The 56,180-nt window shown below is 41.9% G+C and overlaps 3 protein-coding genes across 5 annotated transcripts; 1 reads left to right on the forward strand and 2 right to left on the reverse strand.

Annotated features, from left to right (window-relative positions):
* Positions 1–1,818: 1,818 nt before the first annotated feature.
* Positions 1,819–25,429, reverse strand: LOC106589368 (myoferlin). Its single transcript, XM_014179249.2, is given in 54 exon segments — positions 1,819–2,231; positions 2,364–2,511; positions 2,633–2,742; positions 2,900–3,093; positions 3,224–3,323; positions 3,420–3,561; positions 5,567–5,662; positions 5,742–5,830; positions 5,918–6,057; positions 6,147–6,295; positions 6,501–6,671; positions 6,771–6,862; positions 8,661–8,816; positions 9,008–9,136; positions 9,246–9,344; positions 9,434–9,445; positions 10,214–10,287; positions 10,407–10,569; positions 10,714–10,875; positions 10,985–11,086; positions 11,183–11,341; positions 11,451–11,632; positions 11,748–11,825; positions 11,913–12,006; positions 12,141–12,311; positions 12,387–12,523; positions 12,657–12,759; positions 12,839–12,953; positions 13,311–13,474; positions 13,566–13,853; positions 14,414–14,606; positions 14,758–14,867; positions 15,051–15,175; positions 15,271–15,448; positions 15,642–15,755; positions 15,875–15,999; positions 16,758–16,796; positions 17,030–17,112; positions 17,590–17,633; positions 17,715–17,783; positions 17,878–17,981; positions 18,232–18,358; positions 18,613–18,627; positions 18,629–18,729; positions 19,100–19,130; positions 19,270–19,320; positions 19,427–19,489; positions 19,603–19,731; positions 19,835–20,001; positions 20,342–20,435; positions 21,145–21,253; positions 24,309–24,400; positions 24,633–24,688; positions 25,089–25,429. Coding segments are annotated over 54 exon segments (6,168 nt in total). The 5' UTR covers positions 25,180–25,429; the 3' UTR covers positions 1,819–2,192.
* Positions 25,430–26,378: 949 nt separating this feature from the next.
* cep55l (centrosomal protein 55 like) lies at positions 26,379–37,911 on the forward strand. 2 transcript variants are annotated; one of them, XM_014179253.2, is made up of 9 exons: positions 26,379–26,506; positions 27,068–27,267; positions 27,636–27,908; positions 31,382–31,435; positions 31,555–31,705; positions 32,409–32,731; positions 37,014–37,085; positions 37,216–37,347; positions 37,485–37,911. In XM_014179253.2, exons 2-9 carry the CDS (start codon positions 27,082–27,084, stop codon positions 37,686–37,688), a joined length of 1,395 nt encoding a protein of 464 aa, XP_014034728.2. In that variant the 5' UTR covers positions 26,379–26,506; positions 27,068–27,081; the 3' UTR covers positions 37,689–37,911. The 2 variants fall into 2 exon arrangements, with proteins under 2 accessions (XP_014034728.2, XP_014034729.2); XM_014179254.2 differs by having other exon boundaries at positions 32,415–32,731.
* A 9,078-nt stretch (positions 37,912–46,989) lies between these two features.
* On the reverse strand, positions 46,990–48,845 carry rbp4 (retinol binding protein 4, plasma). 2 transcript variants are annotated; one of them, XM_014178886.2, is made up of 6 exons: positions 48,736–48,756; positions 48,411–48,530; positions 48,111–48,247; positions 47,898–48,004; positions 47,479–47,691; positions 46,990–47,282 (listed from the first exon to the last, which is right to left on the reverse strand). In XM_014178886.2, the coding sequence occupies exons 2-6, from the start codon at positions 48,510–48,512 to the stop codon at positions 47,263–47,265; spliced, it is 579 nt and encodes a 192-aa protein (XP_014034361.1). In that variant the 5' UTR covers positions 48,513–48,530; positions 48,736–48,756; the 3' UTR covers positions 46,990–47,262.
* Between the last annotated feature and the right edge of the window lie 7,335 nt (positions 48,846–56,180).

Raw genomic sequence — 56,180 nt, forward strand, 5'->3', positions numbered from 1 at the left:
CGGCAAGATGCCGCCCTGGGCGGCTGCCCATGTAGCTCGTACCTAAATCCACTACTGATTTGTATTAATCTATAAATAAATCTCTTTGCCAAAATTCATCATCTCTCCCATGTCTTATTCAACTAGTATTTTTGAAAGTGTAAGGATAATAATTCAACCATAGTTGTTCTGACATGTTAATTGCTTGCCAACTATGTTTAATAAACACACATAAATTAATTATTAATTTTGGTTGCCTATCCTGACGTGAAGTTTGTTCTATAGAAAGTATTTGACTCTAGCCACAAAATTAAGGAAATTAGAAGTGGGGGAATTCTGGCAGGGGGGAGATTTTCCGCACAACAGCTGTTCTCCAGGCACCATCGCGTGACCCTGAAGCCACAGACAGGCCGAAATTAATTCTAAAAATGAATTCAAAGGCACTAATAGGTCATGTTTCTCTAATTTATATTTAATTCTAAGTAAGTCACAGCCTATAGGCGCAATTTATATACTAAAATGATTTAATACAACAAAATGTTTAAATGCTGAGCGCTTTATGCCCCTACCAGCCTATTGTGTCGCAATTGCAAATGCTTCACAATGTATTTCTTTGTAGGCTATAGCCTTGAAATAATATAGCCTAAATCATTTTCATTTTTCTTAGACTCCCTGTCTGGCTCCTGCCCTATTTAGATGGTTTATATGCTGTTTAATATGACATTTAGCCTATTTGAAATGATGTTCACCACTTACATTCACCTTTTCATATTTATTCAAATACTTTTCATTCAAATCCATATGGATTGGTTTCAATACTTAAAAACCAATTGGTAGGTCAAGGTAGTCACAAAAATAGATGGGTGTTTGTTAAACTTTAATGAATGGAGCGAATTTGGAGTAGCAGTTTTTTTTTCTTCATGTGAGCCTGAAAACAGGAGAGGTAGGAAAGGGTATGGAGCGCCAGACCAGTGCTTGTCCATCCATGATCGAGATTTCCAACCGCTCAACTCTGCTCACATGCCATGGTTCCAATGGAGCAGAGCCTGCAAAGCCGTTCATAGCGTCTCGAGTTCCGCTATGAAACATTTAGTTTGGAACATAATTAAATCAATGCAGTAACACCACATCACAATCAATTTACCTAAAAGTATGTTATTGCAGTGATATTCTATGCTTTTGACCTTCACGTCTATGTTCATGAATAATCGCATGTAGGTATATCAGTGTGCTCTCACAGTACACTTTGTACTGCCTCGTTGACTTTAAAAATTGAGGTTGTTTCGTAATTTCTATTATGCGTCTCCACAAGTTCTTGTCAAATCATTACTAGCCTAAACTAAAACTGCAAGGTGATACTGTAAGACCGACTTGCTTGCAGTTCTAATTCATCGAAAATAAGGGAACAAATTGCGTCAAGGCACACCAGTCATGTTTGAGACAGATGCTGTAGATCAAGAGAGCACAGCGACCTCTGCGACTGACAGAAGGTATGGCCAAAGACAGTACTTCTGTTTTATGGTTTTGGTGTAGTAGTGGAGTCGAAGATTATTTTGCCCTATTCAACTGTAGTTTCGTTTATTGGAAATAACTAACCTTTGGATTACATTTTACTGATGGAAAGCCAAGATCAAATTATTAAAAACTTTACAAAACATGCATTTCCTTTTAATTGACATTGGTCTTTCTATCCCCATTTTAGCAGTTGTATTTTATTCTTGGCTGGAGTTAGGGTTACACTTAACCTGCTGCATCCCAACCTGTAGGCCTGTCCTTACCCTTGACATGGGTTGTGACCTGAACGAAGAATATTAAAATAAAGACACCAAAGACCAACAATTCCATTTGCATACTGATATCATTTATTATGACCTTTAAAACATGTTAGTGCAAATACATATTTTTTCCAAACAATACAAAAACAGATTTGAACATTCAGTGGGTACATAATCACAACAATATATGAATTGCAAAGCACAGAACATCCATTAAGAGTGAAAAAGTGCATAACGTTCACGGAATTCTGACTAACTTCTGAAAAGAGAACATGGCAGAAGTTGGTTTGAACAATATACTTGTGCATTCTGTGGATAAAGTTAATTTTTTAATACAATTGAAATATTACACAAATACAGTTTGGAATACATAAAAATAGTCATGATGGTTTTGGTTGAAACTACATCAGAAAACTTTGGTCTCTGCTCCTCTGGAGTTTATTCGAATGGCTTCACAATTTTCATTGAAATGTAGTTCTGGAATAAAGAAAAATAGCAATTAGGCAAACATGAATAACATCAAAATGTAGGTTATCGGTTTGTTATTTCCTTAATATGAATGTTATTTAACACAATCTGACCATCTATCCCCTTCCTGCTTGTTCTTACCGGTAAAGAGTACAACAGGATTCCAATGAAGAGCAGCACCAGGATCAGCAGGATCAGTCCAATGAAAATCCACTTGAATCTGTGGCACAAAATAAACCTCATGGTCTTACAGGGGTTTGTGAACCAGAAGAAGGATGTGTCTGGACGGCTGTTGAAGTTGGAAGAGGAGGAAACAGAGGAGTTTAATATGGTATATACAGTATTGGAGGTAAACATTTCTGATATGCCTATGAAAGGGTGAATCTACACAGACCAGTGGAAATCCTTACTTAGGGAAGTCAAGCTTTGGGTTCATGTTGGGTTCATCCCTGCCCTTCCCAGCAGGCTTCCCATCCACCTCATTCTCAGCCACAATTTCAAGAGTCATCTCGACCTTCCCCTACACAAGATGTTATTTCAGATTTATTCCACACAATGTTTCACATATGCCTCTGTGATTCGCAATTTAGTAATCTACTGCAGAGACCCTAAAACCAGGTTGATTTATAGTCTTAGTTTTGTCATTGTTAAATTGATGACCGCTAAGCTGTACTCACACCAAGGACTTCCTTCCCATCCTGTTCAATGACACAGGGCCACCAGCCTCTGACAGACTGCTGAGCGAACAGCGAGTTGGTCAGGTCTGATTTGTGTGGCCCTGCATCCAACATCACCTCCATCATACCCAGAGTGCACTTCTCTGGAGTCTTGGCAGGAGGGGTTAGATTACGCAGATCCAGCTCTACTGTGCCTATAAAATGAGCAGAAGAACATGTTAATAGCAGAATTGACGCATCAGCTGAAGCATCATTAACATATGAACATTTTTGGTGGAAAGAAAGTATCGTATGGTAATTCATAGTGCTAGAGAGGTGTCTCACCCAGGTAATCATCCAATGAGAACTTGTCGTTATCCCAAATTTGAACAATCAACTTGGGGGGTATCCTGAACTCTGTTTTGTCTAGACTCCAGAAGTGCTCCTGTTTAAGATAAGCAAAATTGTTGCCAATGAAATGCGTCTCAATTTTATCTTAGAACACTATTCCGTTTAATATTTTTGTCAAGCCTCAACACACCTTCTTGGAGACCAGACATAGCTGTTCTGTGGGCAGGTATTCAAAGCCAAAGATGAACCTCCAGTTGAAGTTGCCATCTCCGTCCAGAGACCTGTAGTGGACGTCAGTCTTCTGCTTGTCCTCCTCCATACCTGGCATCCAACTGGAAAGACAAACTGACTGGTTAAATAATTTAGGTTGTAATGTGCCATTGTAGTAGTTAGATCCTAATATATTTAACAGAATTGTTCAACACTAAAAACTCTATCTTCCCGATTCCTGCTTACAAGCAAAAACAGGAAGTACCAGTGATGAGCTCAATATGGAAGTGGTCCGATGAAGCGGATGCCAAACTACAGCACTGTTGTCTCGCTAGCACAGGCTGTAATATGTTCCGGAATTCATCTGATAACATTGAGAAGTTTACCACAGTCACTGGCTTCATTAATAAGTGCATCGACGACATCACTACCCTGACTGTACGTACATATCCCAACCAGAAGCCATGGGTTACAGGCAACATCCACACTAAGCTAAAGGCTGGAGCTGCCGCTTTAAAGGAGTGGGACACTAATCCGCACGCTTATAAGAAATCCCGCTGCAACCGTCGACGAGCCATCAAACAGGCAAAGCATCAATACAGGACTAAGATCGAATCCTACTACTCCAGCTCTGACGCTGGTCGGATGTGGCAGGGCTTGCAGACTATCACAGATTACAAAGGGAAATCCAGCCACGAGCTGCCCAGTGACACATGCCTACCAGACGAGCTAAATGCCTTCTATGCTTGCTTAGAGGCAAGCAACACTGAACCATGCATGAGAGCACCAGCTGTTCCGGACAACTGATCTCACTCTTCGTAGCCAATGTGAGTAAGACCTTTAAACAGCTTAACATTTACAAGGCTGCAGGGTCAGAAGGATTACCAGAATGCATACTCCGAGCATGCACTGACCAGCTGGCAAGTGTCTTCACTGACATTTTCAACTTCTCCCTGACCCAGTCTGTAACACCTACAGGTTTCAAGCAGACCACCATAGTAAATAAATGACTACCACCCTGTAGCACTCACATCTGTAGCCATTAAATGCTTTGAATGGCTGGTCATGGCTCACATCAACACCATCATTCCAGAAACTCTGGACCCACACCAATTTGCAGACTGCCCCAACAGATCCACTGATGTCGCAATCTCTACTGCACTCAACACTGCCCTCTCCCAAGTGGACAAAAGGAAACCTATGTGGGAATGCTGTTGATTACAGCTCAGCGTTCAACACTGTAGTGCCCTCCATGCTCATCACTAAGCTCAGTACCCTGGGACTGAACATCTTCCTCTGCAACTAGATCCTGGACTTCCTGACGGTTCTCCCCCAGGTGGTGAGAGTAGGCAACACCACGTCTGCCATGTTGACCCTCAACACAGGGGGTGCGTCCCGTACTCCCCATTCACACACACACCTGCGTGGCAGCACATGACTCAAACACCATCATTAGGTTTGCGATGGAAGGCCTGATCACCAATGACAATGAGCCAGCCTATAGGGAGGAGATCAGTGACCTGGCATTGTTGCCAGGACAACAACCTTTCCCTCAACAACATAAAGCTGTACGTGGACTACAAGAAGCGGAGGTCCGAGAACACCCCCATTCACATCGACGGGGCTGTAGTGGAGTGGGTCGAGAGCTTCAAGTCCCTCGCTGTCCACATCACTAAGGAATTATCATGGTCCACACACACACACACACACACCGACAGTTTTGAAGGCACAACAACGCCTCTTCCCCCCCCTCAGAAGGCTGAAAAGACTTGGCATGGGCCCTCAACTCTTCCAAAACTTCTACAGCTGCATCATTGAGAACATCTTGACAGGCTGCATCACCGCTTGGTATGGCAACTGCTTGGCACTCGAACACAACTGGGGCCGTACTCCCTGCCATCCAGGACCTCTATACCAGGTGGTGTCAGAGGAAAGGCCTAAAAATTGCCAGACTCCAGCCACCCATGTCACCTCGTACCCCTGCACATCGACTCGGTACCCCAGGTATTTAGACAATTTATCATTACGCATTGTGCATTTATTCCTCATGTTATTATTTTTCTATTATTCCCCTCTGCATTTTTGGTAAGCATTTCAATGTTAAATCTACATTTGATTGATTGATACCCTTTGACATAGATATCACTCATGTGCTCCCCAGTGATGCTGGTTTCGTCCAGAATGACATCAGTGGTGTTCCAAACAACAGCTCGAAGGAAATACCTAAATGGAGACATGGTATTCATTAATAGACGTTTATAGACAAATTTACTTTGAAATATCAAATTGAGAAACGATTTACTTTTTGGCCTTGCGTGGTGCAATGTCAAAGGGTGGTCCGGGAAGGCCCATGCTTTTGGGGTAAACATCCACCCACATTTGAAGGCGGCCCTATGCAGTGAGTAAAAATATCGTTAGTCTCAGATACATGGAAGCAGTGGTAGACATATTAAAGATAAAGACAACATGGACAGTGACCTGAGAGAGTTTGGGCTGGAAGCTGCTGAACAGTGTCCTGGTCTCTACATGCTCCGGCACCAATCCTTGAGTTCTGAGCACATGCAGATGGAGCCGTTCGTTGGCAGGGCCCAAGTGCTGGTGGATCTCGTTGTTGGCCTCTAAATGTAGATGGTAAAAGTGGGTTACCTCAGGTCGCTAAAATGAACATTAAACATTAAGAAAAAACGCCATAAAAAAAATGAATTACCAAATTGAGCCAGAGTGTACTGTTCCCCATTGAATGACAGTGTGTTGCCATTGTCTTCTGTCATGGGTGGAGAGACACCTTTGAGGCGGGCCAGGTTCTGAAGGATCTGAGAGGGCTTCAGCTGGTCGCGCCATTGGTTGATTCCCGAGCTGTTTCAGGGAGATCAACACAACCAATCAGTCCTCCATAATGGACTGGCAAATGGCCTTTGCCTTGTAAATAAGTTCTTAATTGACCTGCCCGGTAAAATAAAATATAAATAAAAGATGGTATCTGGAGCTATACAACAGAAGGCAAGGGGCCTTTGTAGTGAACTATCACATTAAGATTTACAGTTGAAAAAAGTATCCTCACATGCAGTATGTCTGAGGTAGGCCACAGTAGGAGCCGAAGCGTGACAAAAAACGGTTCTCCAGGTCAATCACCGTCTCTCCCACTTTCTCATCGCGACTCAGTAGATCATAGTCATACACAGAGATCTTCAGGTCTTTGTCTTGAGGCAAGAAACATGTCATCTCAAACATTCTGCAAAAAAAGGAGATTTAGTATAAGTGTAATGTACAATATTATCCATAACAAGATCTTGAGGCTAAGTAAATATCTAAATTAAATGTGCGATTTTACCTTCCAAACACAGGGTTGGTGGTATTTGGTAAGTAGTTATCTCGGTCCTCAATTGACTTTCTCCCCAGGGCAATCTTCATATAAGGATCACACTGTAAAGTAAAGGCAAATTGAGAAAACATGTTGCAACATTAAAGCGATTCAATGTACTATGCGTAAAATTGAAGAGGGCAGCAACATGGCAATGGACAACACAAGAGCTTAGAATTCTAAGGTTATATCTTCATTTTGGGAAAAACAGATAGACATAACAAGGTTCACTACCTATAGTGCCTTCAGAAAGTATTCACACCCCTTTAATTTTTCCACATTTTGTTGTGTTACTGCCTGAATTGTCTCTGGCCCACACACACTACCCCAAAACATCAAAGTGGTATTATGTCTTGAGAATTTTTACAAATGAATAAAAAAATGTAAAGCTAAAATGTCGTCAGTAAGTTAATACCTTTATGGCAAGCCTAAATAGGTTCAGGAGTAAATATTTGCTTATTTAACAAGTTGCAGGGACTCACTGTGTGCAAGAAGTGTTGAACATGATTTTTGAATGACTACCTCATCTCTGTACCCCAACATACAGATAATTGTAAGTTCCCTCAGTCAAGCAGTAAATTTCAAACAGATTTAACCAAAGACCAGGGAGGTTTTCCAATGCCTCGCAAAGGGCACCTATTGGTAGATGGGTAAAACTTTTTAAAGACACTTAATATCCCTTTGAGCATGGTGAAGTTATGAATTACATTTTGGATGGTGTATCAATACACCCAGTCACTACAAAGATACAGGCATCCTTCCTAACTCAGTTGTCGTAGAGGCAAGAAACCACTCAGGGATTTCATAATGAGGCCAATGGTGACTTTAAACAGTTAGCGTTTAATGGCTGTGATAGGAGAAAACTCAGAATGGATCAATAACATTGTAGTTACTCCACAACACTAATCAAAATGAGTGAAAAAGGAAGCCTGTAAAAAAAAAACAATTCTAAAAACCATGCATTCTGTTTTCAAAATGGGAAACTTTAAATGTGGCAAAGAAATTAAACTTTGTCGAATACAAGCCGTTATGTTTGTACCTAATCCAATACAACACAATGACTACCACTTATATTGTCAAGCATGGTGGTGGCTGCATCATGTTATGGGTATGCTGGTCATCAGCAAGGACTACAGAGTTTTGTTTATTTGATAAAAATAAGCACATGCATAATCTGAGAGGAAAACCTGGTTCAGTCTGCTTTCCACCAGGCACATACAACTTTCAGCAGGACAATAACCTAACACACAAGGCCAAATATACACGAGTTGCTTACCAAGAGAACGTTGAATATTCCCGAGTGGCCTAGTTACAGTTTACTTAAATCTGCTTGAAAATCTAAGGCAGAACTTGGAAAATGGCTATCTAGTAATGCTCAACAACCAATTTGACAGAGCTTGAAGAATTTTGAAAATAATAAAAATGGGCAAATGTTGCACAATCCAGGTGGGCCAATCTTAGAGACTTACCTAGAAAGACTCACAGCTGTAGTTGCTGCCAAAGCTTACTCTAACATGCATTTAGTCAGGGGTATGAATACTTATGCAAATGATATATTTCTGCATTTAATTTAATACATTTTCACACATTTCTAAAAACATGTTTTCACTTAGGGGTAGTGTGTGAAGATGGGAGAGAATTATACTTTTTTTAAATCCATTTTGAATTCAGGCTGCAACAACAAAATGTGGAATAAGTCAAAATACCCCAATTCATGTTGTAAAGTTAAAAATCCGAGATGAATATTGCTCACACCATTCAATGTCAAACCAACATGGGTTTAGAACTTTAAAGCCAGTCATCTCAGAATCACATTTTTACAGATAGAAACTTAACTCCAAAGGTCACATCAGGACTCACCTGGCCATTGTTATCCTTGGGCTGCAGGTCGATGCCTCTGACCACATAGATCCTGACCAGGCACTCCTGAGGCCCGCTTTCAGGCAGCTCACGGAACTGGCGAGGAGGAGGAGCCACACCCGGGTCGTCTGATAGAGGGTACACCTTAAAAGAGCCCTGAAAAAAAACAGTCAGCCATCACTGATAGGTAGCAATGCATCAACTCTACCACTAGAACACAGCAATAGCCTGATTTATGACAGATGCATTCCATCCATTTGTATAACTGAGCCAAATGTGGCATGTTATGCATGAGACATGTAAGTGTAGGGATTTTGTGAAACAACGGTGATCAACTGCTGTTCCACCTTGAATTCGCCAACGACAGAGGGATCATCAACCCCATCTTCATTCTTGCCTCTTTGCAGTTTGAAGGTGCTGCAGAAATCGGTGAGTTGTTTGAACTCAGGAATCTCTTCCAGTTCGTTATCATACACCTGAAAACAGAGATGATAAATTATATTTGAGTGTAGGGGGGGGAACTATATTCCAATTAATCAGTGCAGCTAATTCAGATGTATTCTGTGTGAGATGTCAAGGCTTCACCTTCAAAGTGTCATATCCTTTCTGAAGGTAAGGACGGCACTTCTCTTGATCGCCAATGGAAGCGTAGAATTTACTCCACCAATCAACTGTCTCCTTCTCCTAATGTGAGAAAGCGAAGATAATATATCAAATTCCAGTCTGTACATCAGTGTGATAGAGAGCTGTGCGTAAACGTTCTCATATCTTACCTTCTCTGCATGCTTTAAGGAAGGCGAATGGGATGAAAGGAAAGATAAGTAAACAAGGTGTCAAAGGGGAAAAAAAAAAACAGCTTATTTATTTGATTCAATGATCCCCAATGTCACGATTGGACATTGAATGCACGAGCTAAGATTGACTAGAAGGTTGATCATTGATTACAAGTGGTATAATTTGCAGTTGTCATTTTAAATAATTGTAAATGCATACAATTATAACACAATTTAATACGTTCTCTTGATCAGCAATATCCATTGGATTATAGGAATGAGTAGGCAAGATGTGAGAATGCAAAATCAAGAGAATAGTTTCAATAAGGTTTTTTGTTGTTGTTGCTCAGTTCTAAATATGGGACACAGATGTCCTGTTCTATTAGATTAAACTCAAACTTAAAAAAAAAAAAACAGGTTCAAAGTTATTTTCATTTTGTTTACTTCTTTGGATGAATCACATTTTGACTCTGCTCATACTCACTCCTTCTGCAGCTGTCATTTCATCTATCTAAACATGGATCACAGTTGAGATTGAGAGGCAACCTCAACCCTGCAGTGTCATTGTCCAGCCTATAGAGTTAGACTATAGATGACCATACATACAAGATGAGAAGTAGGTGGCAGCCATTTTGTTGACTGCTGCTGATATACTCTACACAAAATGCAAGTCAAAGTGTCGACGTGAAATTCAGACACTTATTAGATAGAATAAACCTTAAAAGCTCTGAGTGTAATGTCCAACAAAATATGGTGAATGAGAGGGATGCCAGAGTATACCTGAGCTTCAAGCAGAGGCCTCCTGTCATCCATGTCAATTCTGATGTCCCGAGGAGAAGCGGCCATCAGAGCCACTAACAAAGACAAGTCGAGACAATTTCTTATGTACATCGCATATGTTGGAAAACCATTTCAATCTCAACATAGGGTGGTAGTATGCACGTGTAGTAAGTGTATGATAGAGACAAGTTACCTTTGGATGACATGGATGACTTCTGGATGATGTAAGGGTCGCAGCGAAACTCCTCCAGAGTGTCTATGGTACACTGTCCAACCACTGGCTTCCTGCCAAATGGCCTGTGGTCGATCACCTTCAGCACGATGGGAGGGGTGTACATCTCCTCTTTGGGAAGGAGCTGAGGATAAAGACGAGACGACTTTGACAATGATCCCCTGAGTGAGGGAATGAGAGGATGCCTACACGTGTATCCCATTAGCACTGTCAACATTTTACAAAAAAAAAAAAAACATGCCCGAGATCCAAAGCAAGCAGCTCTTACCACTTTGAGGAAGAGGACAGATCCAGGAAAGTTGGGGCTCTTCTTCATGTTCTTGATGACAGCAGACTGCACCACCTCTCCTCCACATTCCACCACCAGGCTAGGGGAGGACACAGTGGCCAACTGGTAGGTCTTCATGTTGCGCAAGCCCCAGGCCAGAATCTGGAACACACACACAAACTGGGTAACAAAATATATATAGTGGGAAATTGCAGGTAAACTTGCCATTTCTATGGGATGTTATGACATTACTGAAGTATAGTAGTTTTACCTCAATGGCCATGAGTTGCACCACAGGCCGTATCCCCTGAGGCACCATGTACAGATTCTCTGCCCTCTTGGGAGGAACCAGAGGGAGGTCCATCCCAATACCCTGGAGACAGAGAGTTTACACAATACACATAACCCTCTTCCTATAAGCCTACCCCACTAACCAATACTGCTCCACATCCTCCTCCTGGTACTACACCTTATCCTTCAGGATGAGCTCAGCAGCCACAAGCACCTCCCCAGCCCGCTCGCCCTTGTGTGTGATGGGGGACCACAGCAGTTGGGGGGTCTGGTCCATGCCTGGGTTCAGTTTCACCAGGGGGACACACGTGCTCCGACCCAGCAGCTCGTGTTTCCCCTGGGGCAGAGAGCAACAAGTTAACCAACTACAGCCAGGATGAAAATCACAGTCAATAGGGGACTGTGTTGATAACTTGAGTAACTGACGGGACTTTGATCACACTCACCACTTGGTCATTGTCATAAAACTCCAGCACCACATCGGGGGGATAGTGGGCGATGTTCCGGGGGTCCCCGTAGATCTCCATGTTATGGAAGATCAGGGTCTGGTCCCACGTGGGGTTCAGAGTAGCCTTCATGGTCTCTGTGGTTTGACTCATGTGCAGGAAAGACACATGGGCATATGGATCTAGGAGGAGATAGAACACATTGTGTGTTAGATAATAAGTCCACATTTTCATAATATCTCACGTGTCAACTGCCACCAAATCAAAAGAGGATTTTTGACAGGGAGATGTGCAGACCCGAGAAGCTGTCTTTGTCCATGGCAACAAGGTTCCTGGCCTGGTAAACGTAGATGCGGAGGTGGTAGACGTGCGACCCTGCAGAAAGAAAAAAAACACCCAAGGTTAAGGCCAGTATCAGGCAGAGAGAAATCCATGCCAACTATGTATAACTAAAGCACTCACTGTCAAATGAACAGGAAACAGTTGGAGTATTGGCACCAAAGGGCTTGGATGCGTCAACCTTCTCATCTTTTCTCTTCTCATCTGTATCAACCCCCTGCAAAGACAATCAAGAATCCCTCAGAATGAATCACTCAACAGGGATGGACAACTGTTGGACAAGACAGTGTCGTCATGCCAGAGAGGAGAGAAAACCAGAAGCTGCAGCCCGTGAGGACCAGAGTTGCTCACCAGTGCCCCCTCCAGTTTGAAAATGGCGGATGCCCCTAGGCGGTCGGCGGGGGCCATCTTCCTCCTCCAGCGTCTGCGTCGGATTGTGTCGGTGGAACGCGCCTTCCTGTGGAACTTCCAGCCAATCAGAGAGGAGAACTCCCAGCCCTCCGGGTCTCCTTGGTCTCGCTTCTGAAAAGGCAGGGGAATATATTAGACACCCACAACATTTAATTACAGTTTCCTATTGGCACAGTGTGCACTGACCTCAGCGGTTGTACCAGCAGCTGATCTCTTCCTGGGCCTGACCACTCTCCTCCGTCGGTGGACGTGGTACATCTTCTCTGCTGGCACCCATGACTTGGGTTTTTCATCTGGAGGGATGGTGATTCCATACTCCCAGCCTGCATTCAGATAAACACCTTAGAAATTCATACACAATGCTTAAATACTACAGGTCATTTCTACAGTAGTAGACATTACAGAGCCCAATGTCAAGTCCTCCACTGCAAGGGCAAGCAGTGTGTGAAAGCAGACCTTTCTCATCCACAGCCCTGTTGTCATCCACAGTCCACTCAGCCTCCCAGCTCCAGCCTGCAGGACACTCCATCTCCCCTGGGTTCTGGGTCTTCTCCCCATTCTGCAAACACAACGAACAACACCTCAGTTACCTGAACGCCGTTGTGTGTTTTTGCGTGTGTTGTCGTGTGTTCCCTAACCACGTCAGCGTAGGGCTCGGCAGCAGGCTTCCACTCTCCGCCAGGGAAGCGAGTCTCGTTCTGGAAGACTTCATCCATGAATTCAGTGTGTCCCGCATCTGCCTCTGTCAACAGACTTGTACAGACACACAAAGATATTATTACACAGACTTAAAACCTGCTCAAAAAGACCTGGTACTACAACACTCCTCACTAATGGGTGGTTGATGGAATGAGAAAAATGAAAACAACCAAAGAGCTGGCAGCTGGGTCATGTTCATTAGGCACCAAAGGGAAGAAAAGAACAAGAAACAGGGAAGGCCTACCTAGATTTATCCAATATGAAGAAAAAAAAAATCTATATTTTCTGTTTCAAAACGTTTCACAATGGTGTGCCCTGTCTGCTGAACATGACTGATTTCGTTTGATTGTGATAAAGGAGCGCAGATTACAAATATTCTACCACTGTAAAAAACACAACCATGCGTCTTACCCCTTCTCTGGGTCGATGAACCATTCTCCCTCCCACTCCCAGCCTCGCGGGGGCAGGAAGTACTCCTGTTTCAGCTTCAGTTTGCCAGTCACATCAGTGAACTTGTGGCGTAAACCCAGACCCGTAGTTCCCCACTTTCCCAGCATGTAGGCCTGATTCTCATACTGCCAACAGGGGGGGAGACACATTATACAACTCTCCACCATTTCTATTAAGTTCAACACTCAAAAGGGAGTCATTTTCATAGAACCATACCAATTCAGCAAACACACTGAACGTCCCCTCAGAGAAAGTGTTGAACTTCTTCTCGTGTGCAGACAGGCCCAGCCACAGGTTGACTCTGATCTGGACTGGAACCTTCAGCCCCTTGTTTTTATCCATAGGGTACTGCATGAAGATAGTCCTGGTCCTGCCGCAGAACTGTCCACAGGCCTGTTCGCTGTAGGTGGAGTAGAGGAGCTGGTGGGCTGGGATGCGGCTGTACGCCACTCTCTTCTCCCCCCTCAGCATCCAGATGATCACGTCAGGCATGCTGTTCTGGGGCTGGAGAGGGACACATGTAAACACACAATGTCAATTACTGTACATTCCCAGTTAATACAACCCTACCACTACCTTCAAGGGTAATTTAGAGGGAATTGTACATGGAAACATGCAGTAAAGGTCAATCGTTAGGACACACCTACTGATTCAAAGAGTTTTTCCCTTTAGTTTTTTTTTACAAGTATCTAAATTATAGAATAATAGCGAAGACATCAAAACTACGAAATAACACATATGGAATCATGTAGTAACCAAAAAACAGAAATAATCTGTGCAAAGCTGTCAAGGCAAAGAATCTAAAATATAAACAAATCAAGCTAACACTTTTTTGGTTACTACATGATTCCATAGTTTGTCTTCACTACTATTCTACAATGTAGAAATAGTAAAAATAAAGAAAAACCCTCGAATGAGTAGGTGTCCAAATGTTTGCCTGGTACTGTACTTAAAATGTGAAGAGCCTACAGCCCCAATTTTCAGCCATTATAAATCGCTGATTATTGATAGCATTTTACCAAAAGTATATCACGCCCAGACAAACAGCTTGACCTCTGACCTACCTCATCAGCAAGCTGCTTCAGTTTGTCTAGCCAGCCCTCGATGTCCACCAGGGTGTCCTTGATTTCGGTGGGCTCGTCTCTCATACGGTCGGCCCCCTCCATGATGGTCTGCAGGGCTCTGTCACGCAGCTTCTTGATCTGGATGTCCAGGGCAGTCAGGTTGGATTGGCCCTCCAGGTCTGGAACTTTGAAACTGGTATTATGGGGATTGGGTTAGATACAAATACTGGGTTAAGAGTCATCTTCGCTGTGTTTGAGCCAGATCAGCGTGGAGTTATTCTTTGAAACCCAACAGATTATCCCAATGTTGACTAATTAAATCCATAAAACAAGGAAGCATTTACCTGTCAAGATCGTCGATCACCTGATTCACCAGCCTCAGCCAGATGTCTGCCAGACAGTCGTCAGAAGCTTTAGCCAAGATGGCCGTCTTCATTGCAGTGATGTTAGATTGCTGAAAGGAGCAATAGACTAAAATGTTACATTGTAGTCATAAATTCTATGAATAATATTAGAATACATTTTAGTTACTTAGCAGACGCTCTTATCCAGAGTGAGTTACAGTAGTGTGCATACGTTTTTATACTATGAATAAAATCTGTCATGGCAAAAAAAAAAAATTAACACATTATCTTACCAGGCGTTCAGATATGTACAGAATGATATTGACTGCATCCAAACGGTGACTGATGTCCTCCCAGAATGATGTGATGACAACCACTGGCTTTGTGTCAGCCCAGGGCAGGTAATAGTAGTGGTTACCTGTTTAAAATAAACAAATTCGTTCAATTGCCATACTCTTGTAGAGGTACCAATTACCAGATGAGTTTAATCTCTAAGGTGGCTTGGTCCTTTACCATCAAAAACAGCACAGCTGTACTGGGTAGTGGAGGCCAGTGGTTTACAGGTGGTGTCCAGTTTGTTGCCATAGTTGCCGATGCTGACCTCAAACTGGATTGGTTCGCCAGGCTCCTGGAGCATGCTGGCACTGTGGAACACGGCACACAGACAGTACTTCCTCCTACGCTGGTATTTCTGATCAGAAAATAAAACGTGTTTGGTTTAGATTTAAAAAATATTAATTGACTTACATTTCAAATAACTTTATTATTCAAAGATGTAGCATGTATTTTGTTTTTCTTTGGCCATAACCACCAAAACAGGACCTATAAGAGAAAAGGGTAAGGTAAAATTGATTAAGATCCAATGGGAGTACAGGTTACAGTACCTGGGCCACCAAGATGTCGTCACTAGGGATCGCATCCACAGTCTTGTCAGGTTTGCCTTCCAGTTTAGTCGAGAGCTCAACCAGGATTCTTCCTCGATAGGCCACCCCTTCACCCTGTCAAAAAGAAAAGTATAGACCATTTGAATGTCAACATTAGTTTATAAAGTCCATATGTAGAGAACTGTCAACATCTCCAAGCTTAGAGTTGTATTCAATTCCCTTGCAGGACCTACCTTGCCATAGTTCAGCTCTTCATAAGGGTCAGGAAGCCCAGTAAACTCTCTGGGACTCCCATACAGGTTGACATAGCAAGGCCCAAAGGCTGGCAGAAAACCCACCTCAGACTCCCCAGTCTTCCCTGTGGAGGAAATAGCATTATTTTATTTTTTTACTAATGTGTCTAAATGATGAGCTGCACAAAGCTGTGGAGTTAGTTCTGCATGTCAGAAGCTGATCTCTTGGATGGAGAACGGCTAGCACAGCAGTAGCAAATCTAGAGCATCTGCCCAGGCAAACTCACAGGGGACTTATGCTGTGGGTTTTTTTCTCCCCTCATTGGAGTGTTAGGTTACACAAAGAATCTCAGCCTCACACAGCAACTTAGAAATGCAACACATGCAGGAAATGAGCTTTCTCTCCATCTTTGGCAAACAAAAGGAGCGCAGGCAACTCCGACAGCACAAACAAAGCACGCAAATGATATTCAAGTCACAAAATTCCATAACTGAATATGAAGGGTTAGACAGGAAGCAACATTGTTTGCTGTAACTTTTTGAGTACCAAGGAAGGAGAACTTTGAAATTATAGGTGTTCACTACACTCAAATATCATGCTATTGTACTCAAAGGTCTACAGAAATGAATTGACCGGGCACAACTCTTAGCAGTCACACATTCACCAAGTAACTTCAGTGCCGTAACCATTGTCTGGGGTCAAATTCAATCTATTCTAAATTCTTTGAAAGGTCCTGCTGGGCTATAATATGAGGAATTTACTAATGTGATGTATACAGTACTGCAAATTGCAGTATCCTTGACATGACTTGTTAGTGGTACAGGGCCAAATAAGATTTTTGCACTGGATGGTACTTTAATAAATGTATCGCATCTATTGAACCTTTACGTGATTGAGAGAACCCATATCCCGCATGTTCGTCTAGACAAAGAGAAAAAGAAAAGGCATGTTCTGTATATTAGACAATTACAATGGAATAAAGAGATTAAATGAATAGGTCTATTCTACTCAACAACCAAAGTGAATGGACATATTGTAATTAGACAACTAATACTGTTATACTAGAAGCTACATAGAAATCATATACTTGAGTTATAGAGATGGTGAGAGAGAAATAGTGGGGCGTAGTGTAACAGACCTCAATCGAACCATACCTTCAATTTCACCACCAGAGGACGCTATTTTGCCCAGATTCAAGTACGTGGTGCCAATTGAGTCATTCTGAGTCAAGCGATCCCTGCATAAGAAGTGCAATATCACAACATTTATCCACCGTCAACTTCACTTTCATCACATTTAGAGGACACACGGTTAGAGGACACACGGTTTTCCTAACCTTTGACTTGCCCTGATTTTCCACCATTCCCACTAGCAACAGACTAAGGCAACAGTGGTGTTTCCCTGCCAACAGAATCCCAGCCTGGAACAGGGAGTGGCGGTTGACTGACTCATACTATAGTACGGCCAAGTTCCTCCCAGGCCAAATAACAACGGACTGACCACACTCTGGAGACACCATTGCACAGCATACAGGCAGGGAGTAGAGAGAGCACTAGGGAGGCACTCTAAAGGGGGCTGACTATACACGACTTACATATGGGGTTTTCCTGTTCTAAAACAGTGAGGTAGGGTGGAACAAAACTGACAGAGCGCAAATGAAGTGCTTTAAAAATGGATACATTAGTGTTCAGTTGAGGAGATACTGTTGACTTACCAATCAAATATGGTCAGTTTGATTTGTTCACACATGGAAGGGAACTGCAGAAAGATTTTGTAAAATCATTGTTTTGAATCAAAATTTACCAAAGCAGAAATCCAGTGCACAAGTGTTTTTTTTACCTTAACCTGAAGATTCAGCATTTGGTTCCATTCTGGGTTGGCATTCTTCTCAATGACTTGGGTGCACAGCTACAACAAACATTCACATATCAACTTCACAACCATCTCCATAATAAACAAATCCTCCCCTTGATTTGAGTTGTGTGGAGAGGAATGGGAATACCTTTTTGCCAGCGAAGCGGGCCTCAACAAAAGGGTCCACTAGATTCTTCTTGTTCCCGTCCCCTCCAAACATATCCTTCACTGACTGGGCAAAGGCATCATCCACTATGAAAAAAACAAAAAAACATACTGGTTAAGTTTGTTTTGAGAGGCAAGTATATACTATATCAATCTGAATCTCACAGTTTCAAGAGAGACACTTTTCTAAATGAATAGCTAGCACAGATGCACACCCATCTTAAGCATAGAGAGCAAGCACTGAAAAGTCAGTGCTGAAGAATCTTAAAGCATAACAAATCAACCACAACAGCAGCAGAACGTGATAGCAACGACATTAGATATAGGAGTGGTGTACTCTGGGGAATGTCCTCGGCCCGGAACACTTTGAGACACAGGGTGACCCAACGCAGAGTGACCCCCGTTGGCATCAGCAGGTTACTCTCTATGTCATCCTGGTCATCGCTAACGTCCCTCTTCTCTACCTGCAGAAGTCACAAACTGGTATCACACTTTGCTATGGTAAGGACAGACGTTATTTTTGTGTAAATCTGACAGGGGGGGGGGGCAGCGTATGGGGGTCTTCCTGGGGCATATACATCATTTATTTTTAATTGCAGTGCCGGCCACGATTTAGCAGTAGCGGTGCGCCGATGTTAAATGCATATAGGGAAAACACTGAGGAACTGTGGGAGGTAAACCCAAACTAAAGATTGTATTACTGAACGCATTACTGTACCGGTGGTTCGTCTCCCCGTCCCAACTATGAACATGCTGACTTTGAGGTATCCCCTGGCCCCCGAGCTGTAGTCATCAGGGTCATTCAGAAGGAGCCACTTCCTCATCACAGAGTGAGCTGTGAGACAGATGGGCACAACATTTACCTCCATAGACAGGTTGTCTGACATCACATAAATGACGCGCGCAGATCGATGTGGCCGGAAGGCATGAGTTTATGATTCTGAATGTTCAGACAGCTAACAATGACAAGCTGATGCCATGTGGGGAATCATAAGGGGCTCATTTCAGCTAGATGCATCTTGTTATTGATACCATGTCTTGTTTAGAGGTGTTTTGACTGATGTCTATACTAATATGGCTCAAATTTGCTAGCTAGACAACAACTCTAACAATGTATTTACGATATATACACATTTGAACAATGAGCACTTGTTTTCAATAAACATTGAGATTGCAAATACAGAGAGTCACCTCCATAAACCTACCTGGTCCATCATAGATAAAGCCGATATCAACCTGTGGGAAGCAAAGAAAGATGGGAAATACCTCAGACTGATAAAATACATAAATCGAGTAAGGGATTGTAAAGTTGGACTCTTTCGTGTCCTTAATCCTTGAATGTTTTAATAAGAGGTGGAGAGGAAAGGTGGAGTACCTTGAACTCCCCCATGAGACTGTCAGCTCTCAGAGAGAAGGAGTCGTACACCTACAGAATGAGAGTACTGTTAATTCAAGCGAGAATGAAATGCAATACATAGTAACTGAAATGTTCATCAGTTAGTGCCAAATGACCAATGTTGAGTTCAACTTACCCGAAAGCTGATATATTGATCAAATAGGTCTAATGGTAACATGTTGACGTTGTAAAAGAACATCTGTAAAGAGAAATGAATCTGCGTGGTTTAATGAGAAAAGCCACATAAACCTTCAGGACAAATGTACTGCACACATGGACTTAGTCAAGTTTAATCAACATGGCTGCCTTTACCTCGTCAAAGAAGGGATTGTTTCCCCTCTTTATCCTTGTTCTGTGAGTCTGTCCACAAACATTCACCTTCACAACAGGTTTGATGTTATTCCCAGGGAGCTGTCGCCCCTCTATGATCCTGACACGGATCTGAGGGTAAGAGATGAGAATGAGAAAAGGGAGTGAAAACAATGTTACGCGGTATGGACAGTTGTGTTTAGATAGATGTTAGAACCGCTTTGGGAGAATTCACCTGAAAGTCCTGGGGTTTATTGGCCAGGGGACGGTTCCGTTTCCTGGTACTCCTGACCAGTATTTGGTTAGGGTTCCCAGGCTGCCCATTGGAGGAGACTCCCCCTGCACAGCCACTCTGTCCTCCATCAATAAAGTCATCATCCCGCTCTTCACCTCCACCTTCCACTGCAGACACACACACACACAACCTTAACCAGTCACCAGATATGAAAGTATATTCAACTGCACAAAGATTTTTTGCTGAAGTAACAGCTAATACAAGGATCCAAATAAACTCATAGGCCTTCCATAATTCTACCACTTCATGGTTGACAGGAAAACAAAGCAAAAATACTAATAGCTCTGCGATGTTTCTTTCTCATTCGATGATTTTGATGATTAAGACAAGCATACCAGATAGCTCTTTTGTGCAATCAAAGTATTCATCCACAGAGCTGAGCAAACAAAAGTCCTCCATGATCCCAAAGACAAATGCTACTGTGGCACTACAGACCACATGACGTACCAGAATCACCAGCTGTAGCTCCTTCCTGTGGGTCATTTGGCTTTGGAGCGGCATTGGCTGGTAGGTCATAGCGAATCAAAAGGCTTACCGTGGCCTGGAAGGTGAATAATTGGTGGAATCAATCAATCATCTCATTAAAACATGCTGGTATCAAAATTCAGATTGGAAAATTACAGATTTTTTTAATGCTCATGTGGTTATTGTAGTTAAGATAATAACTGTTGAATTAAAATTGGGTAATAGGGATTGAAAGGATTGCAGGGAAAACAGGTGTTTCAATTTGAGCTGATTGCATGATTGTTTTCCCCATATCCTTGGGAGCTGGTGAGTGGCTGCACTCCCCATTAATAACTAGTGAGGGGATTGCATTAATCTGGCCCATCGCTTGGTAGGCGTAGTTTGCACTGGGTGGAAAGTGATTGTGTTTGTTTTGGAACCGGGCTGCCTCGTTCTGGCCGCCGGTGAAGTCTGCTCAAAACAAAAGTGACATAGGTTAAGCACGTAGAGTAATGAGTAGGATTCTGAGTTCACACGCAAAAGTGATTGCTTTTGATTTTTTTGGAATGCTTTATCTGCCTTCCCAATTGAAACTAATTAGAGCATATATTTTATGATACAGAGATGTTGTATGTTTCTGAACGATGGATCATGCTGCCTTGTTGACAACATAACCGAGCGGCACAGATTGCTGTTTGATTTGAGCAGGGTGTGCCTCCATCACCGGCTATGCCTGGTCACACGACGGGCCATAGACCGGTGTACCCAGGGCCAGTTTAATAGAATCCCCTCAGTGAAAAACATACCCCAATAGCCTGCCCCTTTTCATTGACAAGAGCCACATCTTTAGATGGAGAGGATTTGACTTGACCAGTTGCAAGGTCTTTCAGTGAGATTTTTGCAGAGCCTAGAAACCTACAAAACATGGGTAAACTTCAGATATGGTTAGGTGTAAAAACAAATACAGCTTTCATACTATACAAAAGGTGAGGGTTGGAATTACTTTTGATAATGAATAGTTCAATCTTTGATTAAACATCAGGTGCCTGTAAGAAATTAAAATACTGCAGCAATATCCTTATCAGTAGAGCACCGTCATCTGCTCTTCTTCGATTATGGCGTTCGACATCCAATATTGATGGTGCATTACCACCACCAGCTGGATGAGGTAGTCAACAAGAAAATAAAAACCCATTGCGGCAAAGGGGGGAAAATGACATCATACAAAATAGACACATCAACAAACAAAACCCATCCCACTTATTCAAGCACAGTCCATTCCAAAATATATCCCTACACAGGCTGAGGGGCCTGTGAGGGCGAAACATTCACAGACAGGATTTCTCGCAAGGCCTCGGCTGTGAAATCACGAAGACCCAAGAAACGTTCAGCTGCATTCACAATGATTTCAATTTTCTCCGAATTTTTCTCCACTTGCGATGTAGAGTTTGAGACCATTGCAATAAATTATACAAAAAGTCAAACTTTTTAACATGTAACATTTCACGATCCCTCGCTTGATGAGAACCCTTAACTGGTTGTGGTGCCTCTACTACTATTGTTTTCTTCCCCGCCACTCGTTCCTTCCACTCTTCTCACCGCCTCCAGATAGGAGACACACTGGACACACCTTGCTCTTGCCACCTCGGTCTCCTTCACCCTAACATGGCACTCCAGGATTTTGGGCGCATGTTCGCCTCCACAATTCCCTTCCGCACACGTGACACATGACCAAATATTTTGCACTCATGACACTTAAGGGGCTTGTGCACAAAAGCTCTTGCAGGGTATCTCATGAATCACTGTATATGAGATGTGAGAGACTCTTCATCAAAGAATAGTAGTATGGATAAAGTCAATTTATTTTCTCAATCCACCATACGGGTCAGTCGACATGCACCAACCACTCCATCGATGTCTTCAGTTATATCATTGACCTTCACTTCTTGCGCCACCCCAGATATAACCCCCTTGACATTCCACTCCTATATCTTTTTGAGGCTTAAAACATGCTTCTTCTGCTCCGCAGATACACAAAAAAAATCTAAATAATACAACTTCTTGTCACACTTTCCTCCAACACATTCCAGATTTTCCTCGTGATGTTAAATGGATGGCCCAGGTAGCATAGATCCAACACCCTGACTAATCTAGGGGTTTCCTAGTTTCCACCACAACTTTCCTTCTCTTGATTGACTTCTTCTTCACCACTGTAACCCACTCATTTTCACACTCAAACAAAACCTCAGTTTACGCCATCTTCTCCTACAGTATATTACTTGCTAGCGTTCGCTGCGGTCTGTGGGAATGAGTGGGCACTCGTGTGCTAAATGACGACACCACGATAAAATACTATGATATGACTTGCTGCACCACATCACCTACTGTATGTATGAACAAATTGTTACAACCCTTTCAAGGATTTGAACTTGTACCCTCCAATCATGATTCATGTCATTACAGACAGGATACTATTAAACATCCTGGTGGCTATTGTTAATAATGTCATTGATCTTTTTACACTTTGCGATTTATCTTTACTGGTCACTCTGCTTATGGGGAATATTACATTTCCTATGCAGTGTTCAGACTGATCTCTTCTACATCTGGGAGGCTGAAACTTCAATTCTCTGGAGATTGATACTCTTCTGGAATGCAGGATAATAAACCCAGGATGTTGGTTTTTTTGGGGGGGTCATTTGAGGAATTCCTGCCCAAATCTAATAAGTCCAGAATCACAAGCTTAAACATTTCTCTCCCAAGTTGCTAGGGTTACAAAGTACCATAACAGACCCTGGAAAACTATGTGAGAGAGGAGTCCCTATACTCCCCCACATCGTCAGAGCGTGTGTCAGATTAGGCTAACTCAATGGAAAGCTTTACTCACATCACATGGCCTGCACTGATGCATGCATATAACTGACAAAACTGGAAGATCAGACATCCAATTTCAAATGTGCTGAGCTGCAGAATACTGTAGCTAATCTACATTACATACACAGGACTCACAGACATGATCATTTTACTGAATTAATCTCACTAAAACATTTACATTCTGTAAACTATGTGTTGTCTTCATAACATACAAAGCTTTCATGATTTTAATTGGCAAACCGTGGAAGCTCTTTCTGTGGTTACATCTCCAGCTCATTACCATATGTCTTTTCCTCTGTGAATGTAAAATACTAGACAGACACCACAACATTTTAACTTTGGTCTATACTTAGTGGCCTGAACTCTCCCAACTTTTTCATCCTACATGAATACAATCTTTCCCTATCAGCAAGTGCCATCCAGCTCATCCCAACAGAACAAACAGGGATTCATTCATTGTTGCCTAAGATGGATCACCTCTCCCACTCACTGCAAGGGAGTCTGAGCATAGCAAGTAGGGTGTGGGAGCTACATGTTGAACCAACAATGAGGTCTCCTGAAATAGTGGCTATGCTAACTTACTTTTCCATGAACATTATCACTAGAATGCATTGTAGTACTCTCAGTAGATATTGGGAATTGAATCGTACGCCATGCTACAAGCCCTGATCTGTTTATGTCATTATGTAGCTCTGGTTGAACCGTTTCAAGACTGCAGTTGACCCTTTCCTTTTGGGGGTTAATTTGCAGGAGGTTGATCTAATCTACAGTATACCTTCATTAAAATTTAACAGATTAAGAGATCTTGTAGTAGTCCTACCACCTCCTGTAATCACATTGCAGACTAGGCAGCTCTTTGCAACTTCATTTAGAGGACGGCTCTGCTCTGTTTTAATGAGGTGGAGCAAACTGGGTTTCTCTCTCTCCTAACCCCCCCTATTACTGCAGGGGGTGTATTCATTCCACCTATTCTGTTGCAAAACATTTCTTAAATCGAAGCAAATGGAACAGTGAGGGACCTACCTGAATTTGTCCAATAGAAACTCTTGTTTAAGTTGCAAAAAGGAACGTTGAGGTGTATGTGTGGGCCACTTACTTATCTTTCCCAATAGTTTCGTAGTCTTTCACAATCACATCAATGTAAGATGAGGAATCAAGCGCAGAGCCCTTCAAATCAAACTGAAGGACCTGTAATCAAACATGACATGTATTACTTATCAAATCAGGGGCACTGCCAAGGTGTTTGAGGTACACACAAATTATATTATTAAGCCTATTAGAGAGCAGGTAATGACAATATTCTACAGAAGCCTACAATAGTACACTATCAGAGTTGTAGCTATTTTGAGCATATCTAGTCTTGCTTTGGCAATACAACTTTCCCAAGGACAAATACTCTGTTTGAACAGAAAGTACTTACTTCATTCCAAACTGGGTTTACTTCACTGTCAATTGATTTGGTTTTCTTCTTTTCATCTGAAAGTAACATTTGTTTTTTTTCACTTATTTCAGTCACATTTTACAGTTGCTAATAAAGTATTCCATTCTTAGCAACTTGTACAGAGTAAAAGAATGCCAATGCAGTCAATATAACTCAGGTAATATTGAATTGATACATTCAACAGTTTAGGTCCAATGAAAAGTTATTGCCTACTTAAAAAGTCTACATCCTGCTTTAACCAATCAATAGGTTACACCATCGTTATTCTTCATCTCACAATCTTTGTTCTTTCTCAATGAATGCCACAAAACAAAACGTTATGACATTTCTATTCGTAAGGTGATGGAGTAGCCCAATAAAGCAGCCCATCAGATTTGTGGATCAAAATACAGAAATATAATCTCTGGGACATAAAAAGTAAGAGCACTTCCTTACCTTTAAAAATAATAGATGCTACGGGATCCGGTGTACTTCCAAGTTTATTTTTAGGCAGACCTTTAGCAGATTCTACCACAACCCGCAACATTATGAAACTCACTAATAGGAATAAGTATTGTTCTGGAATTACTTTAAAACCCAAATAGCGCGCAGCATCATCACCACCACCCCATCACTAAACCTAACAGCACCAATTTGAACCCGTGTTAAATTTTGTTAAATAACAAGGGTGGGTCAGAGAGGAATGGGCTAAGAGAGAGGTTTCACTCTCGCCAAAATTGAGCCCAATGCGTTTCTAAACTTGTTGCCTGCCTTCCCGCCTTTGAGGCAACGACTCCCATTGTCAGGACAGAGACATGAGCATCTCGTCATTATACAGATCTTTGGGTGGGTGGGGACTTTAGGGGGAAGGGCAGTGTGCTTCCATCCTGTGTAAAGTGTTGACAAGAGGAAAATATTGGCTCAGTGAAATAAGTAGGAAAATACTGTAAAAAAAAAGTGCTAGTACTTGCATGGCGCTATTAAAACAGGATATATAGGACAAAAATAAATCTAGACTGAGCAAATTGTATTTTTCCATTCATATTTGTTCGTTAATTTCTGTCCCATGACAAGTTAATTGGTGCTCTATTGTTATTGGACTGGTCAATAAAAGTACTCTGTCTCTATCTAGTGTTTTCTTTTTATTAGACAAATATCAACAAACAAAAGTTGAATAGTCACATGCAAACAAGCATACATACAAACTATTTACATTGCCAGGAATCCTAAACAAACATATCATATTAATTAATAATACAAGTTTTAATTGCCTTTTTGTTTTTCATTTTAGTTAAAGTAGTGCCATATTGTTTAAATGAATTTATAAAGTGGAAAAAGTTAGGTTTTGAATTAGACCATTTGCATTTGTGAATATGAAATGTACCTAATATTATTAGCAGTTGAATTAAATATACTACATCTTTATCAATGTCAGAATTTCTGAAATAAATCATTATATCAAAACCATTAAATTGTACAACCGGTCCTATTTTTCTGTAATACAATTCTGAATGTCAATCCAAAAAATGCTACTATAAATACAGGCAAAAAACAAATGCAAAATGGTCTCCTCCATTCCACAGAAATCACATTTATAGTCAATATTCAGCTTGAATCTTTCCAAAACATGTTTCACATGATAAATTCTATGTAGCGTTTTAAATGAAACTTCCTTTACTTTGTTACTGATAGCAATTTTCTGTCTGGTGGTGGTTGATTAAAAAAAAGGAGTGCCAGCGTCATGATCTGACTCCCGGATATGACGCCCAGACGCGCTGTATTCAAACTTTTCAACTAGGAAGCTAGAAAGTGGCCATTTCATTCTCACAAGTCAAGCGTCCTAGAATGTTATTTCGGAAACAGTGGTCTATATTGTGAGTTATATTTTATAAGTATTTAAAGATGCATACATGTTTTCTTAACACCAGAAAACAGTTTGGGTTGAACGATCAAACGCTTAGCTAGTTAGCTTTGTTGTTAGCCAGACCAGATACTTTTGACAGGCACATAACGTAACGTCACTAGCTAGCATTAGTCACCAACTCAAGAGAAATATATAGCCGACAAATTCTAGCAAATTATCTGTATCTTTTTGGTAAGATTATGTTCTGTAGTTTGTTAGCTAGATAACTAGCTATAACATTCAGTTGTGAAGTTATAGTACCTATTAAACTTTTTTTTCGGTTAGGCATGTTCTTCTGTTGGTTTGTGCTTGTGTGTTTTGTCTGGCATGCTAATTTCAATAACTAGGCCTCACTGCAAGTGCAAAATGAATTTAATTTAGGCCTAATGAAATAAACTTTAGTATTGCCTTTTCTATTGCCTACCTAACTTTATATACTTAGACTTGATTGGACATGTGCCATTGAATGAAATGTGAGTGATTTAATTTTTAACGTTAGTATAAACATTCAACTTCAAAATCGTTTTTCTAGGTAACACTCCAGACATGGCATCAAAAGGCACCAAGGAGACCATTGTCAACAAGTTGGGCTTTAAATCCAGTGGCTCAAAACAGGCAGAAGCAGAAATGGACAGACTCAGGAAGGAGAATGCTCATCTGAAGCAGAAGATGGAGGAAATGTCAAAACGAACAGCGAGGCCACCAGACTCAGACAAAAGCAAACTGCTGGAGGTAGCTAAAGCGTAGTAGTTTGTGCAGACGTTTGGGCTAAGCAGTATTGCCAGCCCGATGATTATGATTATTATTAAGCTATAGAGTCCAAATGTAATAGGATTGATATAGTAGTGCTGATGTAGCCTACATTCATAAACAGCAACTATTTTAAACCAAAACAACCTTTTCACTCAATATATTCATAAACTTGACCATATGACATTGTGGAAGTCTGGGTTTAGCATTTTGCGCATCATGGGTGTGTCATTTTGTAAACCGTTGCTTTTGAAATTCTGTCTTGATGGAGTTGTGATATGCTCATTTAAGCATTTTTGTGCACTACACACATTTCATTCAATTCATTAAAACGTTACAATTGATTGCAGAGGATTCTGTCTCTGGAGACGTTGAGGGAGAGGAACGCTCAGCAGCTGCTGGCTAAGGACAAGGAGCTAGAGACTCTGAGACAACATCTGCATTCCAATGGGGGAGAGGTGGTGGCCTCGCTCCAGGCTCAGCTGGACCAGGGGAGGAGAGAGGCCGAGTACAGAGAGAAACTGTTCCAGTCCCTCTCGGAGGAGACAGGGAATCTGAAGAACAAATTGGTGGCAGTGTCGGCAAGGTGTCAGGCACTGGAGAAACAGGGTCCTGATTTACAGGTGGGTGAGAGGAATTTTCAGTCTGCTGAGGGTGCCTAGACTTTGATCCATTTTGTTAGCCAAGGCTGAGTTATGGAGAGAATGTACACTATATATACAAAAGTATGTGGACATCCCTTCAAATGAGTGGATTTGGTTATTAGAGCCACACCCGTTGCTGACAGGTGTATATAATCGAGCACACAGCCATGTGATCTCCATAGACAAATATTGTCAGTAGAATGGCCTTACCGAAGAGCTCAGTGACTTTCAATGTGGCACCTTTCCATCAAGTCAGTTTGTCAAATTTATGCCCTGCTAGAGCTGCCCTGGTAAACTGTAAGTGCTGTTATTGTGAAGTGGGGCCTCCCGAGTGGCCGGCGGTCAAAAGCACTGCATCGCAGTGCTAGAGGCATCACTACAGATCCGGGTCGATCTTGGGCTGTGTCGCAACCGGGAGACCCATGGGGCGGCGCACAATTGGCCCACCGTCGTTAGGGGAGGGTTTGGCCGGCTGGGGTGTCCTTGTCGCATTGCACTCTAGCGACTCGTTGTGGCGGCCTGGGGGCAAGCAAGCTGACTTCGGTCGTCAGCTGTACGTTGTTTCCTCCGACACATTGGTGCGGCTGGCTTGCAGGTTAAGCGGGCAGTGTCAAGAAGCAGTGTGGCTTGGCGAGGTCGTGTTTCACCTCTCCCGAGTCCGTACGGGAGTTGCAGCAATGGGACAAGACTGTAACTACCAATTGAATATCATGAAATTGGGGAGAAAAAGAGGCAACAAGTACCCAAAAAATAAATGTTATTGAGAAGTGTAAATTAATTGGTAGTCCACACAAGCTCACAGAACGTGACTGCCAAGTGCTGTAGCGCGTACAAATAGTCTGTCCTCGGTTGCGAGACACACTACCGAGTTCCAAACTGCCTCTGGAAGCAACGTCTGCACAATAACTGTTAATCGGGAGCTTCATTAAATGGGTTTCCATGGCCGAGCAGCCGGACTCTGGAGCAGTTGATACGCATTCTCTGAAGTGATGAATCACGCTTAACCATCTTGCATTCCGATGAATGAATATGGGTTTGGCGGATGCCAAGCGAACGCTACTTGCCCCAATGCATAGTGCCAACTGTAAAGAAATGGTTTGTCAAGATCGGTGTGGAGAACTTGACTTACCTGCACAGAGCCCTAACCTCAACCCCATCGAACACCTATGGGATAAATTGGAACGCCGACTGCCGGCCTAATCGCCCAACATCAGCGCCCGACCTTACTAATGCTCTTGTGGCTGAATGGAAGCAAGTCCCCGCAGCAATGTTCCAATATCTAGTGGAAAGCCTTCCCAGAAGAGTGGAGGCTGTTATAGCAGCAAAGGGGGGGACCAACTCCATATTAATGCCCATGATTTTGAAATGGGGTGTTCGACGAGCAGGTGTCCACATACTTTTGATCATGTAGTGTACGTGTAACAAGATGACACTGAAGTTCACACCCCTCCATATGAAGATGTGTTACGGTTTCCTGTATGAATGTTGTGGTCATGGGGCATTCCAAATCTCAAGGTGAAACTCTCTTTTTACACTCTAGATGGCAGCAGTTGCTTTCAGAATGTCATGTCGTCTGACATAATACTTGTTTACTCTCAGATCAGGTGGCTCTGTGATATGATGAAAGCCAGTAGTCTTATTCATCGAGAGAGAGCTCGTTTTACATCTCTCCGTCTCCAACTTTGGAATATCCATGAGGTCATAATCAAGGAAATCCGCCTCCTGACAGGCCCTCCTAACCTACGGCATTACCATGCTGTACATAATTCCCCCGTCATATGATCAGCCAGTCTCGGTATTACAGGATGGGATTACCATAAGAAGTTCATGAGTTTATGAACACATGACTCCTCTCGAAGTGTAGTTAAGGGCCTGAGCCAGGGGAGAACGACTGCCCTGTTAATTAACAGAAGGCATTGTTAGCAGAAGACAGGATCTCCCATTACTGTGAATGGAAAAGTGGTCAATCATCGTGTAAATATATATAAAAATTATATATATGACAATTATGGTACTAATAATTGCTTCTTATACACTAGATGTATTAGTTTGGACACACCTCATTCAAGGGTTTTTCTTTCTTTACTATTTTCAACATTGTAGAATAATAGTGAAGACATCAACTATGAAATAACACATATGGAATCATGTAGTAACCAAAAAAAAGTTAAACAAATGAAAATATAGTTTAGATTCTTCAAGGTAGCCACCCATGGCCTTGATGATAGCTTTGCACACTCTTGGCATTCTCTCAACCAGATTCACCTGGAATGCTTTTCCAACAATTCCCACATTTGCCAAGCACTTGTTGGCTGCTTTTCCTTCACTTTGGTCCAACTCACCCCAAACCATCTCAATTGGGTTAAGGTCGGGTGATTGTGGAGGTGTCTTTTAGCTTTTGACTGGTACTGTATGTCTTTGAACTGATTTATTTTTAAAAAATCCCACAACAGAAGTTACATGGATAATTTAATTACTAATGGCAGCCTGCAGTACTCTGAGAGGGGGCAGGACTGAGCTAGCCTGCAATGTCACTTCCTGGAGTAGTCCAAACTGCGCATGTTATGTCTCCGTGAGAAGCCATTATAACCGACTTCATTTGGCTTCAATGCGCTATTGAATCTTCACATAGGAATGAATGGTGTCACGTGATCAATGGCTTTGTCCATTCCTATAGCAGACCAATACAGCGTCCCAACCTGTAGACGTCCTGCCTCGTTAGGCCGTGGTTATCAGTTTGCTGGGTCTTACGAGGAGATCAGATGTCAACCTTGGGGTCATCTGTAAAATTATTATAATATGGCTCTATACTCCAGCATTTTGGATTTTATATAGAATGCTTCATATAAAGCGACAGTACAGAGTGTCACCTTTGTTTGAGTATTTTCATATCTGTTTCACTGTTTAGAAAATGAAAGCACTTTGTCTAGCCCCCCCCATTTGAAGAAGTCATAAATATTTTGGACTAATTCACTTAGTGTATTAAAGTAGTAAAATGTTTATTTGGTCACATATCCCTTGCACTCAAATCAAATTGTATTTGTCACATGCGCCGAATACAACCTTTCAATGAAATGCTTACTTACAAGCCCTGAACTAACAATGCAGTTTTAAGAAAATACCCCCCCCCCCGCCAGCCAGCCTTGCTACTGTATATCCCAGCCAGCCTTACTACTGCCGCTGCTAAGAGGTGGCTGGCTGGTCACTGACTGGTTAAAGGACACCCAAGGCATTAGATTATTGTATGCAGTACATACTGACACAAGCAGATGCTTTCGGTTAAGCTTTCTTCCCTTTTTTATGTTTTGAATATAAGGGTCTCTTAGCAACCAAGAATAGTATCCCACAGACCCACATAGAACAGCCCAAGTCTTCATGTAGAAAGAGGTTGTTACACCTATGTCATCGTTTTGATATAGGCTAATACCTGTGTTTTCTTTACGATTTGATAGAATGGCCAGGGACTCACCGGTGAGGTTGCAGTAGTTGAGGATCACTTGAGAGATGTGAGTTGAACAACTTGTCAAGATTAAAAATGCCATTGTCTTTCTTTGAGTGTTAAGGAAAATTGTATAATCTAACCCTAACCCTCCAAAGTATGTGTTTTTCCTCGGTTTACAAAAAGGCTTTGGAGAAGAACCAACAGTGGCTGGTTTATGATCAGCAGCGAGAGGTCTATGTCAAGGAAGTCCTGGCCAGGACCCTTGAGTTGGAGCAGCAACTAAATCAAGCCAACCAAGCACTCCAACAACAACACAAAGAAGGCTGTTCTGACGGTAAAAAAAAGGGGCGTGTGAGCCCTCAGCGCAGTGTGGGATTTGGCACACGTTTGCTGTCAAGAGTAAATCCACTGTTAAATCGGCAGATCCCAAAATGCATTATATAGGCTGATTCAACACTAGACATTTTTTCCCATGTGGTTAAAATAATTATCCTTTAGGGCCCTCAAACTCAACTCTGGACCTCAAAGACAGTTCCACTGCGTTTTTTCCATTGTTCCCCCTCTAATCAGGGACTGATTTTAGACCTGGGACACCAGTTGGGTGCAATTAATTATCAGGTAGAACAGAACCAGCATGCTCCGGACCTACTCTAGGGGCTAATGCTTGTTAATCTGTGTTTAGACTAGAAAGTTACTTAATTATCTGTTATCAACTAGCTATTAATTAAGCATTACTAATTAGCTATTACTTTGGTAAAGCACAGTCTACTTGAAAATAGTATTTCCTAGTGGTCGTTTTATAAGTGTTGCTTAGAGCCCTCAAACTCAACTCTGGACCTCGAAGCCAGTTCCACTGCTTTCTTTCATCGTTCCCCTCTAATCAGGGACTGATTTAGACCTGGGACACCAGGTGGGTGAAATGTTAAGTTTCAGGCTGAACAGAAAACCAGCATACTCCGGACCTCGTAGGGTAAGAGTTGTATACCCCTGGCATAGAGGAGCATGTAAGACTCTAACCCTGCTTCCTTTTCCCCCAGCACCAGAGAAGTCTTCGTCCCAGCTGCAGGAGTACTACGACAAGCTGCTGCTGCAGGCCAAGCGGGACGTGGAGGCCCAGAAGGAGGCGGCGGCGCTGGCCCAGGGGGAGCTGGGCGAGCTCCAGAGGCGGTACGAGGAGCGGTGCATGGAGTTGGTCGAGGCCCGGGAGCAGCTCCAGGCCGAGCGCCTCAGCAGCAGACACGCAGTCGGCGAGGAGAGGAAGTGCTCGGCTGACCGCGCCGACAGAATGCGGTCCGAGCTGGACAGCATGGACGCCAGGCTGGAGGAGGAGAGGAAGAGGTCTGCTGAGCTGCTACTGCAGGTATAGTTATATGCCAGGGAGATGTGGTCTTGGTGTGTTTATTGTGCAACGTTGTTTGGCTAGGTGAGTTGATTATAAAGCATTCTCTTTTGCAACCACGGCCTGTGGAAAAGTTGCATGGTAGAGGTTGGAGTTTAATTTAGCAGTTCAATATGGTTGGGGATTTAATGACAGTTCTCTGTGCCAGACCACATACACTACATGGACGCCTGCTCGTCAAACATCTCATTCCAAAATCATGTGCATTAATGTGGAGTTGGTCCCCCCTTTGCTGCTATAATGGCCTCCACTCTTCTGGGAAGGCTTTCCACTAGATGTTGGAAATTGCTGCGGGGACTTGCTTCCATTCAGCCAGAAGAGCATTTGAGGTCGGGCACTGATGTTGGGCGATTAGGTGGCTAGCAGTCGGCGTTTAAATTCATCCCAAAGTTGTTTGATGGGGTTGAGGTCAGGGCTCTGTGCAGGCCAGTCAAGCTCTTCCACACCAATCTTGACAAACCATTTTTGTATGGACCTTGCTTTGTGCGTGGGGGCATTGTCATGCTAAAACAGGAAAGGGCCTTCCCCAAACTGTTGCCACAGAGTTGGAAGCACAGAATCGTCTAGAATGTGATTGTATGGTGTAGCATTAAGATTTCCCTTCACTGGAACTAAGGGGCCTAGCCTGAACCATTAAAAACAGCCCCAGACCATTATTCCTCCTCCACCAAACTTTACAGTTGACACTATACATTGGGGCAGGTAGTGATCTCCTGGCATCCGCCATTCACAGATTTGTCCGTCGGACTACCAGATGGTGAAGCTTGATTCATCCATCGAGAGAACGCGTTTCCACTTCCCAAAAGTCAAATGGCGGCGAACTTTACACCACTCCAGCCAGAAGTTGGCATTGCGCATGGTGATCTTAGCATTGCATGGTGATCTTAGCATTGTTCGGCCATGGAAACCTATTTCATGAAGCTCCCGACAAACTGTTCTTGTGCTGACGTTGCTTCCAGAAGCAGTTTGGAACTCGGTAGTGAGTGTTGCAACCGAGGATAGATTATTTTTACGTGCTCCAGCATACAGCGGTCCCGTTCTGTGAGCTTGTGTGGCCTACCACTTTGCGGCTGAGCCGTTGTTGCTCCTAGACATTTCCACTTCACAATAACAGCACTTACAGTTGACCGGTGCAGCTCTAGCAGGGCAGAAATTTGATGAACTGACTTGTTAGAAAGGTGGCATCCTATGACGGTGCCACATTGAAAGTCTCTGAGCTCTTCAGTAAGGCCATTCTACTGCCAATGTTTGTCTTTTTTTTCACCTTTATTTAACCAGGTTGGCTAGTTGAGAACAAGTTCTCATTTGCAACTGCGACCGGGCCACGATAAAGCATAGCAATTAGACACATACAACAACAGAGTTACACATGGAATAAACAAAACATACAGTCAATAATACAGTAGAAAATAAACTAAAGTCTATATACAGTGAGTGAGTGCAAGTGAGGTAAGATAAGGGAGTTAAGGCAATAAATAGGCAATGGTGGTGAAGTAATTACAATATAGCAAATAAACACTGGAATGGTAGATGTGCAGAGGATGAATGTGCAAGTAGAGATACTGGGATGCAAAGGCGCAAGATAAATAAATACAGTATGGGGATGAGGTAGATAGATGGGCTGTTTACAGACGGGCTATGTATAGGTGCAGTGATCTGTGAGCTGCTCTGACAGCTTCAAGCTAGTGAGGGAGATATGAGTCTCCAGCTTCAGTGATTTTTGCAGTTCGTTCCAGTCATTGGCAGCAGAGAACTGGAAGGAAAGGCGCCCAAAGGAGGAATTGACTTTGGGGGTGACCAGTGAGATATACCTGCTGGAGTGCGTGCTACGAGTGGGTGCTGCTATGGTGACCAGTGAGCTGAGATAAGGCGAGGCTTTACCTAGCAGAGACTTGTAGATAACCTGTAACCAGTGGGTTTGGCGACGAGTATGAAGCGAGGGCCAACCAACGAGAGCGTACAGGTTGCAGTGGTGGGTAATGTATGGGGCTTTGGTGACAAAACGGATGGCACTGTGATAGACTGCATCCAATTTGTTGAGTAGAGTGTTGGAGGCTATTTTATAGATGACATCGCCGAAGTCGAGGATCGGTAGGGTGGTCAGTTTTACGAGGGTATGTTTGGCAGCATGAGTGAAGGATGCTTTGTTGCGATATAGGAAGCCGATTCTAGATTTCATTTTGGATTGGAGATGCTTAATGTGAGTCTGGAAGGAGAGTTTACAGTCTAGCCAGACACCTAGGTATTTGTAGTTGTCCACGTATTCTAAGTCAGAGCCGTCCAGAGTAGTGATGCTGGATGGACGGGCAGGTGCGGGCATTGATCGATTGAAAAGCATGCATTTAGTTTTACTATGGAGATTGCCTGGCTGTGTGCTCGATTTTATACACCTGCCAGCAAACGGTGTGGCTGAAATAGCCAAATCCACTAATTTGAAGGTGTGTCCATTGTTTTTTGTATATATATATATATATATATATATATATATATATATACACACACACAGTTGAAGTCGGAAGTTTACATACACCTTAGCCAAATACATTTAAAATTAGTTTTTCACAATTCCTAACTTCTATTCCTAGTAAATATTCCCTGTCTTAGGTCAGTTAGGGTCACCACTTTTATTTTGAGAATGTGAAATATCAGAATAATAGTAGAGAGAATGATTTATTTCAGCTTTTATTTCTTTCATCACATTCCCAGTGGGTCAGAAGTTTACATACACTCAATTAGTATTTGGTAGCATTGCCTTTAAATTGTTTAACTTGGGTCAAACGTTTCAGGTAGCCTTCCACAAGCTTCCCACAATAAGTTGGGTGAATTTTGGCCCATTCCTCCTGACAGAGCTGGTGTAACTGAGTCAGGTTTGTAGGCCTCCTTGCTGGCTCACGCTTTTTCAGTTCTACCCACAAATTTTCTTTAGGATGGAGGTGTTGGGGTCATTGTCCATTTGGAAGACCCATTTGCGACCAAGCTTTAACTTCCTGACTGATGTCTAGAGATGGTGCTTCAATATATCCACATAATTTTCCTGATGATGCCATCTATTTTGTGAAGTGCACCAGTCCCTCCTGCAGCAAAGCACCCCCACAACATGATGCTGCCACCCCAGTGCTTCACGGTTGGCATGGTTTTCTTCGGCTTGCAAGCCTTCCCCTTTTTCCTCCAAACATAACGATGGTCATTATGGCCAAACAGTTATATTTTTGTTTCATCAAACCAGAGGACATTTCTCCAAAAAGTACGATTTTTGTCCCAATGTGCAGTTGCAAACCGTAGTCTGACTTTTTTATGGCGGTTTTGGAGCAGTGGCTTCTTGCTGAGCGGCCTTTCAGGTTATGTCGATATAGGACTCGTTTTACTGTGGATATTGATACTTTTGTACCTGTTTCTTCCACCATCTTCACAAGGTCCTTTGCTGTTGTTCTGGGATTGATTTGTACTTTTCGCACCAAAGTCCAGTCATCTCTAGGAGACAGAACGCATCTCCTTCCTGAGCAATATGACGGCAGTGTGGTCCCATGGTGTTTATACTTGCGTACTATTGATTGTACAGATGAACGTGGTACCTTCAGGTCTACAATTATTTTTTTTCTGAGGTCTTGGTCATTTTATTTTCCCATGATGTCAAGCAAAGAGGCACTGAGTTTGAAGGTAGGCCTTGAAATATATCCAAAGGTACACCTCCAATTGACTCAAATGATGTCAATTAGCTTATCAGAAGCTTCTAAAGCCATGACATCATTTTCTGGAATTTTCCAAACTGTTTAAAGGCACAGTCAACTTAGTGTATGTAAACTTCTGACCCACTGGAATTGTGATACAGTGAATTATAAGTGAAATAATCTGTCTGTAAACAATTGTTGGAAAAATGACTTGTGTCATGCACAAGGTAGATGTTCTAACCGACTTTCCAAAACTATAGTTTGTTAACTACAAATTTGTAGAGTGGTTGAAAAATGAGTTTGAATGACTCCAACCTAAGTGTATATAAACTTCCGACTTCAACTTATATATATCAGTTGAAGTCGGAAGTTTATGTACACTTAGGATATATATATATAAATATACATTTTATTTTTATTTTAGTATACCATACCCTCTGGAGAAGGGAGTGATCCCTTTCTCTCTGCCACTTTCCCGTCTGTGACCTTCTACCTTCTTCGCACCCCCCCCTGTACACTTTCCCACTGTTCCAATCTCCTTATTTTATTTTTAAGACAAATACTTTTCTCTTCAGGTGAATCTACTCCAGAAAACTCTGTTAAACCAAAACGAGGAGCAGAGGAGAGTTGCTATACTGGAGCAACATGTATGTATTGGCAACGTAAACAATTCCTGACTCTAGATTGTGAAATAATCAGTTATATAACATCTCTTACGCAATGGAACGTCCAAGATCTGCTGTGCTCTCTTGATTTGCTTTTGTCTATTCCCCCCAGATCCAGCAGTCTGCCAAAGACTTTGAGAACGAGAAGCTTGATCGACAGAGTTTACAGCATCAGCTGCACAAGGTCCTGAAAGAGCTGCGCAAGGCTCGAGACCAAATCACAAGACTAGAATCCAGCAATCAAGTAAGTGTTGTGAAATGTTGCTTCACGCATCAATTCTTTTGACATTTCTGCTTTTCAAATGAGTCATCATGAATACATTTGCTATCTTCAGATAAGCAACTGTAGACCAATTTATTAATTTGTATTTATTATTATAGAAACAGCAGAGCGAGCCTCATTTCTCTGAGCCAAGTTCTTACAAGCCTGAGTTTGAGAGGCTGTCCATTGAGGATCCCATCCCCACCTCAACCTCCAAAAACCTCCTGGACGAGAGTTTCCTGGCGTGTCCAAAGTGCAGAGCTCCATACGCCACCAGTCAGCACAGAGAACTGCTGGCCCACCTGGACTACTGTTTCACTTGAACAGCCTATAGGGAATTAAAAAGGGAGTTCATCTGTCCAGTCTCTCTTGCTTTTGTTATTTTTACATATTTTTTTTCATGTCGTGTTGTTTTTAAAGTGAAATGTCAGTGATCTACTGTAAGATCCTGAAGATTTGTTTACCAGTCTTTTGTTTCAAAATAAATTAGTGACTTTTTTTTGACAAGAATAAACTATTTTCTGAAATCTTTTTTTTTTTGATGGAGAATGTTGTGTGGATTATTTTGATATAGAACTTGTGGAAAACAGTTATTTATGGCTTTGTAAGTGGTTTTCCTTTGTTTATCTGCAAGGGTGAGTGTGTATATTGTCTTTTTTTGGAAAGGTTTTTGTTTAGAGCAGATTAGGCTACCTGAAGCTGATTTAGAACCACATGAAACAAGTATTCCCCACATAGTTTCTTTGGGGCCTGTAGTGGATATTATAAAATAAGGATCTGCTGGAGTCCAAGTGAAACCAAGATTCTTTATTTCTGAGCTCTGACAATAAGAGTTACACAGCGCAGTGCAGACAGTCTGAAGTATTTGGTGATTAAGCGCATATCTTTATAGTTTCCTGTTCTTGGGCAGAACTTTTATCTATACAAGGACGAAGGAGCATGCTGGATTGCAATGCAGGTTGATACTCCCAAGAACAGGATATTATAATAGGACAGTTTCACAAGGTTAGACACATATAATTAAAATGTCCCATTACAGGCCATACTTGCAAACATTAGAAAAGTCTAAGTTTAAACACTTGCTGAGTCTCAAAATCTGCCTCAGCGAATTACAATCGTCAACGTACAGGTGATCAAACCTTACATTAGTTGTTCCCATCAGATATCCTGGCAGACTTTGCCCTGTGATAACCTGCACAGCTGGCCGTGATTATATCCGGTTCAAATTCCGTATCAGTCAATTAATATCGGCAACGTGATCCAACACTTATTCATGAAATCATACTTAGCAGAAGTTCAAAGGCACGTTCTGATAAACAACTATACTGAACAAAAATATAAACGCAACATGCAACAATTTCAAATATTTTACTGAGTAACAGTTCGTATAAGGAAATCAGTCAATTGAAATGAATTCATTAGGCCCTAATCTATGGATTTCACGACTGGGCAGGGGCGCAGCAATGGGTGGGCCTGGGAGGGCATAGGCCCGCCCACAGCCAATCAGAAAGAGTTTTCTGGAACATTTCTGGGATCTTTTATTTCAGCTCATGAAATATGGGTCCAATGCTTTTATATTTTTGTTCAGTATGGATCACATGCATTTGAATGACTGCTCATATAGCTCATAGTGCAGAGCGCATAGTTGTCGCAGATTGTGGCAAGGGTTTAAATCCCACATTAGTATTTTTCTACTTCTTAAATGTAGAATTACATTTATTTACAGCTACAGCTACAGACCAACAACCCACAACGGTTTTGGAAGGAGATACATTTCACATCGAAATTGCACTGGAAAATGGCGAGTTTCACTGTCAAACTGATATTGTTTTTGGGAAATAGGGAAAGAGATGTTGCACTTTTATTTTCAGGCGATAACAGCACTTTTATGTTAGCTTTAAGTTGGAGGAGGAAATACAGTCATACTCCCCTAACCAGTATCTGAACGCCTGTCAATCTAGAAGTCAGAAAGGTGGTTTAGCTTGCTAAACCAAAGAAAGCTACATGAATTGATTTTTGTCTAATGAAGTTTTGTAATCACCTATGTTGTTCCAAACACTATTTGAACTCTTCCAGGCTTGTTTTGAGAAGGGCATTATTCCATCTGTATGGTACCAATCCATAATCAACCCTTTCCCCAAATCTTCCAAAAACGACCCTAAAATCCCTTTAAACTAATGAGGGATTAGTCACATTAGCACCGCATGTTAACTGTAGTCCTGCATCCTAAATAACAGGCTCTCCCACTATCTAGAACTGTCCTGTCAGCTTCCAGATGAACAGAATGGCTTTAGGAAAGCCTGAGCGTGTATAGACCATAGCTATACCGTCTCTACAGTGGTCCGGGCAAAAATTCAAGAGAGAACCAACTTTTGCCTGTTTATTGATTTTCAGAACGCTTTGATTGGGTGAATAGAGACCTTTCTTTTAGACTAATTACAATGGCAATTCATGTAAGGTTTTCTGATGCTATGAAAGCTCTTTATCAGGCTCCAGTTGCATGTGTTCAGGTCAGGGACCTTAGGACTGTCTGGTTTCCAACCCCTTACAGTGTGAAGCAGGGAGATGTACTCAAAACCCACTTTATTTAGCACTAAAATGTTCGTTTTTGCCCTACAAATCAAACATGCTCAACTTGGTGTTGAAGTTGCGGATATATTCCTGGGCATCTTGTTGACATAGTTCTCCTTGCTGAGACCGAAGATGACCTCCAGAATATGTTGGATATTGTTCATTGATGGTGTACTAAATGAAGACTAACGATAAATCAAGAGAAGACCCAGGTTGCTCATTTCAGAAAGAAGGGCATGCAGAGAAGTGCACACAACTTTTGTTTTGGTACAACCCCATTATTCTACACTGGGCTCTATAAATAACATGGATGACCACATGACCTTTAAATACGGCATGAGATCACTAGCAAATTATGCAGGTAGAGCCTTGGGGTCAGTGTTAAACAAAATTAAGTAAGGACCTTGGTTACTGTGCTTATTCTCAGCTGTATAAATCCTGTGTCCTGTGATGGACTATCCTGCTGGGGTATGGGGATCCAAAGTACGTACCAATTGTAACAATGTTCAAAACAGAGCAATCCGCTGCTTTCTTGGTGTGTGCACAGACTGACTTCAAACCTGGCCGTCTGTTGAGATATGGGTTGGGAACAGTGTGTACAGTAGTTAGGCAAAAGGGTGACATGGTGCGTCTATGGAATAGACTGATACATATGCCAGAACACGGAATCACAAAATGTATTTGACTAGGAGCTTACTCCTAACTATCCGTGGGCTAGAGAATGATACATTTTTTGGTGAAACTGATTTGCAGTATATATATATATATATATTCAGGAACAAATTGCCATGTGGTCCAAAGCAAGGACAAGCTTTTTCTGATCAAAAAGGAAAAATGGGCAGCTGATATTTGGTTTAAACCTAAACTTATAACATATATTCTTATCAAAGAGAACTACGGGCCTGAACCATTGTAAATCTGAATCTAACAAAAGGCAAAAGGTTAGTTTGTGTGCAGCTAAGATCCGGCACCCTCCCTCTGGCACGAGAGATGGATAGATTCAAAAGAATCCCTGAAGAGGAAAGTAATCAATCATATTATGTTAGCGTGTTGAGAAGGGAAGTGCAGCCAACAGCTTGTAAATGAGGATAAAGAATGAATTTAATGAGGAGCTACGTCTTTCAGCCTTGCAGATAAACATACTGCTATGGCCTAATAGTCATATTGCATAGGCTATTTTACATGGACGTGTACACGCAATGTTTTATATGCATTTTTATAATCATCTACTTTGTCATGTACGGTGCATTCGGAAAGTATTCAGACCCCTTGACTTTTTTCACGTTTTGTTACGTTACAACTTTATTCTAAAATGGATTAAAGAAAATCGTACTCACCAATCTACATACAATAACACATAATGACAAAGCGAAAACAGGTTTTTAGACATTTTTGCAAATGTATTAAAAATAAAAAACAGAAATACCTTATTTACATAAGTATTCAGACCCTTTGCTATGAGACTCGAAATTGAGCTCAGGTGCATCCTGTTTCCATTGATCATCCTTGAGATGTTTCTACAACTTGGTTGGAGTCCACCTGTGGTAAATTCTATTGATTGGACATGATTTGTAAAGGCACATACCTGTCTATATAAGGTCCCACAGTTGGCAGTGCATGTCAGAGCAAAAACCAAGCCGTGAGGTCAAAGGAATTGTCCGTAGAGCTCAGAGAAAGGATTGTGTCATTCTTAATTGGAAGAAGTTTGGAACCACCAAGACACTTCCTAGAGTTGGCCACCTGGAAAAACTGAGCAATCAGGGGAGAAGGGCCTTGGTCAGGGTGGTGACCAAGAACCCGATGGAGCTCCAGAGTTCCTCTGTGGAGATGGGAGAACCTTCCAGAAGGACAACTATCTCTGCAGCACTCCACTAATCAGGCCTTTATGGTATAGTGGCCAGAGGAATCCACTCCTCAGTAAAAGGCACGACAGCCCGCTTGGAGTTTGCCAAAAGGTACCTAAAGACTCTCAGACCATGAGAAAAGAAAATGTCTGATCTGATGAAACCAAGATTGAACTCTTTGCCCTGAATGCCAAGCCTCACGTGTAGAGGAAACCTGGCACCATCCCTACAGTGAAGCATGGTGGTAGCAGCATGATGCTATGGGGATGTTTTTCAGCGGCAGGGACTATAAGACTAGTCAGGATCGAAGGAAAGATGAACGGAGCAAAGTACAGAGAGATCCTTGATGAAAACCTTCTCCAAAGCGCTCATGACCTCAGACTGGGGCGAAGGTGCACCTTCCAACAGGACAACGACCCTAAGCACACAGCCAAGATAACGCAGGAGTGGCTGCGGGACAAGTGTCAGAATGTCCTTGTGTGGCCCAGCCAGAGCCCAGACTTGAACCTGATCGAACCTCTCTGGAGAGACCTGAAAATAGCTGTGCAGCGACGCTCCCCATCCAACCTGACAGAGCTTAAGAGGATCTGTAGAGAAGAATGGGAGAAACTCCCCAAATATAGGGGTGCCAAGCTTGTAGCGTCATACCCAAGAAAACTCAACGCTGTAATCACTGCCAAAGGTGTTTCAACAAAGTACAGAGTATTTCAGTTTTTTTTTTTATAAATGTGAAAAATAATCTAAACCTGTTTTTGCTCTGTCATTATGGGGTATTGTGTGTAGATTGATGAGGAATTAAAACTATTTTATCCATTTTAGAAGGCTGTAACATAACAAAATGTGGAAAAACTCAAGGGGTCTGAATACCTCCCGAATGCACTGTATGCGCTATTTGACTCGAGGACCAACAGTGGAGCGTTTTTTCCTCAAATGAAAACCTTGCTTCAAGGGGGATTCAAACTTACAGCCATTGTATTTCACTGCTTCTGGCCTTAGTTGATCACACCTCCAATTAGTGATTACAGTAAACAGGTCAATTACAGCTATTTGAGACCACGAGCACCTTTAACTTTCTATATACAACATACCAATATAAACGTACATGTTATAATCCTCCTACATCGTTATTGCTGTAAAAACACATGCATGTGTGTGAAACTGACTTATTCCACATTTTGTTGTTACAGACTGAATTCAGCATGTATTAAATAGATATTTTTTCACCCATCTACACACAATAACCCCATAATGACATAGTGAAAACATAATTTATACATTTTTGCACATTTATTGCAAATGAAATACAGAAATATCTAATTTACATAAGTATTCACACCTTTTGCTATGACGCTCCAAATTGAGCTCAGGTTAATCCAATTTCTTTTGATCATCCTTGAGATGTCACTACAACTTGATTGAAGTCCACCTGTGGCCAATTCAATTGTTTGGACATGATTTAGAAAGAAACACACCTGTCTATATAAGGTCCCACAGTTGACAGTGCAAGTCAGAGCAGAAACTATACCATGAAGTCCAAGGAACTGTCCGTAGATCTCTGAGATAGAATTGTGATAAGGCATATATCTGGGGAAGGGTATAAAACAATTTCTAGAGTGTTTCAAATTTCAAAGAGCACAGTGGTCTGCATCATTGGGAAGTGAAAAAAAAATGGAACTACCCAGACTCTGCCTAGAGTTGGCTGTCCGACTAAACAGAGCAACCGGGCAAGAAGGACCTTGGTCAAGGAGGTGAACCTACTTCGGAGTGCAAATGACCTTAGACTGGGGTGAAGATTTGTGTTCCAACAGGAAATTAGATGATAATAGGATGACATTTGACGGAAACCAGATCAAAGTATTATGACCAAAGTATGGAAAATGACTGTTGCTTCAACATCAATAAAGTTTGATAATAAACTTACTGGTCCCTTCCCACATGTCACCTTAACTCTCATTTTAATACACCAATGGTAACATGATATTCGCTTATCTAATTGAAATAAGTACCACCTTGTAACGAACATCGGAGAAGACGTGTTTGCAGAGGGCCGTGGTTTATATAGCTACATAGCTACTCTACTGGTGCCAAATTTTGACTGTATGTACCCTATTCATCTATGCCAAAGGTATTTATATGTTTCCCCTTTCATTTGTGTCTGGCGTTAGCTAGTTACTGGCTAGCTAGGTCTTCAGCCAGCATGTAACAAAACGGGGCGAAGGGTTGTTCAAAACTCCTACACAGCTGTCAAGTCAACACATGCATCAGTGCTGCTGTGAATCACATCACAGGAGACATGCCAAATGGATGATGTATTAAAATAAATTATATCATTGATGCAATTTCAATATTATGTGAGTTCCTTTGTGTCACAACATTTGCTTGAGATGAATTTACTGCAACACTGCTCACTGCATCCAAGTTGCTTGACATAGGTGTTTCAAAGAGCTGTCAGTCAAGACAAGCTCATGAATATAAGCTCCCCGCCCACTCAGCCTGTCTTTTCAAACTTCCTGGTAGTTAGCCATGAGAGAAAAATTACTTCTCAGAATGACCTTTAAGAAATGCTATTGGTTGGTGGATATAAAGTCTAAGGTCTTTGATGCAGAATTTGTTACAGGAAATAATCACTGTCAGCTGGTGATGTTACCATAGGGCTAACGTGTGCCAGGTTAGCTGATGGGACCAGCTACAATGTAGCATTATATCACGTCCAACTACGTCAATGATTGTAATTGGCTGATGCGTATTTTGAGGTCCAGGTTAAAATTAGGTCCAGGCCAAAATATTTTTAAGTTGTACTTTGTCTGTATAAGCAATGTTTGTATCCATAAGTTGTATTCCATCAAAGTGTTAAAGGCCCATGGAAGTCAAAATTCAGTTCTTCTGGTTGACAACTGATGAAACTAACACTGTAAAAGTATGAAATAAATCTGACCGCTGGATTGATACCCACACCACAATCCTAACTGTGGTTAATGCATTGCTTTGGTGCCCTCCACTCAGACCACTCTCAGTTAGTCCTAGCAATTTCTTTGCTTGAGAATAAAAAAAAATTACAAAAAAAGCTATTTTTCTCTCTTTGATAATTTTAATGGAAAACTATCACAGTAAGTTACTAGATTGTTACCCAGAAAGGATTTGATATTGAGATAAAAACAGCTGCACTGGGTAATGGTAAATAGTCAATGGTACAGTGCCTTCAGAAAGTATTCACACCCCTTGATTTATTCAAAATGTTCTCACCCATCAATACACAATACCCCATAATGACAAAATGAAAACATGTTTTTAGATTTTTTTTTGCCAATTTATTGAAAATGAAATACAGAAATATTTCATTTACATAAGTATTCACACTCCTGAGTCAATACATGTTAGACTCACCTTTGGCAGGGATTACAGCTATGAGTCTGTCTGGGTAAGTCTCTAAGAGCTTTGCACACCTAGATTGTACAATATTTGCACATTATTCTTTAAAAAATTCTTCAAGCTCTGTCAAGTTGGTTGTTGATCATTGCTAGACAGCCATTTACAAGTCTTGCCATAGATTCTCAAGTCTATTTTAAGCTAAACATGTATATTTGGCTTTGTGTTTTAAGTTATTGTCCTGCTGAAAGGTGAATTTGTCTCCCAGTTTCAGACTGAACAAGGTTTTCCTCTAGGATTTAGCCTGTGCTTAGCTCTATTTCGTTTATTTTTAATCCCCAAAAAACTCCATAGTCCTTGCAGTTAACAAGCATACCCATAACATGATGCAGCCACCACAATGCTTGAAAATATAAAGAGTGGTAATCAGTGATGTGTTGTGTTAGATTTGCCCCAAACATAAGACTTTGTATTAAGGACATAAAGTTATTGTCTTTGCCACATTGCAAACATGCATGTTTTGGAATATTTTCATTCTGTACAGGCTTCCTTCTTTTCACTCTGTCATTTAGGTTAGTATTGTGGAGATACATCCTCAGTTTTCTCCTATCACAGCCATTAAACTCTGTAACTGTTTTAAAGTCACCATTGGCCTCATGGTGAAATCCCTGAGTGGTTTTCTTCCTCTTCGGCAACTGAGTTAGGAAGGACACCTGTAGCTTTGTAGTGACAGGGTGTATTGATACACCATCCAAAGTGTAGTTCATAATTTCACCATGCTCAAAGGGATTTATATTTTTTTCTGCTTTTTTAACCCCTTTACCAATAGGAGCCCTTCTTTGCGAGGCATTGGAAAACCTTCCTGGTCTATGTGGTTGAATCTGTGTTTGAAATTCACTGGTCGACTGAGGGACTTTACAGATAATTGTGTGTGGAGTACAGAGATGAGGTAGTCATTCAAAAATCATGCTGAACGCTAGTATTGCATAGAGAGTCCGTGCAATTTATTACGTAACTTGTTAAGCAAATTTTTACTCCTGAACTTATTTAGGCTTGCCATAACAACAGGGTTGAAAGCTTATTGACTCAAGACATTTCAGCCTTAAATTGTCTAAAAACATAATCCCACTTTCACATTATGGGGTATTGTGTGTAGGCCAGTGACAGAAAATAATTAAAAATTCAGGCTGTGACAAAACTACATTTGGAAAAAGTCAAGGGGTGTGCTTACTTTCTGAAGGCACTGTAAATGTGTGAATAAGGCCCCTCAGTTCTTACTTTGCAAACCAGCAAACTAAAGCTTGAATGAGATTGCATGAGCAAATCCTATAACCCAGACTGAAACGATTTAAGGCCAAGGATTAGCGAGGCTTCTCTGGGTAGTGGAAAAGAGGTTGAGCTGTCTCTATTCAAGTTATGTGACAACATGGTCTTAGCTGTAAGGTTACTGCTGCAGAATATTCATATGGTTGGTTCCAAGCACTGTGTTATGAATAATTCTGTCAGTCTGATGCCAATTTTTGACAATTTGCAACAGAGAAACATATATCATTTACCTTTTTTCCGACAATTGGGTAGCTTTGATTCTATTTTTGTTTTGGCCTGTGTACGAAAGCTGTCTTTGCTCTTTATTTGTTATGCACTGTACAAACATTTGCAATAAAGATTATAGCCATTGTCCTGTATCAACACAATCTTTGAGTATTCGTTGTCTATTTGTCACAGTCGGATGGAAACCATGTGGGACAATGCAGTTGTATGGAGGGCAAGCAAACCTGATGACATCAGAGCATAAAGTATGACTGAAACCATTGATACTTATAATTCAAAATAAACACTGAACTAGTACATATGTGGGTTTTTTTATTTCAAAAAGTGGTTCAAGACTACATCATACAATGACAATCAGTAAAGTATCCCATACCCTTGTACATTCAGATACACATCATTTACTTTGGTTGATTGGTGTCATCTTTGGTAATGGCAAAGTTCCCCAAATGCCAAATGGGGCTGGCCCGTGACGGTTGGTTTGTTTTTGTTGTTGTTGAGGAACATGGTTATTATTTACAGTCTTGTGGAATTCTACTCCCGCGATATCCCTCTGAGTAGTTAAAGATCAACTGCTTTCACAGAAACCTGCAATGGAGGAATAAAACATGTATACACATACTGCATATAATTAACTTATAACTGATATTTGGATTCAATAAGAGTTCATCATACACACTAGCTTCCAAAAGTTAGACTAAAAGTTGCACAATTGCTTGCTACACGATCGTTTGTTTGGAAAGTATTACTTTTCATTTTTAAATGTAGTTATTACAACTCCTACCAGTGTGTCCAACGCGTCTGTATTTGCCGAGGAAGCAGATCTCCTTTTTCTTGTTTGTGACAATCTTCTGGTCTTCGGGCCTCAGGCCGGTGGGGTGACGGGAGAAGATGAAGGAGTATCCGTCCAGGCAGGTGCCGTCCAGGTCAACCTCTCTGCAGGAGTAGTGGATGGCGTAGTTGTCATAGTCGGTGTCAATGACCCAGTGGTCATCGTCTATGTGGAGGAGAGAGGAGACAGAATCATAGCAATGGTTGGTTTAACAGCAGGCTTTGACAGCAGGCAGCTTCATCAATGGCATGCTATTATATACAAATGAGGAAGTTAAGTTATCATCAAGGTGTGGTTGAGTAACTCAATGGAATATTCTGCACAACAATAGGAGACGTTAGTCTTGAGTTTGAGTCTGTTGTCTTTCTTACTTCCAGTCTGGAGGTATGAAGCAGCGCCCCAATATCTCATCTTGAACTTGGCAGGGTCTGGAGTGTCCTCGAAGGTGCCGAACATGTTGGCACACATTTCCCAGTTGCTAAAGGGAGGAAAAGGGGAGGATAAATGAGGAAGTTCGGTGGAAATGAAAGCATAATGAAGTTCAGGAACAATTTTTTTATCATTTGTAAGTAAACAGAACTCACTTCAGGATGATAACTCTGCCGTGGGCAGTTGCAGTCATTTTGCCACTTTCATCTACTGAGAACTGAGCAACGACATTGTCCAAGAGGAACAGACCAACAGGATCTTTCTTGGCCACAGCATACCACCTACCAGTATACTTCAAGATGAAATGAGAGCTCTATCAATCCCTGCATACCAAACAATGACATTCCAGTCCCATTCTACAACATTTAACATTCCAAGACTGATGCATCAAATTGGACAAGAGCAGAGATACTTTACGAGAAGTTACATTTCCGAAATTAGAATTGTGTTCTTACCCTGCTCCTATCGAAGTTCTGCATGACCTGAATGTTTGAAACTTGACAGTCCTGTGCCCAGCATGTCGCCAGGACACAGAGGGCCACACAGATCCTCAGCATGTTGCCTTGTTGATGGATCTGTGGAAGACAGAGCCCAGAGTCATGAGAAAATATCACATTACCACCAGTACATCCCATCAGGTCAATAGAAGAGCCATATCCCGCTCCATTACAGCTTCACTCTAAAAAGCGTGCAAACGAATCCAAAAGATGAAAAGTTATTTTAAAAAGTACGTTTTTAGTAAAAAAGTTAAACCACAAGCGGAATACATGTAAAACCTACTATCCCTTTCCATGTAGTACATACCTTGTCCAAAAAAAAGGGTTGAGGTACTTTGCCTCTCCAGACAGGGTTTTTTATAGTGTAGGGCCCCGCCACAGCCAGGGTTGCGTAAGAACAACTGCAGATGTGAGACAGCCCCCAAGCAGGAGCCTCCCCTCAAATTGGGCAAGCATTACATAACTCCAAACAAGACTCCCATTTGGCCCTAGCCCCAAACATGTGTTTTTGCTGCCTTATGAAAGAGCTGTTGTGGGTAAAGCCAAGAGCACATCTGGAATGCTATACGTACTCACTATCAATCACAAACCGTGAAATGTTTTGCTTCAGCAGTACGAGCCCCGCGTTAATGTCCAGATCCAGACTTTTAAAAGGCATGTTGAAACATGAGAAAAAATGTTCCCCCCTGGAACAGCTACGCAATGTTCTTTCTGGTTAGTCATGTCATTTCTCCACTTTTCTTGAAATGTTTCACTTTTCACTGGAAAACCATGTTAAGCAATCATGTACATGGTTTATTGCTGTATGTCCAAGACATCTCTAATGGTTGCTATCCTATAGGATAGCCTGTGGAGAAAAAAACCCATTGACTTCTGGTTTGCTATGCAACCAATATCAAAGAGAAATACCTTGTAGTTCAACCCAAAGTCCAGATACTCTTGGATTCATGCCACTCAATCAATGCTGATCTGATTACGGTGAAGGGCCCTGACTGTTTGTGTTGTGTGTTTTCACCTGAAATCTCAACTAATCATTTGGAACTTGGAACAGAGAATGCAGTGAGTGATCAAACAGAATTAATAAATTGTTGTATCCCATTGATCATACCACGCCAGCAAATTCCATAAGATATTATAAAGACTCATACATGCTAACAAGTTATAAAGCATTATACCTGCAAGCTTTATGTAAAGTGTTATGAAATGTTATTTTTATTTCTTTCAACTTTATTTAACCAGGTAGGCCAGTTGAGAACAAATTCTCAGTTACAACTGCGACCTGGCCAAGATAAAGCAGTGCGACAAAAACAACAACATACACATGGGATAAACAAACGTACAGTCAATAACACAATAGAAAAATCTATGTACAGAGTGTGCAAATGTAGTAAGATTAGGGAGGTAAGGCAATAAATAGGCCATAGAGGCGAAATAACTACAATTTAGCATTAACACTGGAGTGATAGATGTGCAGATGATGACGTGCAAGTAGAGTTACTGGGGTGCAAAAGAGCAAAAAAATATATAAAAATAAACAATATGGGGATGAGGTACTTGGGTGTGCTATTTACAGATGGGCTGTGTACAGGTATGGTGGGCATATACAGTAAATGGGGGTGTGTGCACTTACTTTTTTGGCCTCAAAACCTTGATTGTGGCATAACGCTACGAGTAAGCTTTCCAAGGGGACATTTGTTTTTCTTTCTAGGATCGTATAACTGCTAATCAGGGGCACAGTTATGTAACTTGGCACGGCTAACCGCAAAAAGCATAATTTGTTGCTCAATGGCTGAACCAGTGCCAGAGTCATTAAAAAGTTATCATTTTTATCTGCTGGATATGTAATATAGTATTCCAAACTAGATATATACAGTATGTGTAGGGGGCAAGACAAAGTATATTGGGAATGTTTAGTAACTTTATGAGGTGTTTTGTAACTTTATGAAGTACACCCCCAACTTTACAATTCATCAGGTTGGTTACAGTCACCTGTGAAGCTTTTTTGCAACCAACCAAAACGATCACTGCCAAGCAGCATCAGATCAGATATCTACAGTGTGGGAATGTGATGATCGGAGAGGGCGGATTCATCTGACATAACTCCACCCCTTCAATGAAGATTTTCAGTTCTGTCATGTATAGATGGCAGATCTTAATTTGAGCAAGTTTGCTACAGCAGGAAAACAGTTCTGCAGCAACATGAAATGTGATTTATTAGATGGATTATAATTCATGGCCGTTTTTGTAGGGGTTGATGCATTTTTCGTTAGGGCAAATCAAGTCTGAAATGTCAAAATAGAAATGACAAACTTTAGAAGCCTTTCTAAAGCTCAAATACACTACAAGTTTGCAGTTCCTGCTGTGCAAGAAAATGATCAGCAACAAAAGAGGGATTTAATGAAGTGGTGGAGGTTTTATATCAACACAAGTCACCTGGCTGGTGTGGTGGGGCACCCCAGTGTGACAGCGCAGGGCATACAGCATGGCCTTTCTGGACACAGTGCCACTTGTTTTCCACGTGGAGGCTGGTGACCCTAAAATAACTAATAAGCAGCAGCTGGATCACACACTATTGCAATGAGAGGTTTTGAAGGAATGGGAGAGTTTCCTGAACGCATCCAATCCAAATTGATTGCAGACTTTAATTATCAAGTCTATGAGTGTCTAATGTTGTCTAACGTTTTTCCACAGTGTCTCTTTTTTTTCTTCTTACCTATATTTAACTAGGCAAGTCAGTTAAGAACAAATTGTTATTTACAATGACGGCCTACCAAAAGACAAAAGGCCTCCTGCGGAGACGGGGGCTGCGATAAAAAACACAAATGTAGGTCAAAACATAACGACAAGAGCGACACCACAACACTACATTGAGAAACCTAAGACACAGCATTGTGGCAACACATGACAACACAGCATGGTAGCAACACAACATGACAACAACACAGTAGCAACTCAACATGGCAGCAGCACAACATGGTAACAGCACAAAACATAGTACAAACATTCTTGGCCACAGACAACAACACAAAGGGCAAGAAGGTAGAGATAAGGACAGTGTACCATCTAGCCATACTCTCAAGTACTTGTATGGGGTGACTACCTCAAACTCTAAACCCTCAATCATACCGGTGGAGAGAGGGGCATTCTTCTTACCGAACCACATGACCATGTTTTGGAGGAGTTAAGGGCAGAGAAAGCTTGTTGGACACGAAGAAATCTTCCTCAGCGTGATAACATTGAATGTTTGCTTATTTGTCTCATTGCAGCCAGCGAGACTATTACCATATGGCTTTCTCATTGAGATTAACTCCTAGGTAGGGTGTCCATGTAACTAATCCATTCCATTGTGCCAGACTATCCCCGTCTCTCTCTCTCTCTCTCTGTTGCTCTCTCGCTCTCTTTCATGGAGGACATCCCACAAATCACTTTTACTTAATCTGGGATTAAGTGATGCAGCTATTTTTTTGGCCTGTTGCCTGATTTTGATTCAGTGCCATGGTGTGTTGGCTGGGAGAAAGACCTTTTGTACACCGTACCAGGGGTAGGCAACTAGATTCAGCTGTGGGATGATTTTTGTCCAAGGGGATTGTCGGGGGGCCAGAACATAATTATTATAATTTGTACACTGCAAATTGACCACAAGTAAACACAAAAAGAGATTGTATTTGAAAATAACAATCATTTCATACCTTGATTACACTGGGACACGATCACATATTTGTATTTGTATTTATTAAGGATCCCCATTAGTTGCTGCCATGGCAGCAGCTACTCTTCCTGGGGTCTAGCAACATTAAGACAGTTATATACAGTTTAAAATATGACATGATATTACATTTCATAACACTTTCCCCAATACATTAGTGTGTTCCCTCAGGCCACAATTGAAGTAATTGGCAATATTAGTGGGTTTTGTGATGAGTGAGCCATCTGATTCAATGAATGATGGAGCTGAGTTTGCCTTTTTGCCCAAAATGTCATTTAAGGTGCTCCAAAGTTTTTTCTATCATTCTTTATGTCATGTATCTTTGTTTCATAGTGTAGTTTCTTCTTATTTTTATTCAGTTTAGTCACATGATTCCTCAGTTTGCAGTACATTAGCAAATCAGTTGTGCAGACAGACTTATTTGCCATTCCTTTTGCCTCATCCGTTTCAACCAAACATTTTTCAATTCCTCATCAATCCACAGAGATTTGATCGTTTTTACAGTCATTTTGTTAATGGATGCATGCTTATTAGTAACTGGAATAAGCAATTTCATAAATGAGTCAAGAGCAGCATCTGGTTTCTCCTCATTACACACCACAGACCGACAAATATGATTTACATCAACAACATAGTACTCACTACAAAACATATTGTATGACCTCTTATACACTATATTAGGCCCAGCCTTTGGAACTTTGGTTTTCCTAGATATGGCTACTATATTGTGATCACTACATCCGATGGATTTGGATACTGCTTTAAAGCACATTTCTGCAGCATTAGTAAAGATGTGATCAATACATGCAAGAAACAAAGAGATCTTCTGTTGAATCCGACAATTAATCTGGATGGTTGTACAGTCGTCTCAAATAAAACTGTGAAGGACCTCGGCGTTACTCTGGACCCTGATCTCTCTTTTGAAGAACATATCAAGACTGTTTCAAGGACAGCTTTTTTCCATCTACGTAACATTGCAAAAATCAGAAATTTTCTGTCCAAAAATGACGCAGAAAAATTAATCCATGCTTTTGTTACTTCTAGGCTGGACTACTGCAATGCTCTACTTTCCGGCTACCCGGATAAAGCACTAAATAAACTTCAGTTAGTGCTAAATACGGCTGCTAGAATCCTGACTAGAACCAAAAAATTTGATCATATTACTCCAGTGTTAGCCTCCCTACACTGGCTTCCTGTTAAGGCAAGGGCTGATTTCAAGGTTTTACTGCTAACCTACAAAGCATTACATGGGCTTGCTCCTACCTATCTTTCCGATTTGGTCCTGCCGTACATACCTACACGTACGCTACGGTCACAAGACGCAGGCCTCCTAATTGTCCCTAGAATTTCTAAGCAAACGGCTGGAGGTAGGGCTTTCTCCTATAGAGCTCCATTTTTATGGAATGGTCTGCCTACCAATGTGAGAGACGCAGACTCAGTCTCAACCTTTAAGTCTTTACTGAAGACTTATCTCTTCAGTAGGTCCTATGATTAAGTATAGTCTGGCCCAGGAGTGTGAAGGTGAACGGAAAGGCTGGAGCAACGAACCGCCCTTGCTGTCTCTGCCTTGCCGGTTCCCCTCTTTCCACTGGGATTCTCTGCCTCTAACCCTTTTACAGAGGCTGAGTCACTGGCCTACTGGTGTTCTTCCATGCCGTCCATGGGAGGGGTGCGTCACTTGAGTGGGTTGAGTCACTGACGTGGTCTTCCTGTCTGGGTTGGCGCCCCCCCCTTGGGTTGTGCCATGGCGGAGATCGTTGTGGGCTATACTCGGCCTTGTCTTAGGACGGTAAGTTGGTGGTTGGAGACATCCCTCTAGTGGTGTGGGGGCTGTGCTTTGGCAAAGTGGGTGGGGTTATATCCTGCCTGTTTGGCCCTGTCCGGGGTATCATCGGATGGGGCCACAGTGTCTTCTGATCCCTCCTGTCTCAGCCCCCAGTATTTATGCTGCAGTAGTTTATGTGTCGGGGGGCTAGGGTCAGTCTGTTACATCTGGAGTATTTCTCTTGTCTTATCCGGTGTCCTGTGTGTATTTAAATATGCTCTCTCTAATTCTCTCTTTCTCTCTTTCTGTCTTTCTCTCGGAGGACCTGAGCCCTAGGACCATGCCTCAGGACTACCTGGTATGATGACTCCTTGCTGTCCCCAGTCCACCTGGCCGTGCTGCTGCTCCAGTTTCAACTGTTCTGCCTGCGGCTATGGAACCCTGACCTGTTCACCGGACGTGCTTGTTGCACCCTCGACAACTACTATGATTATTATTATTTGACCATGCTGGTCATTTATGAACATTTTAACATTTTAACATTTTGACCATGTTCTGTTTTAATATCCACCCTGCACAGCCAGAAGAGGACTGGCCACCCCTCATAGCCTGGTTCCTCTCTAGGTTTCTTCCTAGGTTTTTGGCCTTTCTAGGGAGTTTTTCCTAGGGAGTTTTTCCTAGCCACCGTGCTTCTTTCACATGCTTTGCTTGCTGTTTGGGGTTTTAGGCTGGGTTTCTGTACAGCACTTTGAGAATATCAGCTGATGTACGAAGGGCTATATAAAAATAAATTTGATTTGATTTGATTTGATTTGTTTGTAACTACTCTGGCAGGTAACCTGAACCAGGTTGTAGGCACAAGTTACAGTTTGAAGATTTCTCTTGAGTGGGCAGCCAGTCAATATTTAAATCACCCAGAAAATATATCTCTCTGTTGATATCACATACATTATCAAGCATTTCACACATGTTATCCAGATACTGACTGTTAGCACTTGGTGGTCTATAGCAGCTTCCGACCAGAATGGGCTTTAGGTGAGGCAGATGAACCTGTAGCCATATTTCTTCAACAGTATTTAACATGAGATCCTCTCTAAGCTTAACAGGAATGTGGTTCTGAATATAAACAGCCACACCTCCTCCTTTGGTATTTCTGTCTTTTCTGTAGATATTATAATCATGTATTGCTACCACTGTATCATCAAAGGTATTATCTAAATGAGTTTCAGAGATTGTCAGAATATGAATATCATCTGTTACTAGCAAATTATTGATTTCATGAACCTTGCATCTTAAGCTAAATCTGTTAACTTAGGCTATTTTTAGCACTTTTCTGGGTTGCTTGATTGTTTTCATTGCTTTACTGGGAAGCTTAGCAGAAGTAGACATGCTCATGTTATTTATGTTAGTGCAGGGTACGCTGCACACAGTGGACTTCCTACTACAGTGCCTTGTGAAAGTATTCACCCCCTTGGCATTTTTCCTATTTTGTTGCCTTACAACATGGAATTAAAATAGATTTTTGGGGGGTGGGTTCCTGGGTTCCTGCTGGTGTACAGCAATCTTTAAGTCACACTACAGATACCACAGATTCTAAATTGGATTGAGGTCTAGGCTTTGACTAGGCCATTCCAAGACATTTAAATGTTTCCCCTTAAACCACTCGAGTGTTGCTTTGGCAGTATACTTAGGGTCTGTCATATCTGCTCCTGCCATGCCCTCTAGTGTTCATCCGGTGTCTCCTTGACCTGCAGCCACTCACCCCATACTCTCTCCCTCTCTCTCTGTGTGTGTGATTGTGTGAGTGGAGACAGGTGTGCTGGAGTCAGAGCAGATCCCCACCAGCTGCAACCCGTTCCATAATCAAGACCTCTACAAATACTCAGTCCGGCCACTTCCACTCTGCCAGATTGTAATCTCTGCTCAGTCAATTTATGCTTCTAGCCCTTTATTATTCAAGCTCCTGTTTCCCTGCCTGACGCTGTTTATCTTTTCCACTGCAGTTTCGCCACTCTGGTCCCTGTCTCTTTTTCCATGTCTCGCTACACTGTTCTGGATTCGGGACACTACTACTCCCTTGGAATCACCTCCTTACCCTGTCTCAATCCCGTTCACTCCAGCCTCCGCATCTGGTTTCCTACAACCCACCCGAGCTTCCCCTGGCCTGCACTCCTCTCTCCCTGTTTTGCAATAAATACCTTGGTTAATTCATCCCAGCTTACTCGTCTGAGTCTGCTCTTGGATTCCCCTGTGCCGC

Source organism: Salmo salar, chromosome ssa28 (genome assembly GCF_905237065.1).
Source record: "Salmo salar chromosome ssa28, Ssal_v3.1, whole genome shotgun sequence".
Taxonomy (NCBI): Eukaryota; Metazoa; Chordata; class Actinopteri; order Salmoniformes; family Salmonidae; genus Salmo; species Salmo salar.

Coding starts and splice junctions, on each gene's coding strand:
- rbp4 (XM_014178886.2), bottom strand. CDS start 48,512: ATGCTGAGGATCTGTGTGGCCCTCTGTGTCCTGGCGACATGCTGGGCA. Junction 48,248..48,410: donor AGAACTTCGATAGGAGCAGG/GTAAGAACACAA, acceptor TTCATCTTGAAG/TATACTGGTAGGTGGTATGC. Junction 47,283..47,478: donor CAGACGCGTTGGACACACTG/GTAGGAGTTGTA, acceptor CCTCCATTGCAG/GTTTCTGTGAAAGCAGTTGA.
- cep55l (XM_014179253.2), top strand. CDS start 27,082: ATGGCATCAAAAGGCACCAAGGAGACCATTGTCAACAAGTTGGGCTTT. Junction 27,268..27,635: donor ACAAAAGCAAACTGCTGGAG/GTAGCTAAAGCG, acceptor AATTGATTGCAG/AGGATTCTGTCTCTGGAGAC. Junction 37,086..37,215: donor TTGCTATACTGGAGCAACAT/GTATGTATTGGC, acceptor TATTCCCCCCAG/ATCCAGCAGTCTGCCAAAGA.